Consider the following 72089-nt stretch of genomic DNA (forward strand, 5'->3'; position numbering starts at 1 on the left):
CGGGAGGTGGATGAGGTATTTTGATTGGGTGGGGGGGGGGGGGGGGGGCACAAAGCGTATAACTGTCACAACAGAGAACCTGAAGCTTATATCAAGTAAGATGTTCAACAGACCCAAGATATCTTTTCCTTATCTGGCTTCACTGAGCCTAACATTAACTTTCATAATCACAAAGCTGGTAATCAGTTGTTAATTACAAGCAACATCGTCCGACCCATGAATAAAGTATTTAATATGATGAGAGAATAAATGCTGATACCTGCAGGTAAATTCGGTTATCACAACATCCAGAAGTCATATTCAACAAGGTGAAATGAAGCTTAGTGAAAGTTCAGTCAGGAAGACTATCTCCTCCCGCATGCCTTTCGAAGTCACAATCACCGTTTCCTGCTCTCTCTAAGCTCCACCTGCTCATTCTCGCCTTCAACCAATCACAACCTGACACGCTGGCCTTTAGCCAATCACTCATAAACTGTCAAACTTGAAAAGTGTTCTCTGTCTGTCTCTCTCTCTCTCTCTCTCTCTGCTGTCATTTCAGCACCGTGAACATTTTGTAACCCTCCTCCAACCCCCTTCCCCTCCTCACCTGCGGGTGCCTGACCATCACCAATCAAACCCTCCGATCACAAGTTTCCCTCTCATGAAGATCCTCACATCCTCGTGCTCCACTCCTTATCACCAACACCAGAGTCCAGGCTCCAGGGAAAGTTTCCTCTAATTGGAAAGACCTCAAACCTATGGGCTGCCTTCCATGGTGATCCACTTCCTGCTGGGGTCTGTGCACCAAAGTCCGTTCCTTCTATGTACAATAATTCCATTTCACTTCATATTTCTCACTCTTCTGCCTCTTATTAGTCTCTCCTAATTGAAATGAAAAGAATATGATCACATGACAAGAAACAGTAGGAATAATTTCCAATGAGTAAAGTGAGGCTAAGGACTTACTGTAAATAAGTTCATGAATTATTATGATGTTTCTTACTGAGTGAGTATTTCTGCTCTTTTGCCTGATGATGAACAAACAAAGAAAAAGAAAAATGAATGTCAGCTTGTTTCTATGTTCATTTATAATCAAGGGAAATATTGTGGGTGGAAAGATTTTCTAAAAAAATGAATCAGAGGGTTTAGTTTTAATTTCCAGTTATCGTCACAGTCTCCTCATGTTATTCTGAGCTGCAGTGATGGAAGAAGACTAAAAGCATCAACACTGTCAGGAATCCTGTCGGGATTAAATAATCTTTCTTTAGTTTAAATGAAGCTATAATAGCTATTTTGTAGTTATTCAGTGTGATAAACTCTTCCTCCATTTGTTAGAAGCTCTGTTTGGACCCATGGAAAGACAAACAGAAAAATGATTTGACTGATTTATCGAAATGTTTCCTGCTCATTATTATGTATCACTTTATTGTAAACTAATGTGTCCCTGTCAGGAGCCTGTACACTGTAAAAAACAAATCGTAAAAAATGGTCAAATGACAGTAAAATTAAAGTAAAATATCCTAATTCAAATCAAGTGTAAAAACAATACATTTACAGAAAGTTCCATTAATATTTCTACAGCAAAAAACTGTTATTTTACAGATTTTTCCTAATAATAACAATAAAATTAAGTGCCACTCAATTAAATATTAACACATGCTTAATATTGTAAAGTAATCTTTTTGTTTTGGAATAATACTGTGTAAAACAGATTAAAATGATCTCAAACTTCAATTTGCAGTATTTGTGTTAACATTTAATCTTTAAGTGTAAAGTAATGTTAAAAACCTGTAGAAGCACAATCTAAATACAATGATTCAGATTCAGATCAATTTTCTTACATTTCTCATAAAATATACTGAAGAAATGCAAATTAAATTGTTATGTCTTTCTATGTAATCTTTCAACTAAAGTGGGGTTGGAAACTTAATTGCAAATAACATACACACCACTATTGACTTTTTAACACTTATTTAATATATTCAGATGTAAATTTACAATATTAACCAATTATTCACAAATCGTTCTTCAGAGCCCCGGGATGATCTGAAGAACTAAAACTGGCATTTCTCCATTGGTCTATCTTGCCTGTTAAGGTTCCTATAATGAGGAGGTGATGATGTCACCTCTGAAAGAGGGGAGGGGGGCTGTGGCGCTGAGGGGGTTGTGGTCTGTTGCTTTTTAGCTTGTATCTTCCAATTCAGTTTTATCTTGTTTTCCACAGTATTCTCAATATATATATATATATATATATATATGTGGACAAACATTATACTATCTTTTATGTCAGAATCCCAACTATGCAGCGTATTAATAAGTAAAATCAAAACATACCACAAAGGTCAGTGAATCTTTACCAGAAGTGACGATGCAACGTAGCAGATGAAGAAAAATCCACCTTCAAATTGCCAGTAATCAGCTGGATCCTTGGTGCATCTGGGGGGAAAAAAATAAATAACAGGAGACACTAAGATTCACTGTAAAGTCCTTAAAAAGAATGATTTGATTATTTTTTTTGTTTACCATTACTTTAATAAAGCTTAAACAAATGTTATTTAAATTATCTGTAATGACACAGAATGCTCTGACCTTCTGTGGCTGCATCCTAATGTTCCACCGGACTAAACATTAAACATCTGAAGATCATCTTCAGAACTCTGCTTGTGCTAAACAGACATGCTGTGCACCCACCTATGTAGGCGCATATTGACAATGTGCCCTTAAAATAATGGCGAAATATTGTGCCATTTACTGAAGACCTGGTTTTTGTTGTTAAACAATGTGTGCACTGGATGGAAAAATGACAACTGCATCAGTCTGAAACTAGCAAACTGTGCTTTACCCCAGGTGAAAGATAGAGCTCATACACTCCCTAGTCAGCTGCTTGTAAAAAATTAACCACTAGATGACATGAAACTTCATTCAGCTGAACAGGGAGACCACATAACTCTTCTCTGAAACTTTCCCTGGCTACTTGTTGTTTTCGAAAAATCCTCCTCTTGGTCTACAAAGCACCTGCTAGTCTGGCTTCACAGTACATCTCAGACATGCTGTTAGTTTACAATCCCAGCAGATCACACGTTGGAAATCTCCATGTGCCTAGAGCATTTTCAGAGTGTATTTAGATGGCTTTTAGCATCTATGCACCTAAAAAATTTTCCCTTCTGATCTTAGACTTGCCCCGTCAATGTGTTCTTTTAAAAGCAAACTAAAGACCTTCCATTTCTTAAAAGCTGGAGGACGGTGCTTTTAAACCAGAAACACTTCATTCTGTACCTCACCATCTGGTGATATATTGTCACTTCTGGTTCTTCAGCATTATCATAATCTTACTGCTGTGGGTCCTTGGCTGTGTTAAATGCAGTTGGACACACCAAAAAATATTCAGTTATATCTCAGAGCTGTTAACTTTGAATATTTGACATGCTTCTTACTAATAACTTCCATGCTGTTGAGATCAGTAACTGCACACCATACTTCTTGGGGAGGGTTCTCGTACAGTGACTGCCATCTACCCTGCACACATCAATGTTTACATTAACTTCAGCTCAAACCAAAGATATTTAACACCAGTGAGTAAATCAATCTGTTTATATCAGGTGTAAATGTGTGTGTTTGGAAGAGTGCTACCTGCAAGACTGAAGGAAAGCCTGAAGCAGACTGGAAAGAGACAGAGTAGGTCATGTTTATCAAATTACTTTATTGTACTTATTTCATAACTAGTTAAGGAACACCACATTAGAGATGAATATGTAGCGCAGTAAAACGTTTACATTACCTTTCATTAACAGCAGTGAGTGACCGTTTACATGCTGACTTAGTAGTGTCTCATCGCCAGTCTGTGGAGTTTCTGTTACCGGTAGAGTTTATTGCTGCTCTATCTGAACACAGTTAATGTTGTTGTTTTCTTCATTACAGTGACTAACTACCTGCTGTACATTTAAACTTACCAGTTCTGCTTTAGCACCCACAACTCTCTGCTGTCATGCGGTGGACACTGCTCCTCAATGTGTTTCCTGGTCCTCTGTGTCTAAGTGTACAAGTGTGTACAAGACAGTTTTCTCAGTCACTTTAGTCATTCACCTCTCATCAGTTCGTTTAAGCTTTAAACCAGCTGACAACATTAACACATCCTAGCAACACACAGTAAAATTAGCTACTTCTACATTGAAAAAAATGCTATTATATCTAACGCGCTAATCACGGTTAGCTTTTCACTTTAACACACGTTAATGACGCAGAATAAACATACATACTTAATGACATTTGTTTATCCGCCTATACCATTATTTAATCCGAAATAAACGACATCAACACAAACAACGTCACAAAGATAATGGAGTAAATGTTTTCTTACAACAACAATGTTGTTCGCCTGTAAATGTCTTTTTCGGCATTAAGTTGTTCTAAAAGACACTCGGAGGAGTCAGCGGTTCAATTTCTTCTGGTAAGTACATTTTTTTAAGCCTATTTCTGTGTTAGCCAAAATTAGCATCCCTGTTAATATCACAGTTCAGGTGAAGATGCACCTTGCTAACCAAGGTAGCCAGCTAGTGCTAGCGTTAGCTGATAACGTAGCGATTGTTATGCTAACGGTACCTAGCCCCTCCAGACTGATAACCTGTGTCAACTTGGGTTAGCCCGTGGAGGTTTTTCATTCAAAGCCCAATAAAAAGGTACATTTAATCGATGTTAGTCTAACGACGTTTGGTTTGTGTTTCTCGCAAGTGACCCAGTTTAAGTGATCTGCACTAGTGTAATGCGCAGTGTTAATGTTAGTTAATACATTGTCCATCAAGGCGTCGTGATAATTCAAGTTAAGATAACGTGACGTATATAAAATGTGCAGACACATATTTGTCATTTAGAAGATTGTTCATTTAATTCTCAAACCAGTCCTCAACTGAAGCAGACATTCATGCACCTATCCTGACAGCTGATAGATATTTGTGATTAACTGTGATCCACCGCATCTTAACTCAAGTGTTTGTCTTTTATTGTCATTTGAAAGGTTTCCACACTGTGAAAACTGAGTGATCTGTGCCAACAGAAGGAGGACCTCATGTACAGAGCAGCACATTTGTTTCCATTCATCTGGTTGTGCTGAAGGGAGACTGCATGGACATCCTTAGTTCTCTAATGTGCTGTGATGATGATGATGCCAGAAAACAGAAGAACAGAGAACAGAATTTATAAAAATTAAACTGTGATTAAGTGGCACTGCCACCATCTCCAAAGGTGAAAGTATTTACCAACTGACATCAGCATGTTTTTTGATCCTTCATTGTCAGTGTTGTCGGACAGCATTTAAATATTTCTAGTATTTATGTTGATGATTAAAGCTAACATAGAAATAGTCACACAATGCTGTACGTGTTACTATTGTGAAAATTCATACCAGATGTGTTCTATAAAAACCATCAACAAAATTAAAGCAAGAGCTTCATAAATAACTTTAGTGGACATTATAAACTACATTAATTTGATCAGATCAGATTTTCTTGTTATTACAGCCTGTTGCTGCACAAAGCTCAGGCATTTTTAACACTAATTGATGGATTACTTGTCCCTGTGGGAGCAGAGAGGAGGAGCTTCTGACTCCACGGCCAGCTTCTCCTATTGGTGCGGCAATGATCTAGCCAGTCCTCACCACAGCTGCTGCCGTTTAAGCATCAGAAGAAGAGCGTTTAAGAGCCCAGTCCTCACATCATTAGTGGCAGCTGACCTGATAGGCAGCTCGCCTCTGTACCTCCTTTGTGAACATTTGTGTGTAATTTGTGATTTGGTTTGGGCTGCTGGTAGCGATTGTTGGGGACTGGGCTAGGTTTAAAATTCTGATTGTGCATGACACCCTTAGAAAAAGACTGTTGGACACATTAGGAACAGGGGTGCTGCTTCTTGTGTTTTTTGGGTTTGTTAGAATCACTCTTTTGGCTGATTTTTCTTTTTAGGTCAAAAATTGAGTTTTGCAACAATTCGAAGGTAGAGTCCTCTTATACATTATATTTTGATTTAAGAGGCACCCATTTTTGCACTGTTCCCCTACCTTACTTGTCCTCTTGCCTCGTTTCTGTTTTTATTTACTTATTTACCCTCCTGGTTAAAATTTGATTTACCAATAACACCTGGTTTTATGTTGCTTCCCTTTTTCCCTAGCTCGTAACCTTAAGACTACCCGCATACGGTGACTGGGAAGGCAACACCATGATATCTTCATATACAGATGCCAGAAACCTACATGGCCACAGTGAACTGAACCTTGACTCTGAACAGTCCACAGTCAGTAAGTGAAATACTTGGTGAGTAAAATTTCCCAGGCTGTTGTATCTTCTTTGCTTGCAGAAATCAACTGCCTGGTGCTGGATCTAAGTCCCACAGCGTCTGAGGTTTTACTTTCTCAGCAAAGTGGTTCCCAAAAAGGGTTTATATCTTGATGCTTCATGTGAGCAGTGCAACATATACTGGCCTGAATGCAAAATGGGCACGCATACAAACGTTTGTATATCGAAAAATTTTATGTATAAGAGAAAGCATGATTATATTTTATTTTCCAAGCATAGATTTATATACTGTCAAAGCAAATAAAAATGTTTTGTATGCATCAAATGTGTCAGTATCAGTCAAATTAAGCTCAATGTCTTTGTTTTGTCAAGTGTCAAACCTGTAAGTTGGTTTGCAATGTGGGCAAAGAACATGTAGCTTTTACTGATGTCATGATCAAGACCTCCATCTGTTGTATTTCAGAGTTATCTACTGACATGCGCATGCTCACCAGCCAGCCCCGACCTGTCCTGTCCTTTTTTTCTCCTTTATTGGTGAAAAAACAGGGACAGAAGGTGACACAGAAGGGGGGCTAGCTTGCTAGCATTATTTTTATCAGCTACCAATAGACTTAAAATTTAATATGGTGGGCTAGCATTTGCATTAGCACTGATCAAGAGGAATAGCTTCTTTTCTACAACAATGACATTGATAACGGCGACAATGTACGTGTGTGCGTACAGTATATAGAGCTGCGCCCCCCCTCACCCCCGTCCCCCATTTTCATTTGCTCTAGCAAAATGACAAGTGGGGGGGCTAGTTTGCTATCATTAGCATTACCTTTATTCTTTTTTTTTCATTGGTAAAAAAACAGGGACAAACAGAAGGTAACACGGGGGGGGGGGGGGGGGGGCTAGCTTACTAGCATTAACAGTTAGATTGCTGGCATTGTTTATTGGTGAATGAATTTAACAATTTCATAAGAATGCAAAATAACAAGTGGGCGGGCGGCTAGCATTCAATCTCAAGGATTATGTGGCCATCAGAGAGGCAGTGCTGGCCAGCTGAAGGTTGATGGCTCAGACCATCATCCAGTTCTTTGAATTAAATTGAGGACTCAGTGGTAAGAGTTTGTCATAAAGCTGTGTTGGTGTGTTATAATCTGTACTGTGATTTATCTTTTAATGAAAGCTGAAAATCCTAAAACAGTCTGTGTTTGTCTGTGTGTTCAGGTGCTGGCCAGACTATCCCTTCAGCAAAGGGTCTGTCCTTGGTACAGGTGGGACAAGGACTTCAGTGTCCCGGAGGAGTAGCCTGTGCCCTCCAGCAGGGGTCTACCTCCTCCTCTTCCTTCAAACGATGAACAGCATGGCCCCTCATCCAGTGCTGTTGGTCCTCCCCTCGCTCCAGCGCCTCTCCCCTCTTCTGTTCATCCACCTCCTCTGCCTGGACTACCTGTACCCAGGACCAGAGCCTACAGGAAGAGGAAGGCGGCCCGCTATGTGTTTGGTCTCCACCAGCTCCTGAGTGAAATCTGTCTCTTTAGCTTCTTAATGCTCCACAATGTTCAGCAGCTGCTCTCGGACTGTCTCTGTCTGTTTGCTGCTGCGGAGGTCGTGGACAGTGGCTGCGGCCGAAAAAGTATATATATTCAAAGATGACAAAGACTTTTACTGCACTGTTATTTTTCTTTTCTTTTTTTATTATATTCTTAAATTGTATTCACAAGGGGCCTTAAAAAGGTCTTAAAAACTCTTCAACACCAAGATACTGATATATTGGCTCTGTTGTACAAAACCTTATGCAATTTAAACTGCCAAACACAGAAGCACAGACGCTTTCAAAAAACAAAAATAAGAGTCTCAAAAAGTTAAGAGGTAAGGTAGGTAATAAAAGCTTGATGTTGGAAGCAATTGTCTATATGGGGATATAGTGGTATAGCTTTATTGCAGATCAACTTCTGTTAGGGCATGAACATGTGCGTATACATGTCTTGCTATGGTTGAGTATTTTCCGTAAAATTCCGATTTTTTTTTTTTTTTTTTTTTTTTTACAGTGTAGGAACAATGACTCAGTTTTCCAGGTATCTGATTGGTCAGTAGTTGGGCTGTTTACAAGTTTTGATCTGATCCTGTAAAGTTAACCTGCTATGGAGCACTTAAGGAGTTCAGCATGACTTACCATGGTGAAACACGTTGTCTGGGAATATTTTACTGATACATTCACTATTGGTGTATTAGTAAAATATGTTAATTAACAACATTTCCTCATTAGGTTAATAGAAACATAGTCCAGTTGCAAATTTGCTGTTGCAGTTTAGTTGTATAGAAATTACATTTTTAGTAAACGAGGCTTCACCTTTTTATACACAAATACGCAGATATTGTTTGGACTGACTTCTTAATATTCACTCTTTCATTAATGTATCCACAAAGAAGCAAGTGCACGCTCAGATTGTTGTTTAAGTTAATAATCAAAAGTGAGAAAATCCCACTAAAACAGAGACAAGCATCGTCTGCTCCCGCTCTGGTTCCTGTGAGACCTCTGTTTGTCAGTTGCCACCTTATTACACCCTTTATGTAACATCTCCCCTGTTCCTCCTCTCATTCTGTTGACTTTTATTTTCCCAGGACTTTTTCCCCCCTTTTTTCCTGAGCCTCCCTTAATCCATCTCCTCCACAGCAGCTCAGATCAGATATTTATTATCTGCGGACCCAAAAGGATCTGCCTACAAGGTCTGACAAGGAAGAGAGGAGGGTTATAGGGTGGTGGGGTGGAGGAGGAGGAGGGGCTAAATTAGATTTTGGCAGGTATTATCCGTTTCTAAGACGTATGGATGTCCAAGGACATCGCCGGCAGGGTAAACAACGGTGCACAAGGCAGCTGGATAAATAAAACAAACACAACAAATAAAGCATGGTGATGATTGTGGACACAGTGAGAAATGAGATCTGAGATGGGGCGGATGGTTGGGGGAGGTGTGGTGGTGGTTGGGTACACTTGTTGGGTTTGTTAATGATAGAGGTGCATTAGGCGACATTACATTTGTTAGTGTGTGTGTGTGTGTTTGTGTTTTTTGCAACTTTGTGCATCAACTCGTTTTTTCAACTTTGGCTTCACTTGTCATTGCTGTGTGTAAATATAGTTTTAGCAAATAATGTTCCATGCTTTTTCAGTCAACCTCATTTGTTCTCATCTAATTAATAAAACTTTGTAAGTAGAAAAATACACTGGACAAACTGGACATTTTTATTACACCAAACAAGAAAACACTTCATGTTTTTTGTTATAAGAGCTATGTATGTATGCTTTTTTTGCCAAAAAAATAATGTACAGTATTAGACAACAGAGAAATTTAAAGGTCTTATATTGTATAAAGGTAGATTTCCATGTCTTTTTGGATTATAAAGCAGGTCTAGGTTCTACATTAATACTGTGAAAGTATCAAAGCGTTCGGTCCACAGAGAAACACACACAGTCTGTATTCAGAAACTGAGCCTTAAATGCCTTCTGTAACTTTGTGATGTCACAACAAAGCAGTCGCCACCCTCGGCCACGCCCCAAGCCCCACCCACCTGGATCCACCATCCAACCTTGCAGGATTTGGTTTCTGTCAGTGTTTACTTGAAATCTGCTATATATTTTTTTTGATCACTCAGGCAACAGTCAACCCATCAGAAGAGAGGTTGAGAGCCACTCTTCTGATTGGCTCATTGATTTGAGAGATGTAGTGCTGCGAAAAAGTCTTGTCAAAACCAATAGTAAATATACAGTCGAATGTGGATGAAATCCATTGTATTGAACCAGGTTTAAGAGCTGGAATCTGAGAACTCAAACAGAGGTGATGAGTTGTTTTCTGCAGTGGACTTCAGAAACATGTCGTCAGTTCAAAATCAGGTTTGCGAGGACCCCAAACACAACATCAGGTTTGATGGAGAAGAATGAATTTTATAATTTGAAATGTTCATGCAAGACGCCGGTGTATTAATATGTCTGACAGATCCAGCAAGAGTTTGGAGAACTGCATGTAAATCACATTAGTAATGGAAGTGATTGCTCTGAATCCCATTGCATCGTTATTATTCCTGCACCATCATCATTTTTCCCGCTCCAATCAGCAGAGCATTAACACATATGGCATCCATAACGGTGGATGGGCTGAACAACGACTGAACAAAACAAACTGGGATTTATTTAATAATCATGTAAATAAGTGAGGTGTAGCTTTGAGACTGATATGGTCATTTAATTGTTGTGACACATTTCCTAAATTATAGTGCGCTCATCTCCAAGTCAAAGCTCATCTGTTAATTGTCTGTTTGTAAGCCCCCTGCTAAGCATGAAATGATGTCTATTTACCCCTAACCAAGCATCACAACAAACACCATCCAGTTGGTTTTTTTATTCTTTGTTTTCTTGCTGAGCTATAAGAATAAACGCAAAATAATTTCCATTTATCTTTTTACCACAATTTTCCACTGAAATAAAGGTTAACAAGCTAAAAAAAAAGAAAAAGGTGTCAGCAAATCCTCCAGACTCTTGAATTTGCCATGTTTGTATATTGCAACAAAAACCAAAACAGCCTGTAGACAAAGATAATTTGATTGTTTATTGGGTTCTGGTTCAACAAAAAGAAAAAAAAAGAAAAAAGCTTTTTCAAACTGATGAAAAAGCAACAAAAGTCTTTGTCAGTGTTTGAGCTGCTCTCAGCACAAGCACTGTGTCAGTGTCTGTTTGTAATGATCACTTTGCACCCAGGACACACATGTTAAGGAAAGCTAACTTGCTGTTTGCTCATGTCATGAATGTGTTCGCCAAATGTTGCTCAGGCCTCGTCAGCCTGTTGCAACACAAACCCAGATCTCAAAAACGTGTTTCCCAAGAAAACATTTACCCCCGTCAAAATAAAAATATAAAAAAAAGACTGAGCCATACAAAGAAAGATTCACATTTCAGAGCTCAAGTCAAATTTACGTTAGTTTATTTCATTGTGTATAAGATAATTATAATATATAATTTTATACCTAAATGCAAAGGTTAATCACAACACAAAGGGTTGACATTCATTCATGTCTGTGACTGAGAAAATAAAACTTCTACAGGATGTTAATTAAGGATTATAAATAATGATTTGGCCAAATATAAAGTAATAGAATGGAAAGAAAAGAAAGTAGAGAAACGTGAAACACAGCCGACGACCGGCAAATGAAAGAGTTGAATATGTGTCAGAAATAGGAGGAACAACGATGTTTGACAAAGACAGCTGATGACACAGTGACAGAGTTGGACACGGAATATGTTTGGAGGCAGAAAGAGAGACGCGTGAAAGAGAAGAGCAGATGAAAGCTGAATGAAGCTGAAAGACGTTTCAGAGAGAGGGAGAACGAAACCACGCGAGCAGCCAGTTGGCCTCCTCGGTGTGGACGTGAGCGCTGTGTGAATGAGCTGCGCTTGAATTGACTGCGCACTTCACCAAACCGCTCTCCTTCGCTTCATATGGTGGCAGCTGTCTCATCTGTCAGTCTCCCTCATGTACACACACACACACACACACACACACACACACACACACACACACACACTTGACTGCCTCTGATGGTCCACCCATCCCTGTTGTCTGGATCTGTGAGGGACACATTGAACCTTAGCATTGATTTCCACCACATGTCTGAGTTCAGCCCTTGTGACATACTCACTGCTAAGCAGCTGCTGATGTTTATGAACTGTATATGCTGTGTGAGATTTAATCCCTCAGGTCTGTTATGTAGCATTACTGTTCTGCTGGGTTTAACATGTTTCCTTTCATTTTTCGTTTACTGAGCTAACAAACAATCCGCCTTTTTTTTCTTGATAGTGACGATGTTTAATAATAACAAAATTTAGCATTTACATAATTTCAGTATTTACTGAGACAAGAGTTGTAAATAAACTGAGCTGCAGTTCATCCGATTTGCATGAGGTGCTGCTAAATAAATGAGTAATGAAAAATCAGGAGTTTTGGTAAAACTCTTGACGAGATTATTTCTGTAAAAATGCAATTAATGTAATAACTTCATTACTAAAACAAGGACTATTAAATAAACTATTACTGGCTGCTTTGATAATGTCACACTGGACTGTCATGAGTCATGCAAAGAGTCACAAATCTGGTGCACCAGATTGTCTGTTTGTATTTTTACACCCTCATACTAGATTTTTTCATTTCGACTTGGGTGCGGTCCTTTAGCAGCGTGACCATCAAGCACCAACAAAAGGTGCCGCAAATCCTCGGTTCCACCATTCAATCCAACTCACCATCCGGCCAACCACTGCGTTTGCTTTGGCTGTAGGTGGTAATGGTTGGCTTTTTACCCTCATCGATTAAGGGAAGCTGATCCCCATTTATTGCAACAGAGAAGGATGAACACCCTGGGAGAAGAGTTATTAATTTACTTTTACATTGTCACAGTCACAGTATTTGTCACAATCCCGCTGTGTCTCCCAGTGTTTTTCCTTTCCTATTTGTCACCCCTCCCCTGTGTATGTGTGTGTGTGTGTGTGTGTGTGTATGTGTATGTGTGTGTGTGTGTGTGTCTGTGTGCTTCCCCTGACATCAGGTGACTCAGCGGAGGCGTGGTCTGGACAGCAGCTCACCACCACACCTGCGACCTATCACTCATCACCTGCAGTACATCTTCCCCAGTCACCCATCCATTCGTCGCCAGATTGTTCCGCTCTTCGCGGGGTAGTTCCTCTCTCAGCCGCTCTGATTAGTTTGTTTGACTGCAGGGTTTTCTTCTGATTCAGTGATCTTCCTGGTGTTTTGCCTGTATTAACTCTTTGGTCTCCTGTGTTCCAGAAGACTTCCTGATTTGTGGGCTGCTGGTCCTGCCACACTCCGCTGTTGCCGTGCCACACTACACCACACCACCTACCGGCTTTTGGTCTCCAACCGTCCCTTGTGTTTCCTGCCTCTGGCCTCCTGTGTCCTCCATACTCCTGTCTCATGTTCATTCCAGCCACCTGGATTCCCCCGGACGCACTCCCCCTTCACATTCACCATCACCATTGCCTTCTCCACAATAAACTCCCTTGGACTGTTATTGCTGGTGTGTTTTGTGTTCTGTCTCTGCTATGGAGGTCCAACATCAGGTCTGACAAATACGTAACAGCGATATCGTCACATAGGTAGATGGATAGAAACTGTATTCACGATTTCTGAGGTACCAAAGAAAAAATATCAAAGAGGAAAGAACTTGCATCCCTACAGACAGACAGACATGGACATTCATTCATATCCAAACACTAACAACCCCTGTGCAAATAGACACAGATCAGCACAGACAGCCAGACACACACACACACACACACACACACACACACACACTTTCCATCCAAGCCGATGCTGAACCACCTAATGCTTTCACAGTTCATGGAATCTGGCCATCGAGTGAGGCGAGATCGAGTGTCTGGCTTTCAGAAGTCACTGGCAGTCGACTGCCTGAGGGAGGGAGCAGGGGACGCCACGCTGCAAGAAAAGAGGAGAAAAACAGTGGGAGGAAAAAAGAGAGAAAAAAAAAATGGAGGGATTCCTGGGGGCCAAGTCACACATCACAGAGCCTGGCTGAGACGGAAGTTAGAAATTCCACTTTACTGAGACATCTACTTTCATTTGGACCCCATCAATGTCTTTTTCAATACCCATTACCACCAAAGACACAAGGGAAAAGAGAGGAGAGGTTAGGGATCAATGGTCTTATTAAAGAAAGGGAAAGAGTCTTTAAAATGTGTCCTCAAGTGCGACGGCCTTTGAAAGGTGAATTCTTTTAAGTCATCGATGAAAGGGACTCTAAATATGCTAAATAATAGACAGAGCAGGTTACACGAGTGGACGCTTTAGGTGACTGATTTTTTTTCTTCTTGTTTTACTTTTGCATTTGAGATCATGAAGTAGGAGGATCCTTACTGAGGGTTTGCGGCTCTTATTTAGGCGCTAAACAGTCAAATTGTCAACAGTTTGTCCATCAGTGAAAACAGCACTGACATATCATCTTTTAAATTGACACATTAAACTTGTTAGTGAACAGTTAGCTTGTTTCCACACTCAGCAACATGATGATTCGTCTGGAGTGGTGTTTGTGTTCACCTGATGAATCTCAGTCCAGTGGTCCTTCTCTTTTAGCTCTGTTTTTGGTCTCCACCGGCTCCTGAGGGAGATTAAACACACAGCTAGCAAGTTGGTTCAGAATTATTTCAATAGCAAAGCAATCAGACGTGTCAGCTGGTCACAAGCAGGGTAAAAGTTAACTGCATGACCGACAAACACAGATGACTTCAAGTTGTCAAATAACACTGTTTTGCATGCTATGGCGCTAGTTAGCTTAGCAGTTACCTCCTATTTTAACAAAATAGATTGTAGGGTACTCTTCACCAACTCACCTGGAACAACTACTATTTCAGACACCTTTTGTCCAGGCATTATTCATTTATTTATTTATTTTATTTAAGTTATGTTGTAAAGGATGAGGAAACACGCCACGCAGTTTAACTTGAACATTGTCACTGCTTTCGATGTGAAGTAAAAGATGTGCTGTAATGTGACTCATTACATGTGTGAGGTTTCAGTTCAGCACAACACAAATCAAAAGAGCAGCAGTGCAACAGATGTTCATTTTCACAATTTTACTTTTTCTTTTTCCAGCTGCCACCTGCTTATTTTCCCCTAACATTTAAAAAACGTTAAATGGTTAGTAATACTTATTATGCAAATATTTTATCATCATTCTTATTATCGGCATTTCACCTTTGTTGGACAGTGGACAGTGCAGAAGCAAATACCAGTTACCAAGGCACTCATGACTCATTCAGTCACTGACCTTTCTGTTGAGCTGACAACTTCAGGATTCTTCACACCTAGAGCTGCTGTCTTGCAGGTCAAATATGCAATTGCTGCTCTTAAAGTGTCTCTTCATCTGATAATTACAGTTCACCTTACAGTTCCCCGTTTCTCTGCAGACGTGCACAACAACCCGGCATCGCCTCTTATTTAGCTGCATTTTATGCAAATCAGATGAACTGCAGCTCACCGAGGTGTAGCTTTAGTAAATATCCAGCTACTCTGTGTTTTCCCCAGTGGTAATGTGCAACAGGGTTAGTGAATATCGCCCAAATAGTTGTTGTAGATTTAAGAAAAATAGAGAAATCATGCATGTAACTTTCTCATTTCAAGACATAAAATGTGTCTTAGGCAAAGCTGAAACTCGTCGCTCTGAGAAGGAAAAAAAGGCATAAAATGATTGAGAAAATCTGGAGCTCAACACTGCAATGTTAATCTTTCTCCTATCACACACCCATTCAGCCTTTAGAAATACAAATGCATCTGTTTGGAAAAAAAACAAGCATCAAGAAGAACGTTGTTCCACCTGCCAGCTTCAGTGGGAGGATACACTCACTCTGCTGAGCGCCATCGATTGTCTTGCTATATATTTAAGGCATGTCGGATCAATAAAGGAGATTTAAGGGGGCTTGTATTTTACGGTGCAAACATGTGGTTGGTGTGTAGTGAGGCATGTCTCAAGAACACAAACACACACATGCATGCACATACACACACACACACACACACAAAAACACACGTGAAGCAATATATCAGGCTTGCATTCATTGGGTAATGTGTGTAAATTTCATGTAACACACGCACGTATGAAACGTAGCACAAAGCATTTGTTCGTTCTGTGGTGAAATGAGCAGACGTGAAGCTTTAACATGGTTTAGTGTGTTCTTTTCTTTAGCTTCCCACACATTCTTCCAGTCACATTCACTCTTTCCCCTCCCATTCCCCCCCCTCATTACTTTGCTTTATCCTTTTTTAAATCTCATGTCAAATACACTCGGGGATACAGTATAGCGCACATGCCGGCGCTAATTGTCAAAGGCCACGTGCGCCGCCTCTCTCTCTTCTCTCTTCTCCTCTCCCCATTACAGGCACATACATGCACTGGATGAGCCTTAATTGTTTGCTTATGACCCTGACAGAAAAAGAGTGCCGCTGCATGTTGATTTGTGCCCCCTGGGACAACATCAGTGATGGTGATGGAAGAGCACAATGCAATCAAAGAGGCAATATAGAAGCCCCAACACATGGAGAATCCAATTCTTATTCCACTGTTGTAATAACATGGGAGGAGAGGCCGCTCATCAGCCGATCATTTTGTCAGCGCTGTCTCCAGAGCCACTCTACACCCTCAGTGTGAAATTACACACACATATGCACACATGCCTCACATAGACGCAAATGAATCCTCATACCGCTGAGTAACCACATAAATGCACATTTCATCGGCAGCTGTTTTAGATTGCTCATTAGCCAGGTTTATTTCATTTATTTATGGTTTCTAATTGAATGAAGCTAAATATTAATTTAGGTATGTTCACGCCTAGTCCCCGGAGTCCGTTTTCTGTGTTGCTGTGATAAATTAAAATTCAGACAGTCAGGTCGCTTACATCCAGCGCAGTGGCACTTTAGCTTCATTGACTTACTTGCTGTTCTGTATGACAACAGTAGAAACTGCTCAGAGCGTCCTGCACTTTTCTTTCTTGAGGATGTGGTCACGCTCTACAGATGTTTACACCTGGCTGAGCTCTGATCACAATGCGAGCCAAACCAACCCCATATGTTTTATGATCACATTTAGATCACAGTGCATCCTGCATGCGTTTACACCTGCATAACATTTTCAATATCCAGATTGTAGATATGATTTTTTTGAAAAAGGTGAAGAAATGACAGGTCTGCAATTTGAATAATCCGGATGAAATACATATGTGTATATATATACATATTTAGGCACTTGAAGATTTGTCATATTGAAATTTAAAGTGTATCATTTGATTTCCAAACCTCTATCATGCATTGAGTGAGATACAAAAAAACATTTCCACCTTAAAAGTTGCCGGTAGCTGTCGGTAGCCCCTGAGCTGCACAGTGAATTAAATCGTTAAGTAGTAAAGATGAAAAGGCAGAAATCATGCTTTCAAAGCTAGCTTAGCTGCGTTTTCATAGCATAGCTTATTAGCTTAGCTTGACCTCTGCCTGCAATGTAACTTTTCCTCAGAACAGATGTTGCCAATGTGGCCTCATTTGCTCGGCACAAGTAAATTGAATCGTTCAAAACACAAACTACTTGTGTTCATTCACCTGCTGCTTAAAGCCGTTACATAACCTTTGAAATGAGCCGCAACTTAACTGTGTGCATCATACTGCAGGTGCGCTCCGCTACTCAAAGCAGTAGCACCACATCTCTGTTCTAGATAGAATATGCCGATGAAGATACTAATACAGTGGTCAAAGTGATGGGTTGGTTAGTGACTCGTGACTTGTTGACAGCCTGGGGAACTTGGAGCAAACCTGCCCCAGAGGGAAAGTAGTCGTCTTGATGGGTGTTTTATATGAAGCCATGAATTTCTGCAACTTCTTTTCACTGAAAACAGCAGATCAGGGAGATGGTGATTGTCACCATGCATCTCTTTTCCCTCCCTTCAGCACATTCCTGTGGGGGATTGCTGCTTGTGAGTACTGGGCCGTGGACTCTGAGAGCCACTGACAACTTGACAGCAGGCACATCATGCATGAGCATGAAGCGCAGAGAGAGCGGGCAGTGGCAAATGTAGCAACGACCCGAACAGAGGTGCCATTATCACGCCACTGTAGATGTTCAGATGGACATGAATATTCTAACTTGCTGCTAATTTGTCCCATGTCCCTTGCCTGGTACCGGATGGTTGGCTTTGCATGGCTTGGGTACATATAGACAAATGTACTACTGATTTATTAACAATGTGGCAATTATATTTTTACAATTTGTGTCTTCTGAATTTGAGTAGCATGAGTTACTGACCTTGTAAATAAGTTCCACCATCTCCAGCATTAAAAAATTCACATTAATGGACTCTGTCACTGATTTTAGCTTTAAAAAGAAGCATGTTGAAGTCACTTCCTGTTTGCAGGCACCTTCCGCAGTTAGAGTGAATTTTCAGCAATGATATTCCAGTGATTCTACAAATATGTTTCATGTTTGTGTATGTGTGTGTGTGTGTGTTCAGATTTGACTGAATTATGACTCAGCAAGTTTTGATTCAAATTGCAGCCACCGGGCTCTAAGGGTTTTGAAGTAAATTGTATTTCCTCCATGAGCTGCGTGTTACAGCCTCTGCCTCAGCTTAACTAACTTCCTGCATGCACATGTCCTTTTCACCTCGCACAGTAATTTTGCCTCGCTGTTGCTTCCTTTTGCTCTGCATGATTTGCGAACTGCCTTGCACATGCTGATGTTGCTGCTTTAGTGTTTTCGGTGCCTTATTGTCTTCTGTTTAGATTTCTTAAACCTGTCATTTAATCCGTTTAAGAACACGAAGGACTGCAGCTGACTTAAAAAGTGAGGCACGACGCTAAAGCCTTAGTGCAGTAAGAGACCTTGGTACAAAGTACTAAATCTGTTCTATAAGTGTAAGGAGATCGGGTAAAGAAGTGCACTGAAAGTTTATAGTAAGAAATAGTTTGGCATGTAGAGCGTTAGAGGTGTTAGGAGTTTTCAAGTGATTCCTGAAGATAGAGAGGGAGGGCCTTGATCTGATAGCATCCAGCAGCTTGCTCCACCATCGAGACGAGAACAGTCTGGACTGAGATTGCCTTGTGTGCAGGGATGGCAAAGTCAGATGACATTTCTTGGAGGAAAGCATTGACCAGTGCGTGTGCGTGAAATGAGACCCGCCTGAAGGGCACTGAAGTGGTCGAGGGGAGAGATAGCCATGGCCTGGACCGAGAGATGGGTGGTCGTCAAACATGCCACTTCATTGAATTACAACTGAAATGTTGATTAATGTGTTGTTTAAAAAAAGAAATGAAAGAATTCTCTTTTCCACTGTTTTAAACATAGATGGTCGTTAACAGTTTATCAAAGGTTAAAGTCAGTGATTTAATTTGAACTAAACACCCAGTTTGTATTTGTACGGTTACAATGTGCCTGAATGTGACATTTGGCTCAATGCCATGTTCAATGTAAAGAATAGACACACAAACAAACATCCAAACCGCACCTCAAGGCAGAGACTCTCCCACCGTCTGTGCATGTATTATCAGTTAATTAAATATGCATTATCTTGCGCAATATTTACATAGGAACACTCACACACACACACACACACACACACACACACACACACATAGACCGACAGGCATACTTACAAAGAAGGGTTAAACAGCTTTGGGGAAAGGTCAGATTTAATTACATCCAATACTTATCCCTCTGCTAGCCCTGCAACAATTACAGGTTAATGGAGGAAGTCACAGAGAGCAGCTTTCTGAACGACTGTTGAATAATAACCTGATAAAGGAGTATACAGCTTTTGTGTCTGTGTGTGTGTGTGTGTGTGTGTGTGTGTGTGTGTGTGTGTGTGTGTGTGTGTGTGTGTGTGTGTGTGTTTTCAGGACGCATGCCAGCTATTTGGTCTGCGCCTCCTAATGTGTGAGTCCACGTGAGTCTCTTCATAATTGTATTTTGTCTGTGAATATGATTCTGTTTGTGTGTGGAGGGAGCTGTATGCATAGACGTGTGTGTGTGTGTGTGTGTGTGTGTGTGTGTGTGTGTGTGTGTGTTACATACATACAGCCTCCTTTTATGGCTTGTCTCTAATAGTCAAGTCATTTTCACCAGAGCCGAGCTTCTCTCTTTATTCTTCCTACTAATCACTTGCAATTGCCCAATTATTCCCAATCACTTTCACAGACGAACATTCTCAACGTAATGAGCCCATCACAAGAATCCACTCACTCTCACTCAGGACCCCACGCTGGGACATTTCTATGTGGGGAAATTATAGCCACCTTCCAAGCATGACAACTCAACATATGAGTTTTTCTCTGCAAGAGAATAACAAGAACTTTTGGAAATCAAGTCTCGTTCCTGAATCAAATGCCTGAGGGAAGGTCAGGTTAAATGTGAAGGTTTAAAACTATAAGGTTCCACAGTTTGGTGTAGTTTCAGTGGTCTGCATCAGAATGAATATGATACTGAGAAATTAGAAAGATGTACATTATGTAACCCCAAACTGATATTTAGGCCTAATCCTCCATCTATCCTTCCCCCTCCTCATATTATAACCCTTGTCAAAGTCCCTTGTACTTAGACTTGATTTTTACATTTCTGCTTGCACCGTTAGAGGAAAGTGTCGGTGCATTTGGACTTTTAAGAAGGGCAAGTATTTGCATCCGAACAGGTTTAGTCTTTTTCAGATTGGGCAGGGTCTGGAGGGAGCGTGAAACCTTTGTTCTTGCTCCAATGGGGTTGCACGATTAAATGACAGGGCTGGCGATGTTCAGTATTGTCTCCGAACCCCTAGATACTTTCTGAAATCCCTTATTTGGTTCTCTCATCTCCAAGACCGGTAGTTCCTCCTGAAGACGAAAAATCTATAAAAATAGGTCACAAATATATATTATGTAAATAATGCTCAGTAATTTCCTGAAAAAGTCGGTCACTGTAGTACTTATCCAACTGCAGGGGACTATTTTCAGTGGCGGATTAAGTCACATTTGGCACTCTAGTGAGCATTTCTAGCAGCAGGACGCTCTGTGTGGGACTGAGTCAAAATAAACTACAATGTGTGTGTTCATGGTAATGAAGGAACATGTCACCCAGTGCAACAGCGTGGCTCACTGACAACAATGGAGCTCTATGGCACAGAGGATAAAATTATATCAGGCTTTGGGTACACACACAATTCTTCTTTTTTTGTTCTGTCTTTATTTGACAGATGATAGCAGAGGGGCAGACAGGAAACATGGGGTGCTTCACACAGACAGTATTTGCTTTTAGGGTAATTTCAATGCACAGGGTTTGAGCTTTTCAAAGGATTTGTTGACAAGAAGAGTAATATCCCCAGACTTGTCCTTTAAACCATCAAGGTGCCCCGCTCATGCTTCTTTAATAATTGGCTACAAAAAAGGGCAGAAAGACCAAAACCTCGGCCTGGATAACAGTGGTACTTAAAGTACCACTTCTATCTTCACAAGTGCACAAAAGGGTAATTGCTTTTTTACAACAAATACAACCCATGGGGGATTCTCTGTGCGAGTCATATAGTCCATATGAGTCTGTTCATACATGCGGTTGTTCAGGTCGGAGGAACCCTGACTGAAGGATGGTTCTCCAGAGACAGACCTGGTTTATCCTACAGATGTGTTTTCACACGGTTTTCGTAAACCCACATCCAGTATGGGAACCTCAATGAGTAACGTATAGATATAGTGTGATCCAGCACATCAGAGTGCATCTCACGTACATCTCCCTTTGCATCTCTATATGTGTGTTTTCTAAATGTCAGTGCAGTTTTTTCCCCCACTTGCTGAAAGTGATTCCACAGTTAAACTGAATGTGGTTTTCGAGTTGTGTAGTTAAATAATTTAATTTGTATCATGCTTCAGCAATTCTCAAAGGGAAATATGGGATTTTAATCATGGTAATGGTATATATGTGGCGTTGTGGTTGCCTCCAGTTGTAAGCCACATTTTTAAGATATATATTTTACATCTTGGTTGTTTTCAACTATGTATTTTAAGCGGCTGAAGGAGTTTAGGCATCAGATGTAAATGTTAGACAGCTCAGCTCCCCGTCGGTCCGAGACATCCTGCCTCTAATAGCCAATAACTGTTGGTGAATCACTGCTTTTTAAAGTGAAACTGCTTTATTTGTTGTCTCTGCTGGTTTTAATCCCCTGGTCTGTTGGTTATAGAGGAGGAGGAGACCTCTGTTGATAATTGGGCTGCTGGTAAAAAAAACTTCCTAAAGGACTGACACTGAAGAAAATCCAAAGCAACAGAAGCCTCCAGCAATGGTGGCGAGGACAACATCTCATATGATCCCACGCTGTTTCACGATGTCACCCAACACCATCGTTTGTTTTGATTGAGAGAGACCTAGTGGCAGAAGTTATATCAGTCATAGTGAGTGAGTTTAAGTACCACTGCTGAGCAGAGGGACATTTTGTTAAAAGGTGAGGGTTGTGTTTCTTGTATTATGAATTCTGACTTTTGCCATAATTCATTGGTTGTTTATACACCCCCCCCCCACACACACACACACACACACTTTCTGTTGCTAGCATCAAACCTGTGACCTTTACCGCGATAGAAGGCCTGTCTTATTATCACTTCATGCTGTTTGCAATTATGTGGTTATTTTTCCTCAAAATCCCCTTACCATCATTTTTTTTTCCCCTCAGAGAATACACAAACTATTCAGTATTCAGCAGCCTCACTGACAGAGCCCTCAAGATACACAGAGAGTATACAGACCCACTCTGGCATAAATGGTTGCGCGCACAGATAAATAGACACACAAAGCCATTCACCTGTGAATGTGTAAATGTGCGCTGACACTGGAAGGCAAATCTATGATGCCGTCAGATACAGGTGCTCTGCTCACCTACGATGACCCCGCTTTGTTTCTCTGCAGGAGGAGGATTTCTGGAGAGCAGGCTGGAGAGAGAGAGAGCGAGAGAGAGAGAGAGAGAGAGAGCGAGACGGAGAGAAAAAGGATTACCTTTTCTCCTCTCGCCCTCACACTGTGGAGCTGAAGCTAAAGCTGTGGTCGTGTTATGCCCAGGGCTGTTCTCACCATCCTCTGAGCACTTCCTCTTCACCTCAGTCACTCAAGCGAACAGGAGCAGAGCCGCGATATGTGAGGAAGGATGATTAACATCACCATGACCTCCTCCATCCTCGAGAAGCAGCGTGAATTCTCCTGTTTTGTTCGACTCCATCCCCCAACAAAGGTCAGACTTCAAATAGAAGTCAGAAGAAATGGTGAAACTTGCTCGGAGACAATAAGCGGGGCAGATGTTTTTGTTTTATTTTTTTCAAAGCTTTACACTTGAGCAGCGCCCAAAACTCTACACAGGCCTCAACACTTTCACTGAATTATTTACGGCAAACTATTTACAAATTGGCAGAATCAGAGCTATCACATATTTGCTTGTAAAACTCTACAGAAGACTTCCCAGCCAAAGCCTCGAGCTGCCACAGAATCCCTCTCACAAAAACCCAGAAATGAAGGAAAGAAAAAATACTAGCATCTATTGTTGAGCATTAAAAGAAGAGGAGATTCACTTTAATTTAATTCTTTTTTTCTTTTTTTTTACTTTAGAATAACAAGAAAACCTTCAACCCTAATGTACAATCACTGTGTGTGTTTTCATGCCTCTGTGCCGCCAGCAGCCGTGGCCAGGGGCATTATGTTCTCCCTTTGGTTGTGATCGTGATATTTCAGAAAGGCCTTGAGGGAATTTCTTCAAATTTGGCAAAAAACATCCACTTGGACTTCACAAAAGGTCAGAGTTCAAGGGTCATTGTGACCTCACTAAACGCAACCAACCACAAGCATAACTCAAGAATTCATTCATTAATCGTGATAAAGTTGAACACAAATGTCTAATAGGATAAAATTATGAATTCTATCATCTAAAAGGTCAAAGGTCAACTTCACTGTGAACTCACAACGTTCTGCAAAAACTGTATTTTTCTGGCCATTATTTAACACCGTAACTCAAGAACAGAAAAGGGTCATTGTGACCGTACTTCCTGCTATTTGACTGGTCGGTGGAGGCATACAACTGTGAGAAGCTAATTCTAGTTGTATATATGATTGTGGGTCTGTTCATGTGCATCCCAGCACAGGAACTGGAAGTGTTTTTTATTTTTTTATTTCCAGGAGGCAATGAGGATAAGGGGAGGAAGGGTCTTCATGTCTTGTCTTCCTCCAGTCTGCTCTCTTTCTCTCTCTCTCTCTCTCTCTCTCTCCGTCTTTCCTTGCTCCATCTTCTCATCCTTAAGGGGCCCAGACTTCAGAGAAAGAGATCGATAAGGGGCACTTCAAAGTGGCCTTGGATCCGAGCGCTTCTTTGAAAGATGCAGGAGGCAACAGTGTGTAACGCACGCGGGATCCTCTTGCATCAGCAGAGCTGTCACGGCCAGTCGCAACCTTTAAAAGACGCAAGTCGCAAATAGGATGGGAAACGATATGGGCAGGAGAGGAGGGAGAAGCAGGGAGAAAGGGAGGGGGGGGGCACATAGTTAAAGAAGAAATCAGGGTGAGAGATGGGTGGAGACGGGATGAAGCAATACAAATGTACAAGGGGAAAAGTGAGTCTGGGAGGGGTTGAGTGATGTGAAAGACACTGAACTACAAATGGATAACCTGGGTTTAAGATTAAAAGGGGAAAATTAATTTTTCATAGTCCTATTAATGTAATTTTGAAGTAAACTCAACAAGTATATATTGAGTAAACATAACTTCAGATTAATAGTTCTGTTTACTTACCCTTTGCAAGGCAATCAGTTTCCTAAGTTTTTATGAGTCAGATTAAATTTGTCAAATTTTACTGTGCAGGCCACGGACCATGAGCGGTCAAACAACAGAGGGGTAACCACGTTATAATAAAATCAATCTTTCTGCATCTCAAACACAAAATCCTCACCATCCTCAGGAGTGCTGTGATAGCTGCGGTGTGGGTGGGGTTAACTGTGTACATTAAAATTAAAAAATGATTGGATCGAGTTAAAAAAAGAATGAATAAAACAATAAAAACCAAATTGATTGCCATAGTAGGAGGCAGAGGGAGTCCAAGAACAATAGGGGTAAGAGGGGTCATACTGTATCCCGTGTGTTTCTGTTAGCTACCTCATCATCGGCATAAATGATTCCTGAATTTGTGTCGCTCACTTCCACACTTTCTCCCTCTGCCTACATTACAAGCCCAGGTAACCTCTGCCTCCTGCCCCTCGGCTCTGCTCTTGTCCGTCCCGAGACATCAGAGCGGAGGCTCCTCACCCCCCGTGAATACAGCACAGCGTGTGACCACGGGAATATTGAGAGAGAGAGAGAGAGAGAGAGAGAGAGTAATGTAATGAGACACCTGGACCTCACCTGAACTGCAGACCAGAGCTCCTGTTCACCTGTTGCCTCCTGGGCTGAACAGGGATTCGTGCTCAAGATTGGTGGTTGAGATTTAAGTCAAAATACATCCAAACAACACAATAAAGAAAGAAATCATCATAAACATCTTCAACTTGATAAATGACTGCCATCTGACAGTTAGTCGAACATTTTTCACAAGATTCAGGTGAGAGAAATTTTACTTCTGGGATCAAAGAGATGACATTATGTTGGCATGTGAGGTTAAACAGGAAAGCTCAGCCAAGTTTAAAAACACAGAAGAAGAGACAACTCTGCTGAGAAACATACTTGCTGAGAGACGGGCAAAAAGGAACTCATACCCTTGAAACTGTGAAGGGAGATGTGAGTGTAAAAGTGAACAGTAGAAGAAGAGAGGAGGAGGAGAGAGGAGAGGTTGAAGTGTGTTAGAAACCAAATATAATGAAAAAAAAACTCCAAACAAATGTAATGATGCAGCTTTGAAATGAGAAGCAGAAAATAAAATATAATTTGAAAAAAAAAAAAAACTTCTGGCTGCTGAATTATAAAACATCTTCATCTGCGATCGGCTCAACTATATTTTTACACATCAAAGAAAGTTATTGGGTCAACTCAGCCTTGTTCAGGGTAACGCAGCAAAGTGAAGGAGACACAGGGACCGAGGGAGAAACATTTATAAAACATCTCCAAATTTTTCTAACTGCTCTTCGTTGACGTAGACACATAGAACCTTTTTTATATATAATTTTACTCTTTATTCACAGGTTCAGAGGAACTATGTTACTTAGGTATTTCAGTATTTATTGCAGGATAAGTTGGATACTAATCAATGTCATCAAGGCATCAGCATTATCGTCATCATCATTATCCTGGCAGAGGCGTGGTACTGTAACTCAGACGGAGGTTGGACTCTAATGACTCTGACGTCAGCAGGATGTTTGTTCAGAAGGAAAACCGGGTCGAGCGTTGATTAGTTCACATTTGACATTTGTAACACAACATACATTAATGAGATTCATTTCAGGGATTTTACATTATATATTTGTGCACATACGACATCTGTATGTTCTGGTTTAATGGAATTATAACACCTGTGTTTGTTATTTATTTCATTTTTATTTCAATGAGTGCTTTAAATTATTGATGGATGACAGGCCTCCTGGCAGAAAACTCGCACTGGGACACAAAACAAAGATAGAAACAGAGACGGGAAAGATTCATATGCACAAACGCGAGAGGTAAAAGAACCACGGATAAGTGACAGAGAGAGAGAGAGTCTGAGAAAACGTCAGACAGGGTGACAGGGATGGCGAGGTGGAGAGAGAGGGTGAGTAACACAGTGCTGTCAGTTGGCAGCTCTGACAAGTTGTCCTGGTTGCCTGCTGAGAGAAGAAAGCGGTGTCAGACAGCAGCAGCAGAGAGAGGGAACCCCGAAACACACGCCACCCCCCCACCCCCCCCCCCCCCTCCCCCCTCTACCCTGACTTTCAGAGAACAGATGACATTTTAAACGTCCACTTCAGTGGCCGCATCACCCGAGTCAAATTTATAAGCCCCCTTCTTAAAGCAGCCCACCTCAAAACATAATACACGATTACCTCCATTAACCTCGGCTGCAGACGGAAAAAGACGTGTGATGCGGGAAATCGGAGTCCATCAGCGTCTTTCACACCTCAGGCAGAGCTGATGCTCTTAGCCAGAGCCACTTCCACAAAGCAGCATGTAGGGATTCAGCATCTCTCACAAGGACACTTCACCGAGTCAAGCCTCAAAACTGTCACTGTTTGGCATTCATTGAGTCGGTTAAAAACATCACGGTGACTAGACAACGAGTCTCGGGTTCGTTTGACAGTCTGTCAATCAAATGCTCAACCTCAGGACGCACTGACCTGCTGGGGTCTTTGGGTAAAAGTACCAATGACTAATGACCAAAAGGCTGGAAACACGTTTATGTCTGCTGCATTTTAACATGTGGAAACTGTGAAGATTGACTCACTTTTGGAGCTCGACTCGTGGCCATTCATTTTCACCCAACCCCCTGGAGGTTACTGGAGGTTACTGCTCAGTTTCAAACGTGTGTGCTCTTTCACACCTGTAAAAACACCCAGCAATGATGTCATGTGATGTTGGACTTCACCCGCACACCACTGCAGCACAGCGAAAAACTTAAGCAGTGGATGTGAGCAAAAACAAGATTTTCAGGGGGTGTTAAGTTGTTACTCTTTCAGAATAAAAGCATTTGGGATAAGAGCAGGAAAAAAACGGGACATACTCCTGTCCATGATCATTGGGTTTTGCTGTTGCTGACTGTAGATCCATAAACGTTGTCTTCTTTAACTACAGCACATCCGTGGAGCAGTATTATCTCTATTTTTTTGGTTTGATCTCAGATTATTTTGTCTGCTGAAATGGAATCAGTGACAAGTCAAGGATTAGACGCGCACGCAACAACCAGAGCTGTGACACTGGGTCACAGGAACAGATAAACAAGAGTAGAAACGCTTATGATGTGATGCAGCCTTCCTAACAAATACCATTTCACACAAGTTTCACCCACGTAAACGCTCACTCTCCGTCTCTGTCTCCTTCTGTTACTTTATGTATCCCTCTCTCGCCCTCCCTTCCTATAAGTGAAGCGCAGAAAAATCACTGTCAGAATCACTGTAACCTACAGCAGGACGTTTCGACGTTCTGCACCTCAGCTCGCTTCAATGAGGGGGATTTAACATTCAGGGCAGAGATGCTCTCTCATTAAGATCGTCGTGACCTGACAGCAGGCTGTTGATAGCAGAGAAGTGATCGTGCTGTATTTTAGACACACACACATACACACACAGATCAGCACATATATGCAAGAATGGATCTCCATAGACTATACACACACCATGCGTCTCACACACACACACACACTGCAGGGGTGTCTGATTAGATCTCGTCTGTAGATGGTTTCGATCAGCTCACAGTTTCTTCACGCCAGCGGATGCAGCGCCCCGTGCTGCGCTGGCTCACATATACAGCCTCTCATGTTGCTGCATGTTAATATGGTGGAGATATGAGGTGCTCCGCTCGTGCTTCAGAATTACAAAGCAGGATGGTGATTGATTATGCATCGCCCCTCGACTGCTTCCACAGAAACACAGAAGGAAACTGCTTAACCAGTTTTGCCACATGCTGAACCGCACCACATCACTCCTGACCGTCTAACCCACATTGATATGCATTTAAATTGGCTGCCATCTTCACAAGTGGCTTATCGTGAGGGAGAGAGCAAAGGAGGAGTTTTTTTTTTCTTCTGAACAAGGATGCCAGAGTCCATTTTGGAACCTCAAATTAAATCTTTCATTCCTTGTTTGTCATTTTTGAGACAGAATAATTCTGCCTGAAACTGTGAAGAAGCAAGGAACGGTCTTGTAAAAGGTTTTTTAATATAGTTCCAGAAATCAGAGGTGAAAATGATGAATCACTTAGCTTCTTTTCTTTCATTTCTTCAATTCATTTCAAATTCAGCACATCCACAACAAAAGGTTCTTCAAATTAAAACACAAGACCATGAAGCTTATCCATTCCCTACAGAGGGACACAAAGAAGCCATCTCTGATCTGACGCCATGAACAGGACGGTATTGTTTGTCCTATGATGTGACTCCTTTGTTGTGATGTCATAACAAAGGAGTCAGCACTCTCAGCCGTGCCCCAAGCCCCAAGAGAGCCTCTTTTTCTGACGACTTGTTCATATTTCTTCTTCACAACCTTTATTGCCTGTCGCATCTCTTGAGGTTTTCAAGATCATAATCATATATGAGGACTGAGATAAAAACAGTAAAAACATTTTACTGAGAAAGTCTGGCACTTGTTCCGTATATCTTCATGAATGTGATCTTAAATTGTTGTAAAATAATCTTCTCCTGAACCCGTTGTCCCCTTCTTTTAATCTACAGCATGCTGTCCAGTGCTCAGCTCTATAACTTACTCTCTCAGTGTGGAGCTGCCTCTGTAGCCTTCTCTGAATAATCTTTACTGCAGCATTGCACTATTGCTGTGTCCACAGTCTTGCCACAGCTCATCAAAAGATGAATCGCCTCTGTGTTCCTCGAGTATGTCCTGCAGTGCCTCAATAAGGTCTGCAGCCTTAAATCAATGTGCGCTCCGAGCATGTCAGAGATCAGTTTTGATTCTCCCAGACTTTTATCTGATATCGCCTTAGAACTCCAATAAAGGTGAGGTCTAAATGTGTAAGTAAGCCCCGTGGATCCACACATCTTTCCCTGCTGTTGTCCATGTCATGGCTGTTTCTCTGCAGCTCTCCAGGTGAACCTTGATACATGACTTTTTGAAATGAGAGCCCATTCTGATGACTGCTTTCATTGTAGTAATGGTAACTGAGCTGAGAGTTTGTTTAGCCCGTGCTTTAGTCCTGCAACTCCACTGTGTTTTCCAGACATTTAAGATGCGGGATCATAGGTCTGCACCTGCCAGGCCCGTGCCTTTCCAGGTACGGATATCTAAACGACAGGCTTGCTAGAAATCTGTCGATTTTGCTGATCCACTCATCCACCCAACAGGTGGACAGGTGTTTCTATTATTTTGCACACCCTATTCATTAATAATGAGGGTAGGCTAAATAACAGACACTACAGCCGCTGACAAATCTCGCATAGTGTAGCTTTAAAGAGCTCCTAGACTTTGAACACCGATGACATGAATCAACTCGGCATGACACCGAGAGTCCAGGTTTTTCTGGCTGGAGCGCTTCCTCGTTAGGATACAGTATGTATTTGAATAACGATTTAATTCACCTTTGTTCAAAGTCTCTGCTAAGATCCACCTGGACGTGCAACAAGTCTTGCTTTCTGCTTGCCAAGCCGTTGCAGCCGACTGCAACTCTGTTAACACTTTTGGGACTCACAAATCACATTGGTGCTCAATTTTTAGAGTGCCACGCTAACTGCCGCCATCTAGCATCCAACTAGCATCCATCCACCAGCACTCAGACTCTACAGCCACTTAAACAGTAACTGAGCTCATTTTCCAAGATCGAGCTAGTCAATTATGAGCTCTATTTGCTGCAAATCCCAGCGGAGGGAAAAAGAAAACACAAAGTCAATCAACTGAGTGATCCCCTCCCTAAAGCTTTGTGGAGGCACACAACATTTATGTGGGGGGACACACTTATCTCACTAATGTATCCCAGTCATCAAACCAGAAGCCCTGTTGGCCGCGACACTGAGCAGGGAGTGAGACGAAGATAGTGGAGAGAATACAAGCTTTTGGATTTAGGGTAAAGCAAATCAATCAACCATACGATATCAGCTGTCTTGACAACAACACTGTTTTTTTGTAAGGATGGTAACGTGATAGTGGCGTGGTCTGTTCTTCAGGATGCAGACATATAAACCACAGCTCACTGTCTCTGAGCTCAACTGAAGGATTCCTCCGGGGTTGGGGTGAGGTCAGGATCAGGTGTTGTGAATCCCCGTCGGCTGAGGCACATCTGCTCTCCTTTGTCCTTTTCTTCCTAAGGTTGGCAGGGCAGCCGTTAGTAATTATGTAGAAGGGGACAAAACCTTCCAACTTGGGCCCCTCCACCACCACCATCCACCCACCCTTCACTGTAAGGGCAACACAACTGCCCATATTTGAATTGCCAAATACTTTGTGAGAAATAAATAATATATACTAACTCTGTCTCTGTGTTTGCTGTCAGTGTCATCTGTTGCTTCTGCCCTGTCTGGCTCTCCCACATGCTCTCTCCTCCTCCTCCTCCTCCTCCTCCTTCCCTCCCACATCTCTCTCTTCATTAGCTGCTATCCCTTCCTGACCCTCTCTTGCTGCCACTTCAGCTGCCACAGCAGCTCTGGTTGAAGCCCGGAAATATTCGGATCAAATTAATTGGGTGGCTAAATCACACTGGTCGAACTGTTCAACTTTCCTTAAGTTTCTAGGAAGTCCGTTTGGCTGATACCTCTGGTCCAGACGGTCTTTACGCCCCCTCAGGGCGAGTCTCTCTGAGTCTTTTTATTCTTGTTTTTTCAGCCTCATGGCTTCTTTGACTTTCACTGGCACAGCTCTTGTTCTCATATTGAACAATGGTAACAATAGACTCCAAAGGTGTTTGAAAGCTTCGAGGCATCTTATACCTGCACTAACACAGCAGTGGAACACACCAGAGTAATCACAAAAACACATGTGAAGCCAAATGTCCCAAACAATATGGCGCCCTGATAAGGGGCTATAACAGTGACATTAAATTTTTGGCATTGAAAACAAAACCTGAACTGAAAAAAGGAAACATGGCATTTACCTCGGCAATGGCTCACACAAGTTCACCTGGAATTCCCAAACCACAGGGAAGTCTGCTTCTCTCTCTTGTGAATTCAACATGGTGAAACCGAAATGTACGTAAATACCATTAATTTAAAGTCTGGAACGTGCACATTAAGTTTGATTTGAGATTTTAAACAGTGGAGCAGACGGACATATCAAGGAAAAATGTGTATATGTCCCAAACATTATGGAGGGCGCCTTAGGCCCGACACCTGACGTAGGCTGTATAACAGTAGCGGAGGAAGTATTCAGATCTTTTATGCTTCAATAAAAGTAAAAAAATTACAGTGTAAAGAAAATATGGCAAGTAAAAGTCCAACACTCGAAAGCATTATCAGCAAAATGTATCAAAGTACAAGTACTTCTTGTACTTCAAATGTGAGTGTTTGAGTGTTGCATTCTTATACTGTATTGTGTTGAATTATTATATTATTATTAAAGATGCAGTAAGCTTTACTTATAGCCCTACTTATATATAATAATATAACATGAGTGTGTATGTGAATGACACCAGCAGCTTGTATAGCTGATTTCTTTTGCTTTGTAAAGGTCGTTCCAAACAATGATTATGTTTGAGAGTAATACTCGTCCATGTGTTTGGATGGACATGTTATTGCATTATGTTATCAAACTGTGACGACGATACTTGGAGTTGTCATTTGTTACTCGTCGATCGGCCTTGGAGGCAAAGGAAATTCAATTTATTTCTCAATTTTTCTCATGTATGTGTGTATGGTTGTGTGTGTGTGTGGTTGTGTGTAGACTTTATATTATATTGCTGTTGTATGTGGTTCCCTTCAGTATTTCCTGTCACAAATTAAAGATTAATGGATAAGACATGACAAAGGACTTCAGGGTCCAAATGCATTGGTCCCTTAATGCCAAAAGGAATTGTAATTTATATTGCCTTAGATTTTTCTTTTGGATTGCCACATCCTGGAGAACATCTGACACCATCCACCACTTTTCTCACCTCATGTGCAAGTGCGTTCATCCAGGATCCTGCACCTTGCACAATACTGTGGTAATGTGAAAATAATGGCTGCATCTGTGGACCCAGGTGTGCGTTTGACTGCAGAGCGTGCATGCTGCAGAAACTGCTGCCTCATGAAATCCTCCTGATGTGCTTCTCTCCATGTGAGAGGCTTATGGGTAAAACTTCTCTCACCATTCTCCAGGCTTTATTCACCTTCTTGAATTGGTGGATATTGTCAACTGCTCATCTTTTGGATGGCATTACACTTTGTGAACGATCCCATTACTTACTCTGTTGTGTTTGTTTTTGCTGTGTTCATGCATCACATCATCCTCCCAACTCAACGGCTTATTCCTGATCCCAAACGTACCTGCAGTCTGAGCAAGTCTGAGCGAATTCAGGCGAGTGTGGCTAAACAAAGTGAAGCAGCAGCAGTTTTCATCGAGTCAAAAACCTTCATATTATGTCGAATTTCATCCTGGACTCTGGGAGTATTTATAGCAGCCCAATATAATGTTGTTAATGCTCAGCTGTGACGCTTTGAGGAGTGAAAACCCATCTGAAATAAATGGGCAGTAACTGGGCTAATGAGTGTGACAAAAGAAGACTTTGATTGTCAGGCTTTGTTCTGTCTATTGGTGGAAGAGAGAGCAATTAGCATCGCTCTGACAGCCCATCAGAGCTTCTGAAATTGGATTTTGGTCCAGAGTGGCTTTCATAAGACCCTCGTCGTCATTCTGACACAGCAATATTGCTTATTTAGTTAAAGCAGTACAACCTCTTTTGGTTTGTGTCATAGTCTAGCATTACTTCATAAAGGTGAACAAGAAAATAAAAAAAAAAAGCTTATCCCTGGAAAATTTCATTGTAGCCACTCAGACAAAAAAAAAAAAAAAACACCTCAGTGTTAAAGGACGTGAAGGAATCTGAGAGATGAAGAAGAACGGCAGCTCCATCTAGTGGTAAACAGAGTCACTGTCTGAATACACAACTTCTTTAACCCCTGAAACTCAGAGGTTTCACTTACATTGTCTCTGTGTGGGACATTAAAGTCACATTATTCATCCTGGTGCTTCACTGAAAATATATGATGGTTTGAATAAGTGAGATAAGCAGGTTTTGTACTTCTGCTCAAGACAGAAATAATCTATATGTGATCATTTGATCTGTGCCCATACAGAAGTGTCATATGTGACATATATGACCCTGTATCATGAGTAATGTTGCGATATATGTCACCTATAAGGAGATACATTATCATCACATATATACATCCTCTGGATATATGAAGATATAAGTTTGCAACATATATGAAGTACCCATTGTAAAATTTTACATATGTACATGCTGTACATTGAAAATATCTACCATGAATTTTAATATTGTATAACATGTCGCGACCATCTGTGTTAGTGACATGTATTTAATTTATATATGACAGTTTATTAAAGCGACATACATATACAAATTGTACTGTATATGTTTATCAATGTTTTCTCGTATTAATTTTAAACATGTCTGTCTCTTCATTCTTGGAAAGTGGTCTCAGACCTTTTGATCCTACTGTATACGATATCAACATATATTGACAAGCTTTGGGATTGATATATATTAACAGAACACATGTCTACAATATAATAATACATAGGCCTACATAAACATACAGTACATATGTGTATAAGCTAGACGTATATTGACATATATAAAACTGTCCCAATTTCTAATAATTTTCATTCATTCATTCATTCATTTTCTACCGCTTATCCTGTAGTAGGGTCGCGGGGGGGCTGGAGCCTATCCCAGCATCTTTTCGGGCGAGAGGCGGGGTACACCCTGGACAGGTCGCCAGTCCATCGCAGGGCAAACACATAGAGACAGACAACCATTCACACTCACAGCCACACCTATGGTCAATTTAGAGTATCCCATCAGCCTAGTCCCCATTTTGCATGTCTTTGGACTGTGGGAGGAAGCCGGAGTACCCGGAGAGAACCCACACTGGCACGGGGAGAACATGCAAACTCCACACAGAAAGATCCCACGGCTGAGCCGGGACTCAAACCCGGAACCTTCTTGCTGTGAGGCGACAGCGCTAACCACTGCACCACCGTGCAGCCTCTAATAATTTTATATATCATTTTTACATATGTTTTCATTTTACATGTGCATGTATTTCATATATAGAAATTCAATATGTATCTATATATACTACATTTTCTACAATAAATATTTGGTATATGTCACTTAAGGATGCAGAAGTGAATCAGAATAACAATGAAGGACAGTGGAGTTGATAAAAGTATTTGTATTTTACCTCAGTATTCCAGTATTTATATTTTATGCTACTTTTGCTTCACTATATTTCAGAGAGAAATATTGTACTTTTTACTCCACCATTATCTGACAGCTTAGTTATTTGTAGATGAATGTTTTGAAATCCCACATATAATATAAAACCCATATATCCTGCCTGCAGTTGGTCCAGAATGCAGCTGCAAAGCGGTTGAGCCCATCAGGCCAGTCTTAGCCTCTCTTCACTGGCTGCCTATTCACTTTAGAATTCAATTTAAGATCCTGCTGATTACTTTAAAGGCTCTTAATGGTCAGGCCCCACCCCCACACCCTAGACCTTACTCACTGGCACTCAGATCCTCGGTCTCTCAGATCTGAAAGCTCGTCCCTCTTGTATGTCCCACGGTCACGGCTAAAACTAAAAGGTGACAGCCTTTTTAGTTGCTCCTCCGTAATGATCGAAAGTGTTGCCTGCAGATATTAGATGTGCTCCCTCCAACTCTATTCCTGAAATTTCCAGGATGCATCTTAATGTTTTCATCTGCTTCATCGTCTGTATGAAAAAAAAAAATCAAAAGACAGACTGCAGCTGTAGCTTGCTGTCCTGATCTTACATAATCCTCAGAGCAAAGAAAGCTTGGGGGATTTTTTTTTGCCTGCAGCTTGCGTACTTATTATCAGGAACCCCGGGATGTTGAGATCAAGCCACACTTGGAGGTGGCTGAACTCTGAGCTGCATGGGGAGACAAAAGGGTAAAAGGTGTTAATGCACGTTGTTTATTGGAGACTGAAAAATGAGCCCATACATCAACTGTGCAGCAGATTACTATGACCCATAGCTACGCCTCACTGTTAGTTCCCCTCTAGTAGCTGTAGTAATTCTAAGTGAGGTGACAAAGAGCAACAAACACAGAGTTAGGTGGTGGTTGAGGTGGATGAAAAGAAAAGAAAAAAAGCAGCACCGTCTCTGAAGAATCATTGATTACGGAGCGAGATCACAGTGAGGAGGAGTCATCTGATAGGGGTTCGTTTTTGCAAGGTTCTGCATGTCGCTGGACTGTTTGCTGCAATAGTGAAGAAGAAGTTATCCCGCGATCACAGCAGGGACAAATACAGACGACCTGACAAGGACTGAGGGAAAGACACAGACTTAAATACACAAGCGAGGCAGGGATGATTGGACACAGGTGACAATCACTATGTAAGGAAACTGGTCAAAGACAGGAAGTAAAATTAACATGTAGTTATAAAGTAAAACAGGAATCCAATAAAAATCTATTAAAATGTTCACAATTACTCACTAATTTCTGTTTCTTTCAGATTTAGTGGCATATTCTTGTGTTATCTGCCTCACATAATTTGTAACTTATTGCAATGGCTACCTGTCATCTCTCTAATTTGTAATATTTCTTATTTTCTTTGAATTAATTACTTCAAATAGATCTTTATCTGTTTCTTTTTTGTCTTGTCTCCGCAGCTTTTACATTCCCTCGGATGATCAATAAAAAAGTCTTATTTTATTTTTTCCCCTCTTATGTGAGAGAGAGTCTTTTCTTGTTTCAAACCTTCCTCTGGCGCGTGTGTGAAGTGTTTTAGTTTTGACTTTCTAATGTTTCACTCAGGTATTTATCTTGTTTGTCCAAATTAGCTGTTTCTACTTGCTGGAATGAACACACAAGGTGGTCTCTCTCTCTCTCTCTCTCTCTCTATCTCCTTCTCTCCACATCTCTTTGTTTTTCAAACACTGACTTTCACCACTTCTTTGCCTAAACCGTGCTGTTAAGATCCTGCAGCTTGGAATGAATGAGTGAAAATCTCCTCCAACCGCACAGGCAATTTCCCTTCTCCCTTATTGCATTTCAGCACATTGTTCACATCTTGTGTTTATACAAATAACATTAACTTAAACTTAAATTAAATTAGTGTCAGAATCATTTGCAACCATTTGCAGCAACAGTTTGATCGTTACTGCAAATAAATAGAGAAGATGCAAACAGCTTCCTGAACGTCAAGACAACCATATTAATACAACACCTGCTTTTCTTTTTATTTGTGGTTAATAATCCGAATCATTTCATATTCAGTGTCCGACACCTGCATGCTGTGCATATATGACTGGTAATGTGCATCATCCCATCCCGCAGGCCCGATGGGATTCCTGCAGGAACAGTGGCGCGACGAGCGACACACAGACATTATCCTGAGTCACTGAGGTGGATACAGCTGAGCTAAGAAGTTGGGAGGAAATGTGATGCTCATACTTGGGCGACTTTGGCTGAATTTGAACTTTCTCGGGACACGAGCACGAGCTTCCTCTTTTGGAGCGTATAACCCAAATGTAGCTTGTGTTATTTGTGGGTACTTTGAAGTACTTAAATCAGCTGCTGCAGGAGTGGGGCTACTAATCATGACAAGATGGGTTTTTTTTTTCTGAATCTCACACTGGAAAAGTTTTGTGATTAATAAACATTCTCCTGAATTGATTTTTTATTTTACTTTTTCACACCTTCATCTTCACTTTCGGTGTCAGTTCCTCTGGTGAAGTCCGACCTTCTTTTTCACTGAAATACCTCCAGTGTTATTTCTTAGAAAGTTTAACATTTGTTTTTTTTTTTTTTGCTCCGTGAAGACTTCATTATTCCTTCAGATTGGCTTGCATATTAATCTGGAAGCCATTTGCATTCATCCCTGCTAAAACATAAACAAATAAAGAAACAGCAGCAGCGGGCGAAATATATGAAAATCAAACACCCTCCAAACAAAAACAATTGTTTCTGTTCCAATTATGAGCAGAAACAATTTGCTGCATGTGAATGGCCCTGGAGGAAGACAACATTATTACCTTCATCATTTTAATTGTGTATTACTTTGCCACGGCAGCATGCTGTTCTACACTAAGTGATTGCAAACAAATGTTTCAAAGTTATTGTATTATACATCTCACACAGAGAAACCTCTGTCCATTAAAACATTACACTCATTATTCTTAGAAAATGTCAAACTCGGATACAAATGAATTCTGTCAGTCAAACAATGCCTATCTTTTATACTTTGTAATTTGTAAGCTGACCAGAGTGAGTACATGCATGCAAGTAACTCAACTAATGTTTAAAGGAATAGTTTCATATTTTTCCCTATGAGTTAAAAGATTGAGAACATTTTTATTTCTGTCTGGAAATAAAAGTTCAGTCAGGAGGACTATCTTCACGCCGCTTTCATTCACACTTCTCTCTCACTCTCACGTCTTGTAATCAGCTGACTTCAGGTGTTTTGGTAACCAATCAGATTTCATCACAATCTCAACCAGCCAATCATGTTGTCACAGTCAAACTTTAAAATCTTTTCTCATCTCTTCAAAAAAAAAGAAGAAAAATTTAACTAAATTTCAAGCCAAACAATCTCTCCTAAGTTAAGAGTCACCTGTTTAGCACTTTTCTAAGAGATCAGTCTCCCTGTGAGCTCATCTTGTCTGGAGGTGGATGGAACACCATAAAGTATTCTATTCACAGCGTGAGGTATCTTTTTTTCTTGCTGTCAGGTATTAGAGAAAGGCTGTGACACAGCTGTCACAGGCTCATCTGAATAAATGATTCATGGCGTTGGGGTGAAGGGCGGCGGCGGCACCACTCATCACACGGAAAGTGATGCAATGTTGCAAGGATCAAATCAAGTGTTGAACATGGAGGGCATGGGGAGGAGGAGCGAGTGATGGGTGGAGGCTGAAAGCTTGTGAACGCGTTCAGTCAAAATGATGGGCGGAGGTGAAAGAGGAGTGGGAGTGGGAGTTAATGAGAGAGAAACAAAGTTGTATAACCCAACCAAACACATTTAATATCAGTCTAGTAACATGCATTTGGAGATGTGTTGTCTCCCCCTCGTCTAAATGTCTTTTATATTATTAAAGATTTTCTGAAAGTCACCATCAATAACACACGATACACAGTCTGGAGTGATCCAGGCTGAAGACATTTCCTCAAGCAAAACATGAGACCATCAGAAATTCTGGAGGTTTTATCAGGCTAATGCTTCAAACTCTTTCCAGGTTTCTTCAGTCCAAGTTAATTTAAGATTACTGTAATGTCAGGATGTGAAGGTGGAGCTTAACATTTTAGAAAGAAAAAGTCCTCTCCTGCAGTTTCCAGTGTTCCCCTCTCAGCAAACGTATGTGCACTAAAGATCAGGGACTTTGGCCTTTTTAAGAAAAATGCCAGGAAATGGTGAGACTGCTCTCCCAAGTAAAATGACAGCACCTGCTGTTTCTATGGCTATTGTAGGTTTCCAATGAATGAAGCCTCAGCTTGACGCTCGAATGAGTCTCCATGTCTTAATCCACTTCAAAAAATATGAATCCAATCCAAAAAATCCCCAGGAACACCTGGTAAAGTTGAGCTGTTTACTTCGACACACACAAAACAAAAAAATATTAATAATACAGAACAATTTCCAATTCCAAAGTTATTAAACGTATTAACAAAGAACAAGAGACAGACAATCCACTTTCCACTTGCCTGACTGACCTGACCCTTGCAGGAACATCAAAAGCAATTCATATGCGCAGTAACTAAAAAGCAATGATCATAGTCACCTATTCACTTATGTTACAAACGCAATTTAAATTACATTTTATATATTATAAATTATCCACAAACCCTTTTAATGACAAGAAATAAAACGATTAACGCATGGTGTTGCATTACTGTTTGAATTGTGAATACCTCAACCTGTAAATAATCATTCAATTTCTTTTACCAATTGCTGTATATTATTACTATTATTTTACATATGCACTTAAACTAATTAGTCACCGTTAATAAACAACATCTTGGCTCCGTCAACTATTGTCCAGCAGGAGTCGAGGAGGATGTCTGGTGATGTTGATGGGCAGGTTAACACAGTGACCAAGACCATTGTTCACTTCCCTTTTTCTACCAATTCTCCAGTAAACTTTTTACTCAGCTTTGATGCATATGGTGGTGTGTTCTTTATACTGCCAGACTTCCTAAAATTAGATTAAGAAATCACAATATATTGAATCGTAACACCTGTATCACGATTTGTATCATATCTCCAGATATTTGCCAATTCACAGCCCTAGTCTGTTGTGTCCGTCTGTCTCTTTAATTGCCTTTTTTTTTTTTTTTCTTGTACACACATGAACACAGAGCTCCTCCTCCCCTCCTATCTCCTGCATTCACACTGCTCTCGCTCTCTTACAAATGTTTCTCGGCTCCGGAAGGCATCAATATGCAGGGTGCAAGAGGTAGGGCTGGGCATATGAATTTAAATGTCAAGAGCACTTGAGTAGGCAGCTGGCTCGGCAGATTTGTGGTGTACACAGTTTTGTATTTGCTGATTTGTGTTTGTATTTGTGTGTGTGTGTGTGTTGTGGGGAGGTGTGCAGACAATCTCCTGTCCGCTCTCAATTTGTTCCTTCAATTTTGTCTCTATTTCCTTCTCTCTCTGACTTCCTTTCACCTCATTTACTTTTCTCAGCCAGGCCTTCCATTTGTAACTCTGCTGTAAGCTGTGGATTGAAGTAAAAGTCAGGGGATAGTTTATTTGTGTAGCCCAGTATCACATTTAATGTCTCAGTGGGGTTTACAGGCCCACAGCAGCAACAGGAGATCAGGAAAAACTCCGCCCCATAAACTGCAGAAGGAAATGAAAAGGAAGAAACCTGTAAAATATAAAAAGAGATCCTACAGGATGTAAAATATGATGGATGGCAAATTAAAAGACAAACCTTAATAAATCAGTGGAAGAAAATGCAGATGCTTCCACTCTGGGGTTGTACAATGATAGTGCCCAGTAAGAATCCATAAGATTTTCATCATATCAAACACAGTTTTTGAGATTATTCAGCGCTGTATTTTTTTCTGTTCTATATCATGGTGTTTGATAAATGTCCTGAAAAGTCAGCCTGCAGTTTCTGAGCAGCTGCAGCACATTACTATATGTCATGATTGCACAGGAGTGTGTGAAATTATTACATCACACTATGTCTTCCAAACCAAAGCACTCTGGCCAGAAAGTGGGTTTTAAAAATCAGATACCTATCATCATTGTCATCATGAAAAGTCATTTTGTGTTTCTGGTTTTTTCACCCACAGCCCCATCAGCATGTCAGCATTTTGTTATTTACTGCTATGGGTCAGTACATACAGAAAAGATTAGTTTCACTTTGATCTAGTAGGTCGACAAAGTTTAGGAATGATAGAAAACCTTATCAAACCTCCAGATTCACTTTGAAATCTCCAAAGAAAAATTACATAGTTGCAGCCTGAGCTTGAAATGTGCTAGACAGTCATTTTTCTCTGAGATGATCAACAAAAACAGCAACAATCCACGCATCTAATTTGCTATCGCTGACAGGTCAACAAACACTAAGTGTCCAATATCGCCAGAACTTGTTTCTACCAGCAGATGCAGCGATGACTTTGCATCATTCTTTAATGACAAGATTCAAGGCATCAGATACACTTTCAACTCATGCCAAACAAAAAAACATCATCACCTCGATGGGCATGACACAATTTAATCCCGTCAATGACAAAACACTTGAGGAAATCTCAACTCATCCACCTGTTGCTTTAATATTTTATTCACTAGCTTCTTTAAAACGGTTTAAGAGCAGCTTGATGAAAGAGTCATCGCTAACAACTCTCTCCAACCTGGCATTTTTCCAAAGGCTTTTATATCTGCTGTCATTAAGCCTCTCCTGAAGAAGAACAGTCTTGATGCCAATGAACTGAATTACTATCGGTCTGCTTCGATAACTTTCAATCAGGATTTCGGCTCCATTATAGCTCTTAGACTGCACTCATAAAGGTGCTAAATGACATTTGCCTGAATAATGACTCAGGCAGAGTCTCTTTTTTAGTATTCTTGAATCTTATAGTGCCGCTTTTGACACACTGGACTGTTTTATTGCAAAGAGTGGAAAACTTTGTGGGACTCTGTCCTTAAAGTGGTTCATGTCATGTCTCCATGATAGAAAGTATTTTGCCTCCATTGGTCCGAGCAGATGAACATGACCTGGGGGTTCCACAAGGATCCATATTGGGACCCCTGTTGTTTAATCTCTATGTGCTTCCTTTAGGCCTAATTGTACAAAATAATAAAGTAGGTCACCATAACTATGCAGATGACATGCAAACCTACATTTCACTGCACATAGGAGGACTATGGTCCTGTTTGATCTTTGTGTAACAGCATTGAAGAAGTTGATTGATGAAGCCAAATTTTCTCTAACTAGAGATAAGACCAAGACAATTGTCATTGGAGCACTCATATAACTAAGAGTCAAGCCAGAAATCTTGGTTATCTTTAAATTTCAATAGTCACACTTCATCTGCGTACTACCATCTAAATAATATTGCAAAAGTCAGAGGAGTAATGTCCAAGCAAAACCTCGAAAAATTTACCCACGCCTTTATTTCCAGTAGATAGGATTATTGGATTAAGTTTAAATTGCATTAGTTAACTTTCAAGATTTGGATCCCCTGTGTTGCTTGCCTGTACTTTTGTACTTTTTAAATGTTAATTTTTACCTTTGCTGTATTTTATTACCCTACAAAGCACATTGAATTGCCCTGGTGTATGAAATGTGCTATACAAATTAAGTTGCCTCACTTTGCCGATTAAAAGCAGCCTAAAGGAAGCATATAAAGCCTTTCTTACTCTGATTAGCTAGAGAGGACCCACAGCCTTCCCCCTGCAAACACACACAGACACAACACACACACACAGTCCAATTCAGGTTGAACACTCCATTCATCATGGGTCCTTCTGTGAGGAAAATCTGCAGCCATTAACCTCTTTTCCTCATCAGGACCGAATAGGCCTCTGAGGGACAGCAACAGTTCAGTCTCCTCAGAAGGAGAGCAGAAGCTAAAGCCGAAAACCAAACACACTGCTTTATATACAGTCTGAGACCCACTGTGCTTTATGCTCCTTCTGGTTCATATTCAAATCACACACCCTCACATCATCTGACTAAAAGTGTTTTCTTTTAGCTCAATTTGGTTTTATAGCTTCTGTGCAAACCACAGCACACTTAACTTGTGAACAAAGTGGCATACAGAGACAGCCTGTATGTTAGCTGTAGCAAACAAATAAATACATTTGCAGCTTGTGTATATTTCAGATGAGATGTCAAACATATTATCTAAGCATCAGAAAGTCACTTAAGTACACTTTTGAGGTACTTGTGTGATTCCATGATGCTTTTCCTTGTATTAGAGGGGGAAACATACGATCAGTATCTAAAACCTGATTCATAATGATAGATTCAACTAACCAGAAAGTATAAATGATAATCACTAATCAATATAATTAATTATCAATATAATAAAAACTATGATTTCATTTTTTTTCTTAATGTGAAGTCCTTTTCTGTTGATGAAAGGTACAAGCTAATAGATCAGTAGTCATGATCCAATGATAGGAAATTAAAACACTGTAACATCACAAGTACTTTTTCTTATTTATATCTAGTTGGTAAAACCTCTTTTTGTTTGAGTATAATTTTGAATGCAGGACTTTTAATAGTTTTACTTCAGTAAATGATCGATTGTTTCACTGCTGCAAATAAGATGCAAATAAGATTCAACAGTTATTGCATGTGAATGAAATGGCTGAATGAATAATAAACAATCCAAGTCCCTCATCAGGTCTAGGAACTGAACCACAGGGAATCACCTCAACTGCTGTTTCCAGTGCAGTCAGACCAAAGAATCCCACACACACTCCACCTGTGACGATATTCATGAACATCCTGGTTGACAGACTTGGTGGTAAGCGATAAGAATCTAGTAATGAAGACAAGCAGAGTGCAAATCAGGGATTATCTGTCTGCTGAGACTGATGCTCTATTCAACCTGAAACCTGGGACAAAATCACTTCTATTGCTTCAAATCGGACCAACTTTAACATTACTGCCAGGCCCATTTATTACCCTGAATCAAGAAAGACACGTTCAGTGTTGCAACTACTAATATTCTGAGTAACATACTGATATAAAGCTACAGTTAGAGTTACAGAGTGGCAGAATCTATAGTACATTTGAGATTGTACAGAATGTTTATCCTTAATATAAATTATAAATAAACTATACAGTATGTGGGGTCCTATCAAAACTGCAAGGTGCTTGTACATATGTACTGTAACTGTCAGTTGTCAGATGTCAGAGTGTTTACAACATGGGCAAAGACAAGGCTGTTCTCTGCAAAGTAAAACAATGGGAAGCAGAAGAAAAACTACTTGTCCTCTTTCCTTCAGTCAGCATTGTGGAGGGAACCTCTTGAGAATCTACAATACTGTTCTGTACTTAAAATAAAATTAGAACACCGGCTGATTTTAGGACACACCATTGGGATTTTCTATTATTTTTTATTTTTCAGCAGCAGCTGCTGAACAGAGTCTGGAACCATATTCCCTGAAGAATCCCAGAAGTTAATATTGTTTGATAACTGCTCAGCAACGACAAGAACATTAGTTGTTTTTTATTGACATGTGGCGACAGGAGCTGCAAATAACACAACATATAGGCTTGTAAAACATTTTCAGAAAGTAGACTTCTGTCAAGTTCCATCAGCTTTCTCACACATACACATACATTTTTACTTCAACACTTGTGAGGACCCTCACTGACATAATTCGCATCTGAGCTTCTAACCTGTGTCTTAACTATCACAGCTATACAGCATAGCCCTGGCTTATCCATACCTCAAAAATCAAACATTTAACAACAAAAGTCCTTCAAAGACCTGAAGACAGACGAGATTCTTCTCATTTTCCTAAAGTGTCCTCTCAAGGTCTTGGTCCTCACAAAGATAGATGTTAACAGTACCTCTTAGATAATCCACTGCTGCCACCAAGTGTTTCATACTGTGCAGCATTACAGAAACTGGTGCAGTACTTTTTCCCTTGTCCCTTATACCATTAAACATTTACAGCCTTGTATGGTGTGGAGTACTGTTTTCACAATGAATGGGACTCATTAAAACCTCCTGCAGCCCGCCATCCCGCACCTCAACACAGGTCAACCAATTACAGGGAAAAGTCATCCAGTAGTTTTATCAGGATACAGTAGAACGCTAAATATTGATATTACACAATTTACAGTGTTACAGTGCCACACTGCAGGATTTGAGCAGTAAGGTTATTACATATCTTAATAAATAATTGCGTCAGTAAAAATGTAATGTACTGTACTTCCTCCTCAAAATGATGGAAAAAGAAAAAAATATATGTATACCGTATGCCCTTAAGTGTATAGCAATGATTGAGTAGTTTTATGACCAGAACATTAAAAAAAAGTATGTCGAAATAAATGAAATCAAAATACCTCTCTCATTCGTCAGTGTTCAAGTAAGAAAAAAAGCAGCAGACGTCTGTTATTCACTGTCACATCATGCCCAGCCATTCCTGCATCATATACCTATATACAACCTTTTCTTTGTTCTTCTCTGAAGCTGTTGTTAATGGTTCAAAAACAGACAGTGTCTTCATTATTGTTCCTCTATAAAGTGGGCTTCATGTGCATGCAAGAGCACAATGGCCATGTTACGTCAGGGAGAGCAAGTTGATATCGTAGCATCCATCCACCTGTGGAGAGAAACGATAAGTAATTCATTTTTTTCACACAAGGATTTTCAGCTATTCTGGCTGATTACACATGGGCATGTAAAGACCATGCTAAATCCATATCTTTCAATTGTGTAAACAAGTCAGGCACCGATAGTGAAAAGCAATGATTACATCCACACAGCTATGAAGGCTGTTGTAAACTGACTGAATAAAATGATGCTTCTTAAGGAGGATGATGTTGGTTTGTTTACATAACTACTTTTGAAAAAAAAGAAAAATAAAGGCACTGATGAAGGATCAAGTATAAGAAGCTGAGAGCACTCAACAACAATGATTGAATTGTAAATTCTAAACAGGTAATGGGCATCGCTCAATACTCAATAAGTAACTTGTTACTTTGATTGACACAATAAAGACCAAGCTAACTGCACATAGCCACCGCTAAGGTAGCTTTCTGTGTTACCTGTGAATAATGCTTAAACACATTGACGATCTGTGTGTTTCAGACTCACATCAAATCGTCCAATGGAGGCTGTAGTCTGGTTGGTCTGCATCACCTCAGTCAGAGCCCACATTTGCTGGATACTGGATGATACAGTCTGGGGGTCTGGGAGGCCCTGGGAGACACACAGGGAAACAGATGTCAGTCAGAAGAAGCCACAGTAATGTAAAGTGTCAAAATTGCTTTGTTTAATTTCATTAAACTGTTTTTTTATTCATTCTGTAATAACCTTCAAAAGGTTTTCATGGGCTAAAAACAACGTTTACACTGTTGAGACTGTTGTTTTTTTTCACCTGAGAAGTAGGGTAATTAAATTCAATAATATCATTGGTAACAATCATCAATAATCATTATTTCATTAGAGAGGTTTATCAAAAAATTTAGATCACCAGATTTCACTGGATATACTGTAGATTCTGCACACACACACACACTTCTGGTGGGGAACTAATCATTCATTTATATTGAGAATAAAAGCTTAAAACAAAGTGTAGGACATGACCTCAGTGTCTTTAATGGTCGCCATGGGCCTGTCTCTCACACACACAAACACACACACACACACAAAATGTGTACCTCCAGGTCAGGGTGTTGGTCAACCAGCGTCAGGTCAGACAGCCAATCAGAAACTTCCTTCTCTGGGTCCTGGAGGGAGGAACAGCAATGTAAACAGTACAGTTGAGTCTAACCTTGCAATCAGTGTAGAATAATTTAATTACCTTGATTTTAAATTCTTGTTTTTTAAACCCAGTGTGTGTGGGATTTAGTCTTTCCTTTGGCCCCATCTGGTGGTGCTGTCAAGAATAGCAATATAGTAGACAGCTACATATGTCACTAGATCCCAGTGATCATCCCTCCCTCAGGTTCAAAACTGAAAGATGCTATAATCACATTGAAAAGTACTAACTTTAAGCTTCACATCGCTCAGTTACAAATGAAACACAAACAGACTTACAAACAACTTGTTCATGTGTCATCCAGCAAAATTAGCAAATAAAAAAAATGTCAGTTCCTGTCGAGAGTCACATGATCACACCAGTAAGCATGGAGGATAACTCAAGCACTCCTGCCTGGAAAGGAACCGCCCTCCTCAGGTGCAACCACTTAAGAGAGAGATTACATATACTTCCTCCTTCCTTTGTTCTGTCTTTATTTGACCTCAGCCATAGTACGTGCAAATGGATCACACACATACAAATGGAAAGAAATTAAAAGAAATTGGAAAGAGCTTGGAATCCTGCCTCATTTATGGGTCTCCCTCAAACACACTCAGGCTGCCCTGTTGCCATCAGATTTGAATCTAACAGAGCTCGTGAGTCACTTTTTCTTCTTTTAATATATTAAGACCACACTTTTAAAGCAGCTATAATCAACATGTTTATATCAACAATAGATCACATGACGATCAGTGTGTGAAAAGTGTCGCTCGTAGTGACAGAGAGAATTACTTCCTGACTCGGCAGTTCCCCTCAGTTCATTTTTGGGTAAGGATCATTTTGTGAAGGCAACACATGGCTACAAACATTCAGAATTATTTGACTGATAATGTCATTAGTGTGCAATGTTTACAAAGGTGACAGGAAAATGTCTCGACTTTACTGGCGTTTTGGGTGTGTGTAACAGCCAACAGACAAACTATAGTCTCCTTAATTGGTGAGAAGGATGCAGACACTAAATTGGCAAAAAATAAAATAAAAGCCAGAAGCATAATTACACTACAAATCAAGCAAGTCTGTGTAATATTATCCGAATGCTCTGTACATAAAAGCTCAGGGAGCAGTTACATCCCTGAATAACTACCTCCCCTCTCAGTGGCATTTAGACCTCATTAAGTACTTTAATTCTATCTTTGCTGTCTCATTGAGTTTGTGAATAATGTTTGTTTTCTTTTATTGTCAAAAGATCTGAACACATTCTTGTCTAAAGGAAACAAAAAAACAAAACTAACCGGCTCCATGTGAGGGTATATTTTGATGTCTTCGAGGCTGAAGGTTAGCCAGGCAGAGGACGGCTGTCTCAGGATCAGTCGTACAGACACCACATGATCTGGCTCCACCTGCATCTACACAAACAACAATAAAGAATAACATTAACGATATTAAACACAACATGGTTTTTCAATATTTGTTGGACAGGGAAATTACAGTATAGAAAAAAACTGAGTACACACAACTAAAACATTAAGCAATTGCAACTTTCTGTCCATTTAACACAGTTTTATTTGTTTTTAGCCAAAGAATAATGAAGCCAGTTAATCTGAAAAACAGAAAGATTTGACAAATTTAATTATAATATTGAAAGGTCCATTTTTAAAAAGTCAGTTCACCCTTCATTAGTGAGATTCTTTTATATTTTTAATATTTAATATGTCCATCCTCCTGGGTAGGGATGATACCTGTCTCGCACAGATCTGTGGAGAGATGTTCTGATTCTTTTCATCTGCTCTTTGCTGGAGGGCTTTTGTTGCTCAACCTTCTGCTTTAAAATACACCAATGGTTTTATACAGGATTCAAGTCAGGAGACATACTTGGCCAAGTCATAGTTTGTTCTTTGGCAAAGCTTAATTTGCAGTTTTGTGAGCAGTGGCTTCTCTTCTTGGACTCTGTCTGAAGAGTGTGTCCTTCATGCTGCCTGATCATTCACTGACACACCAGTTCTCACAGATAATCCTTATCCCAACTCAGAAGCACTTACCTGTCTGTTTTTCATAAATAGCAACTGCTCCTTCTGTTATTGATAGTATGGCTCTTCCTGTTCCTCCTAACCACTGCTGCAGCTGTGTTTCAGCTCATGTTCAGTGTGCTGCTGATGCTGTTGTACCATCTCACAATCTGGTTTCTTGCTCAGGTCAGTTCCTCACCATGTGGAGCCATGTTGCATTGGACACAACCCAGGTCAGAACTGAGGAAACTGTGGGGTTTGTTTATAAACTTGTCAATTTGGAAATCAGACCTGTTCTGATCACTTTTGTTGCACTGATGTTGTACTTTGGGGCTGAAATCCTAAAAAATTCAGAACTGAATGAAACAGACTTTAAAGACTTGAAACAGCAAAGCAGTTGCTGCCTTCTCCTACGCTTCTGTTGTTTCCAATGTAAACATGACGACAGCTGTGCAGCAAAGGTCAATGGCAGCGGCACAGAGAGAGAGGGCAGTTGCAACCTCTGAATGTACACAGCTATTTTTCTACTGCTGCTAACTGTTTTCATTTAGTTTCTGTGACCGTGGCAACTGTAAAAACAACAGAGGAAAACGATACAGGAGCTGATTTACTGGTGTGTAAGTTCCCTGAATTAGTTGGTGGAGATCACACAGGTCAAGAGAAACGGTATTGGACCGGCAGCTTCAAAGTTTGTTTATGATATTAGTTACTGAAATGTGCAATATTAATATTAATGTGTACTGAGATTAGGTGGGTAGCAGCAGCCTGTTGTGTAAGGTGCAGGTCATTGGTGGGAGTCTCTGGCGCCCAATCAAAATATGATGAAATTCAACATTACTGTCCAGCATTCACAGCAGTTACAAAATTTCCAAGCAAAGTTTGTGATTTAACAGCCACTGTGACAAGTGGATAGGTGAGGGGAGACAGTGTCCCAGAGGTACATTCTTCAGAGAGACAACTATTGTGCTTTGTGTGATAATGGTTACTGTGGTAAAAGTATGCATTCAACATCCCTTCAGGCTAAATATGACAAACAATCACCCATAAAAAGTGAATAAACATCATTTACACCACCACAATCACTCTTTAAACTGTGTCAGGCTCGGAGCACCATCTGAGGTAAACAAAATTTGAATCAGCATTCACCATCTGGCTCTATTTGCATAGAGAACAAACAAGAAATAAATATAGGAAATGGAAAATATTTCAGTTTGTATTGTCTCCATATATCAACATTACAATGCTTATTGTGCCTTTCCTGAATAGTTGGCTGGCTCGCCTCCAACACCAGCTGAGAGACAAAATAAACTGCACTTAGAACTGGCAGGCTGTGTTAGCTTTGTGCCCAATGGGATATGCTGTTCAGCTGCAGCCACGTAGAATAGTGGGCTGTCACTTGATGTTCACTAGGATATAAGAAAGATTTATCTAAGTAGCATTATTAAAGGGCCCCCAGCATTGTTTCCGCATCGTAAGGTTTTTGGCTGCGGGGGGGCACCAAAACAACAACAATTTCTCATCATCTTCACATTTTGCTGCTATTAGGATGTTTACAAGTGGCGCTCATAATGTGCATAGGAGTAAACAAGGGTAGTGCCAAGGTATATCAGTTTAGTAGTTAATCGCAGCTTTCTCTACTATTCAAACTATCAATCTCACAGTCAGGAGCCCACTACTGTAACATCACCTGCTTCCCTTGTTAATTGACAACAAGACTCCTCAGCACTGGCAAGCCTACAGTGGTGTCGCCATATGCGGCTCCATGCTAATATTGTATCTATCAGCACAACAAGCACATATATGCTCCAGCCCCACCTGTGCCCTGTGAATGGAGTAGTAGTCTTGGGAGCCCCCCTCAGTGTGGGGGTTGTCCATCAGGGGCAGGTCTCTCAGAGCAGTGCACCACTTAGCAGGGGCCTCCTGCCCGGGGCTCCTCCTCAACAAACGCACAGTCACATAGGCCGTGTAGTAGTTCTTAAAGGTGATTTCCTCAATCTGAAAGACAGACAGTGACAGTGGATTACAAATAATATACAAGCACCATTGTATTATCTGATGAGATGATCTGATCTAGATGAGCAGGCAGGTAAATTGCTTTTTAGCCTTGGACCCAACTTTTAAAAAATAAATAAATAAAAAGAGGTTCCCTGGTGACCTGCTGGATGAAATGGAACTTAAAAATATCATCTTGCACAATAAATCTGGCTCACTAAACCATAGTGGTGCCCAGAGGAAACATGCCTCCAGTCCACACTGCGTCTTAACCTATTGTTTAAGAAACACTGAGTCTGCCAAATCACAGTATTAGCATTAGAAGCTAAAGACAGTACCATCAAAAAGCCTGCTAGAGATAATGCCTTTATGCATAAACTTGCTCCAGGCAGATGCCTTTGAAGATTGAGGCTTTGAGCTAATGAGGAGTCACTCTGCATTAAAAATGATTTTTAATTAGGATTAAATGCTAAAAAGTAGGTCAATGCCTAAAATGTTTGAAGTGTCTCTCGAGACCGGAATAAAGTGTTTTATTTAAAGAAAATGATTTGTATATATGTGTGCATTTTTTTTCTGCTTTATTAGACAATACCAATAGAAGACACCAGAAACACAGATGTAAACAAAGAAAAAGTTCAAGGAAAATGGTACTTTGTGTATTCTCCTACAATGGTATATTTTCTTCTCGTAATACAGTAGTTATAAGTTCTAAGGTCAATGTATGGTCAGCACACAAACCAGAGCTTTAAGAGAATAGGAAACATGTTAGCCTGCAGTTCTATGAGACGTTTGTGATAATACAGATGTTTGTTCAAATTAAAGGTTTTAGAAACTTCAGACAAAGAGGTGAAAACGTAGACGATAATAAAACATGATAGCAATTATTTTCAGTGTGGATACCAGATACTGTGCATTACCAGTAGTCAACAGCTTTCTGTGGTAAGCGGTAACTTACATTGGCAGGCTTTCCGAAGGGGAGGGTGACATCAACAACACAAATACCAGAGTGAGATGTGTCCACTTTGGTGTCTCCAATCTGCAGGTACACTGGAGGTTTGACTGTGCAGGTCACAGCCTTGATGTCATCAGTGCTTTCACTCATCTTCTGGAAACAAATAAAGAATTTCACACTTAATTTAAAGTACACACATTTAGACCATGGTTGGTTCTCACCATGGCTTACTACTTTGTGTATTTTTGGTCAGGGCCTGTTTTTCATGGTCTGGGCAAAGCCCCCTTAGTTTCAGATTAAGTAAATCTTTAAGGTTTTTTTTTTTTCACATTCATCTGTTAAAGGGAAAATTTATCTGAGCTCACCTTAGATCTCAGTTTAACACCTGGATGTACCTACAGGACTTATGACATTGTGGTTCAATATGAAACTCATACAGTGTGATGTGGAAACCTGATTCTTGTATACAGCTGTTCAACTTTTGAATGATTATTTACATGCTCATAAATACTGGACTCTTCACGAAGTAAAAATCATTTTAGTGACAGTAGTTATTGTAATGTTATTGTACTAATTGTGAAAAAACATATCAGAAAAATTATAATTTAAACTGTCATGTAGTATTTTCAACTAATACGTCTCGAAACAAGTCTTTAATTATTAACGGCTTCATTATGTATTCAGTTATGTTCTACAGTTCATATAACAGTAGATAAGAGATGAACTGTGAAATGGAGAATGAAATTATTAAGTAAATGGAAATAAAACGCAATTACGTTCAAAATTTAGACATTTACTAACATTATATGCTCATTGTCGTCTATTATTTCTCTCAGTAGATTAAAAGGACTAAAAAACGGAATAAATCTAACGTTATTCTGAACCAACATCATCATGCTCTCTTTTCTGCTAGCACCATGGACAGCGACATGTCAGGAGTGTAAAACAGCCAGTAGGGCACACCAAGATTCAACAGCGTAGCAGCAACACTGACGATTTTTAATGTTTAATATTCATCTTGTGATGCTGCAAATCAACTGTGCAAGAAGATAGCGAAATTAGCGACGTTAGCATGGAAGCTAACAGTGCAGCTAGCACAACAGCTAACAGACGAGTGAGGCGTTATTGGTGAAATAAGACTCCAATAAATCGATAAAGTGACTTTGTATTGGTTCCATACTTGCCTTTCTTTGTCAGAGAGGAAGCACAGTTAGTGAAAGTCCAGGACAGAGAGCACAGTGAGACTGAAACGCTTGAGGTCGCAGATGTTGACATGCTAAAGATACTCTCTGTGTTCTCTCCTGACTGTAACCACGGCAACAACAAGAGTCTTAAAGGGCCAGCAGCACTCTCAGCTGGCTGCGTTATCGCTTCTTCTTCCACCGCCGCCACCTTCTGCTTCGGGTGTCGAACAGAGATTAAAACCTTCCCATTGACCCTGTTTGTCTCATGAAATATAACAAAACTCTATCGCCTAATCTCCTGGACAGTTAGAATTCTGAATTCTACCCTTCCCGAGATGTTCATAATGTTCATGTTCACACGTTCAATCCATGATTACATTCAAAACAAATTCTTCAACCTAATGCTCACATAAAAAAGTGATGCTTTGTTATTATCTTCAGTGTTTTTTTTTCTTTAATCTGATTGACCAAATTTTAAAACACGAGTTCTTCTATACTTCACCCAGCAACTGTATGTTTCTAAATGTGAAGATTGACTTTGTTATTTAAATTGTACCTTAAAACCTTCCCATCAATACATTGTTCCACTCTTCCAATGCTTTATACTCCAAACTACTCCCTTGGCCTCTGATTTGTTTAATGGGACTTGCAACTGTATAGTGTCTTTCTGTAGAGCTTGTTTTGCTAACCTGTCCGCCTCCTCTGCTGGCCTCAAGAACCCACACATACAGAACTGACATACTTTGTTAAGTAAGTCTCGAATGTACTTGTAAGACTCTGAATAGAATATCCTGATGGCAGCCACTGAAGGATTTCACACTCATGAGAGGTGAAACAGAATCAAAGCTGATAAATGCATTTCCTGGTTTAATCTCCTCCGGCCAATGCTTAGCCAAGAGAACTGGTAGCATCTCCACTGAGTACAGTCCTGCATAATTGAATATACTTTATTCAAAATCCTTTTTTATGGAAATGAAAACAAGCGACTCCAGTTATCTAATGTTGTGGGTCATTAAACGCTGTGTTATCTCCTGACACAGTCCTGATACATTTATATTAATGTGTAACTAGTTAATGAATTAATCATCTGGGCTTCATCTTTCTGACCCTTTAATGGATCTCTCTCCCGTTTATTATAGCACATTTTGTGTAGTAATATCTAGTTGATAATTAGCCTGTATACATGTAGCCTAACCTAGAAAACCTCAGTTTTTTTTGTATAACAAATATGATCATGGAATACAAATATATTCTATCATTTATAAACTGTTGTCAGTGAGACAAATTTCACATTATTCCATTGTATGCATGAATTCTTTTTAATTTTTTAGATGCATTCACTGTATACACAGTCATAATGGGATCATTCCAGATTGATACTGCATATAGAGGTAATAATGAATCAATAAAGTAACATGCTAGCACAATGCTATGGACATTGACCATATATATAATAAGAAATACTATTACTGGTTTTCTTTTGTTTCATACAAGTCAGTAATAGCTTGAAGAAAACCACAGTGACAGCATCAATCACCCAAAAAATCTGTTGTGCCGTCGCACCAAAACACAGATGACAGGTTTGACATAGTTCAACACAGATTGCACTGATATTATATGACTGTCTGCCTTCTGTTTATGTAATAAAAAGTATTTTATTTCTCTGTCATGGAGAAAAATCTATGACTTATAATGGATATCTCAACCATTTTGAAAATCCCATTATTTAGATAATAATAATAAAAAAGTTTCAGTTGAAGAAATAAGTTTTTTTCTTTTCACAAAATAGCTAAAAAATGCAAACAAGTATTAACAAAGGTGAATACTTTCCTGTTATACCTGTGCTGCTGCAGGCCTCTACAGATATTCATGCATTATTACATGACGTAGACAGCAGAGGGCAGGCTTACTCCATGTAATGGACCTCCTCTACAGTCTGTGAGACGCTGATGTGTGTTGAAATTTAAAGGCCTCTCCTCCTCTAATCTCATCATCTCATTCACATCTCTACACCCTTCTGAGTATACGTCTCCAAAAAAAAAATGATAGATCCTCATCCCCGGCAGGCACAATCTCCCATCAGAATGAGATTCAGGTGTGTGCGGCTCCAGTATCAGGGTGAGACGGCAACACCTATGGCTTTATCAGTCTGCTGCAGGAATCAGCTGTTATTTCTCTGCAGCCCTGTGATGACAATCCTGCAAAACTGCAACAAGCTTTCCAGAATGTCTCATATCGATTCTGAACAACGTGCATTTACCTGATGTTCCACATGCACTGCGGTGTTTTGTATGTGAACTGAGTGGGAACTTAAGTATCTCACATCCGTCAAAGCAGTATGGTAAAACTTGCTAGGAGATAAAACAGATAACAGAAAGATACTTTTTTGCAGCAATTCATGCAGAGAATGAAAAGTTGTTGTAGATTTTACATACTGATTTACCTATACACTTTCACATAATAACACTCCCATTCACTTGTCAGATTTTTTTTCTGATTCATGGCCTAATCCTGAGATGTCTTTTATCTTCCTCAAAGTTATGATATGCAACTTTTCCGCAATAAAGTGACAACAACTACACTTATTAGACATATATTTTTTTTTGAGTTGTGTTCTTAAATTATCCGAAATGTTTCCACCAATTCTCAAGCCTAAATAAATATGTGATTTCAATCATGGTAAATTTTTGTACATTGAGGCCGTTCCGGGTCAAATTTGACCCGTATCTCTTGAAACGGATTTTAGGATCCACCAGTGTGGCTCATATCAGGGAAAATGGTGGTTTCAGGGAATCTTGAAACTGTGAAACTGTACATGCCATGTCTGTGTGTATTTTTTATGGAACAGTGGTGACAGAGTTCAGGGGGACCTCGACACTGTCACAAGAACTGTCTGTGTCCCCACCACATTGGCCCAGTTTCCCCCAGAGACAGGCACCTGCTGGTCTTTGAAGGGTCATGGGGGAATCTCGAAACAGTGAAAGAGTAAAACAGCATAGGGGAGATTATATATGGTGCACATAAGGAACAGAAGTCAGAGGCAAGACATACTGTGCAGTAGATGTTTTTCTCCAAGAACGAGAAAAATACACTCTCTCTGCTCTCTGAAACATTGATCAAGGATTAATCATCCATTTATTAATGTAAGATCGGCTATTTATACATTCTAAATAGATCTGTAGTTCAAAATTCAGTATAGAGACTTATTATGAGGGAATTCTTGGCCCGGGTGAAAATTTACTCGGACCATACTGTGAAGGCATGAAATATGAACAGTATGTAAGGCTTAAGCCACATTTTTAAGATACATTTTTTTACACCTTGGCTGCTTTCAACTATGTATTTTAATGAGAGGAGGGATTTTGGTCATTGGACATCTGGATTTTTATTTATCAGAGAAAAAAGCCGAGCGAATGTTAGGCAGTTCAGCTTCCAGGCCCTCCGAGATGTCCTGTGTTCACTGAACAGTGTCAGTGAGTCACTGATTCATAAATTGAAACTGCTTCATTCAGTGTTTTTACCAGTTTTAATCCCCTGGTCGGCTTCTTTTGGAGAGAACACCTCTGCGGATAATTTGGCTGCCGGCAAAAACATTCCTGAAGGACTGACACTGAAGGAATCCAAACCAGGAGAGGCTTACAGCAATGAAGACAACAACTCCCATGATCCCACGCTATTTCAGAACGTCACGTATTGTTTTCATCAAGCGACCGCTAGCAGCAGAACTTAGATACTGTGTGTTTAAAGCACGGTTCATCAAAATAATAGTCTGGTTTTGGTGCAACAATAACTCGTCACCGCCACACTGCACAACGCCCTCTTTCTGTTTGATTTAGATCTCAGTGTAACGGCCTGGCTGGGGTTAGGCGCTACTATCTGGAATCAGCTGGACCTGACTGCAAGGAAACAAATGAGTCTACAGGTTTTCAACTGTAAGCTCTTATTGTTTTATTGTTTGTTTTTAATGTAGCCTACAATGACCATCAGTCCCTGGAAAGCAGGGTTGATACTAAGTAGATCATCCTCACAAATAAATACACACAACTTGGCTTGGCAGAAACACAAAGTACAAGATACATTTTATAAAAAGGAAAATATGAAGTAACCAGTTCAGATCACAACTCTGAAAATGTGACAACAACAACGACATAGTGTGATATTTAGTTCAACATAAAATAAAGGGCATGAAAAGGTGAGCATGTCTTCATTAATTACACTTTCACAGTATGTCTCTGTACAGAGCCGTGAAGTGCAGCTCAGTCTTGTGGCACCTGTCACTCGGCTTTTCCTCCTCATCCTCCTCCTCTGTGTCGCTATGACTCCAGCTCTAAACCCACACTCTCTCTCTCTGTCTCTCTCTCCCCTCCGATCTCTGATTCACCCCCACATCCCCTCCACCCACACCCCCACACCCCCTTCGAGATACAGTACAATGGCATACATTCATCCATTCTGTTTATTGTGTTTGAAGCAGGGGAGTAGGGCTTTCCAAAGCCCCCAGATCAGTCAGTGTAGGAAACTGGCAACGTGGGTCCCGCTGCAAAAACAATCCCCTTTCTCCCAGATGGTCTGCGCAAGCAAGCGTGTAGCTGCAGGGGCTTAAAGGAGGCAGAGGGAGAGAGAGAGAGACAGAGAGAGAGAGAGAGAGAGAGAGAGGGGGAAGAATGGAGGAACGGGGGCAGAGAAAGAGAGAGACAGTGAGAAAAACTCCTACCAATCCAAGTAGCAATGTCCAGTGGGTTTTTATCTCTGAGTCCCATACCCCTGGCATTCACTCTGTCTGCCTGGCTGTCGGTCTAATGCTAATCTTCACTGCCTCCTTCCTTCCTTCCTTCCTTCCTTACGTCCTTCCTTCTTTTCTTCCCTCTTTCTTTCTTTCCTTTCTTCGTTTCTTCTCCGTCAGTCCATGTGTCTGTCTGCCAGTTGTCAGTGCCATCTGTCTGGTTTACCCACGATAAGAACATGTTTGTTTTTTGGGTTTTTTTTTAAGCCAGACAAACCAGGATAGGCAGACGACAATTTCCAATAATCCACTGCTCTGGGATTCTCTCTCTTTCTATCTGTCTCCCTCTCTCTCTCCGTTTTTTGAACCCGTCTCCCCTGCTGAGTAAAGCACCTTTGAGACGGGGGAGGGAGAGAAAATTCATTTGGCTCGGTCGATGATATGTTTCTTACATAAGAGCACCACTGAGGTGTCGCTCTTATGTAAGAAACATGCCATCGACAAAGCTGCTTTACCCTTTAAGTGACAGAAAATAACCTTGAGAGAATGAAAGTGAAAGGAGGAGGGAGGGAGAGAGAGAGAGAGAGAGAGAATTAGAAGAAGACACTTTTTAAGTCATAATATGTGAATTTCAAATAATTTTCAATTAAAGCCAAAAGCCCTCCATGAGTCCAATTAGTACAGAGAAAGCTCAGAGAGCATTGTCACGATGCGTAGACTGATACCTGAAAAAAAAAACAGATATCCTCACTCCCAGCCCGTCACATATGGACACTTGGTGACACATGAAGATGCATTTATTAACCAGCAGCAGAGTGACCAGGAGATGGTTGTGATGTACAAACGACTGTCACACCAGAGACCGCGGTTCACATCCAGAGTCCCGTCTCTGTATGTGACGCCTTGGGAGTGAAACCACCTTGGAAAGAAAAAAAAAAAAACTAAATTCTACAGTGGCTTCTTTAAAAGTTGATCAGGTGATAAAAGATTTCATGTGAAAGCAGATACTCTATCTAAGAAAAAGGACAAAAGCACAGTGATGAAATCCAATGCAAATACACATGTAGAGAAAAAACAACAATCTTCAAATTTTTACGAGTGAGATAAAAATAAATATAACACACAAAGTAAAATAAAAAGACTCACTCATTTTACTTCACAAAACAAAGAAAAGGCAAAAGGGAAAAATAGGAAAAAAGGGGATTCAACAAAAAAGAATAACCAATCCAAACTCTCTCATGTGGCTCTGAGGACACAAGTTGATGAGTTTTAGTAATTACTTTATATTGGCTTTTATTTCAGTAATAACTTTGAGTGCAGTGATAAATGACTAACACACAACATGAGATTTTGAACAATAATATAGCAGCAAACAACTATTTTCTGTGTAAGGATGCAGTAGCATAATGGTGACCTGATCTACTGAAGAAACTGCCTTAGACAAGCAAAGAGACGAGACCAGAGCATAGGTGAACTGGCTCTGAGGACTACCAGCTCAAATCCTGCTCAGCCAGTGGATCATCAAAACGTCCATAAAATCTTGAACGTTCCTTCCAGCTCCATCAGTGTCATTCGTCCAGTCCAAGGCTGAATTTCTATTCCAGACCGATCACTGTCAATTAGTTTTTGTATAACAGAATTTATGTTAAGCTGTATATATCTCACATATACAACATGAAATAGTCCCTTATTTGGTAATAATAACACTTTAGGTTCACGTTATTATGAAAGGGACAAAAGGAGAGAAGAGGATATTTGTCATGATAAAATTATAAATCAATCTCTTTAAGGCGCCACGATGTGGAAACAATTTCAAATTATTTCAGATTGAAGCCTTGAGCCTCCATGGATCTAATTAGTACAGAGAAATCTCAAAATATAAGAAGTCTTGGGATATGTGGGTAATAAAAAGAAAAAATCTATCAAACGAAAACAATATATATTTGTTTATGAGTAGCCCATATAACCTGGAACTTGAAAATGTTTCCTTATTTGGTGTAATAACGGTGCCTTTTTAACACCATTAAATGCACAAGGCCAATTTGTGTCAAACGGTGCACTTTTCTGTATAATGGGTTTTAATATGTTGAGAAGAAGAGAAAAAATGTATTTCAAGGGAAAACCTATCTTTGTAATACAACAATATGCCCACACACCATTCAAGTCTAACCTCACAATAAAATACTCTTGACAAAAATGGCACACTTGTCATTAAACTGAATCGCCTTCCTCATATTTTGTGACACGGGTCAGCTGAATTAAAGGGGACTGGGTTGTTATCGACGTCTCTCACATTTCACAGTTCAACCGTGACCCTTTTAGAACCTCTTATGCCACACTGCACGCACACACATACACACACACACACACACACACCTACACACACACACACACACACACACACACACACACACCGGGAGGATTAGATTAGATAAGGTACATTTTATTGTCCTTCAGTGAAAAATTGTTTGGGACACCAGGTGAAAAAAAAAGTACAAAAACATAAAATTACATTCAATTCGTTTTGTAGCTTAAACTTGTTGTTAATGTAGCTCCATGATCTCTTCACAGAAGCACGGCTAGTATTACATAGTACTTAAAGCTTAATCACTGAGGTTTGTACTATAAACAACATGCTTATGCAAGAGAAGTGGTTCTCAACAGAGGTTTTGGATGTTTTTTTCATGCTCCATGTTCCAGTTGCTCAGTTTCTTTCTGAGACCATCTGAGGGCAGAAAAAAGTAAAACCTGGAGCTAAGATCTGAGGTGGTTGAGCGCTTGTATCAAAGCATCAGGAGAAAGAAACTGTACTTGTGTAAATGAGCTATTAGTAAGTTTTGCCATTGCTACATAGCTAGCGTTAGCATCGACAGCTGTTTCTTATTCTTGTATGTAGAAGAAACGTTGCAAGTTCACCATCATAATACATAAGTTCACTACGAATTAAAAAACAAAATTGTTAATGATTTTCACTAGCAAAAAGAAAGCAAGTAGAGCAAGTTGGGCGGTGGTATTGTGCTAGTTTACAGTCGTGCTAACAGCTCAGCGATGCTTGGAGCTAAATACAACCATCATCATAACACACACACTCAAACACAATGTTACCAAGCTCATTTTTAGCAGGTATGATGATAACAATGTTTGTCATTTAGTTTAGCATTTTAGTCTGCTAATATTTGCTAAATAGCATTTGATGGGGCTGTCATTAGTTTAGCATAAACCTTATTCCTGCGGTTGACAAGATTTCAGTTTTGTTTTGATGGGTTGATTAAAATTGACAAAACAGAGAGAAAACAAACAAAGACTCTGTTGTCATGTTATTTCATGACCACGACAGCCAAAACGATTGCTGCGAGACAATAGTGTCGAGGAAGTACAGCAAGCGAAAACACACAATGTTGATGTTTGTCTGTGACAGAACCAGAGAAAACAGAGAGCACAAGAGAGGGAAAATAAAACAACGATTCCTGTTACAAAGAACTCCGAAGCAGCAGACGAGTCCCTGTTTCATTGGAAAGATCAGTGAGCTCTGGCCTGCAGATTGAAAAATGCTGTGATTGTCTTAACCTTAGTGAGTCAACCTTGTCAGACCCATCTCCTCTGCTATCGATCTGTGGCTTTAGAGCAGTGCCTCTGGATGCAGTGGGCTCATTACAGGGACACATCAAGGTTTTTGTTTTTTTTTGTCTTTAAGTTTTTTTGTCACTTCTACAACAAGACAGATGTTGTGTTTTTTCAAGAGTTTTTGCCTTACCGTTGTGCAATCACTCCTCCATCCCAGTGTTTTTCTTTTCTTTTCTTTTTTTTTGTGAAAAATAAGAAGCAACGTTCACCCAACAAAGCCTTTGTATTTTTTTTTTAAAATCTTTTTTCTGATGAGCCTGGATTACTCACACTTTCTTACTCACAGTATCTCTCTCTCTCTCTCTCTCTCTCTCTCTCTCTCTCTCTCTCTCTCACAAAACCAGAAAATGGATCATTTTTTTCCTGTAAACTCAACACAATGGTGCCATTAAGCTGCTTTTTAATCTTCAACTCAGTCATAAAATCCAACTTATTTTTGTCATAAAATCTGCGGAAGTACACATTTTCTTTCTTTTATATGTAATTTAGCTCATGTCTTTTATATATATATATTTATTTCCATGGCATTCAGTGAAAACAGTGATCCCAAAATTAAACCAACTTGGCATCTCTGCGTAATTTTCTTCTCCATCAAGATTTCCTAAAACATTGATGATTTGCAAGCACCTCTCTGCAGAAATGCACAGCTAAGACTCATATGATTTAAGGCTTTATTGATTGTCATGAAATTAAAAGCATTCTAAGAAAGAATGGAACTTAATGATACCAGAGTGAAGGGCTCATGCCGTACAGTCATTGGCGAGATTGTTATTATTATATAAAAAGTATATTTCTTATTTCATGAACTTGATGGAAAGAAACTAAATAAAATCATATATATTTTTCATTTTTCTTTAAAAGAAACTTGTTAATTTCCCTCTCAGAAGTTCCAAATTTAAATTATGATTTTGGGCTCAGTGCTTGTTAGCCGGTGGGTGGTATTCCTGCTGCCTGTGGAGTCTGGCGAAGCTGTCTGCTGCAGTTTGGTTGATAATTAAACAACTTTTAGTAGCTTGTTAATGCCTTGCATATTCTAAAAGGTCCCATATTTCATTTGTTTTTTCTGAAGTGTTGATCCATAAGAAGATATATTTGTGGTTTTTCAGAAGCAAAAACCATCTCATTGTATTTTTACATCTGTTCCCTCGGGCTTCTCTCTGGAGCTCTAGCAACAACAGGTCGGTGAGCCAATAAGAAGAGAGGAGGCTTTGATAGCAGATTTCAGGTAAACACTCAGACAAACAAAACAAGGGCTGGACAGTTGGTCAAGTTGGGCGGGGCTTGGGGCATGGCTAGGAGCAGTGACTGCTTAGTTGTGACATCACAAAGATACAGAAGTCCTGACGGCTGGTTTTAAGGCTCAGTTTCTGAATACAGGCTGGGCGCATTTCTCTGTGGACTAGGCTTTGATACTTTCACAGTATTAATATAGAACCTAGACCTGCTTTATAATCAAAGAACGCATGAAAATCTACCTTTAGACTATATGGGACTTTTAATACTTTTATTGTCTCCAGGAAAACGATGTATAAAAGCACAATGTGAAAACAATGTGATAGTGTGAAAGGTGTGATGAACCTACAGAGAATTATCAGTTGAATCTGCTTTATAGTGAGCTTCAGCTCATTGTTAAAACCACATCTTCACTGTTCTGGTTCGCTCTCACCGCTCTTATAGTCTCGTTTTTCGGCCGCAGCATGCAGCTGTTTTCAGAGAAACAGCCGTAAAAAGCCACTGTCCACTACCTGCTCAGCAGCGAACAGCAAGACACAGTTAGAGGTTGTGAACATAGAGGAGCATTTAGCAGGGTATTTCCCCCAGGAGCTGGTGGAGAAAAAAAACAGAGCTAAAAGAGAGGGAATAAAATAAAATTAATACAGTTCACCAGGTGGACACAAACAGCACTCCATAGGAATCACTATGTTGCTCTGTAACAGCTAAATAAGCTCCCAAGTGGCCTAAAAACAAAAAAACCAAAACAAAGAAAATCAGTTACTTTGATAAGATAAGATAATGAATCACTGTTTATGAGTTAGTTCACTTCCTCCTTCATGCATTAAAAAGATGAATGTTCTGAGTTCAGGTTGATCCCTCCATTCCCTGACTCATCACTCATCACAATTCATTAGCGAGATCGCATTGATACAATGACACGTCCAGAATAAGATACCACAACAATGCTTTATTCTTTTTTTTTTCCCTCTGGCAAATGTATTATCTATGTGGTTTTTCAGTGATGTCTAGGTCTATTTTTGACTGCTGCTTCCTCTTAATCATATAATGAAGGATGCACATTGCTTTTGGAGAAAAGAACAGAGTGCGAGGAAGAGAGAAACTGTGAAAGATCGAGGTAGAAAAGAGATATGGCATCAAGAGGGATGGAGAGAGAGAAAGAGATTGGTGGCATCGTCAAAGAAGAAGAGAAATGATCTTAGGAACTCTGTCTGATTTTTTGCCTGGTGAAGCACACAAAGCCACCAGTGCAAACACCTGCAGATTTTTATTTTCCATGCATTTGTTATCAGGCCTGTGTTTTATAACCGGGTCCTATAATGGTGCGGTAAATCACAGCTGACAAGTCAGGAACAGTCACAGGCCCACCACTCCTTAAAAGGAAAGACAAACGATGGTGGAAAAAGGAGATGAGTTATTAAAAGCAGTGATGTCAGTGTAGAGTAAGAGATTGAGAAATATTGTTTCTGTAAGTGTCTGAAAAGGACTGTGTGTGATGTAAATGTATTAATACAGTCATGTACTGCATTTTGTTTTAATCTGTGCCATTTTCCTTTCTTGATTAAGTTAAATGCTTGGCAGGAAATCAATGCACAATGGACTGTCTCTTTAAAAGTCTTGGAAATATTTCTACTTTAGAGCCAGTGTGGCTGAAAGTCTGAACTTTTCTTTTTCTTTTCTTTTTTGTATTACAGGCCACAGTACTGACATCACATCCAGATTTGCTGCCGTTTCACTGGCTTCTGTAACTCAGTGCAATCTCTCACTCAGGATGCCTTTCATCTGCCTGTCCAGAAAGGGAAACTTTGTTCTGGGTTGTGCAATCCGTAAGATGAAGTATCAACTACAGTGGCTTCAGAAAGTATTCAGACCCTTTCACCTTTTGCACACTTAAGTATGTCATAGATTTAATTTCAATTGGGTACATTTTTGCCCAACAAACTACACTCAGTGATACAGAGGACTTCTGAAACTCTGATAGGGTGAGCATCGGGTCGTCACTTGTTCACCTCCATGACTGTGATGAAGACCCAGTTCCAGATTACAGACGGCACAATTCCCTTCTGTCATTGTGGTGAGTGTACACCACATTAAAAAGTCAACCAAAACTTTACACACATCCACTGCAGTAATATATATATTTGGGCTTAGGGGTTTGTTGTATAATAATGATGATGATGATGATGATGATGATGATGATGATGATGATAATAATAATTATAATAAACTTTATTTGTATAGCAGTAAGTGCTTTACAACAAAGACATTACATGCACAAGTGAAAAGACATAAAGTGAACATGTTCAAAACATTAAAGACAGAATGGTAATAAAATAATAACAGAAAATATGAAACAAATTAATAATTAAAGTTAAAAAATGGATAACATAGAATGCACAAAATCAGTATCAATACTTATAAAAGCATTTAAAAGAAGTGCTGATCAGTGCGTATGTGCACAGCTTAAAGACTAGGGTGAAAAGATACGTTTTTAGTGTTCCATAGCTTCGGGCTGTAACTGACAAAGACTGAACCCGCCTCATCATTTTCCTACGACTGTCACTGTGATCCCTCCATAAACCAGCAGTAGATCTCAGTGTTCTTGTAGGTATATAGTTAATCAGGGAGTTAACAATGTAGCTAGGTCCACTCCCATTACGGGATTTGTATATCAGGAGGAGGGCCTCATGCTCTCTCCCCACTTGGCTCTGGTTAATGGCCAAGCTGCAGAGTTTTGAATGAGCTGAAGTCTCTCAGTGAAAAGTCCATTACAATAATCAAGTCAGCTTGAAATGAAAGCATGAATCAATCTTTCAGCATCTTTTTAATTTATAAATGGCCGCACTTTAGCTACTCTATATTTCTAAATTGGAAAAGTGATGTTTTCGCAATCTTGATGATGTTGGACTTGAAGCTCAGATCTGAATCTAAGATAACACACATACTTTTCCCCAGGTTATTAACTGCGTTTCTCTTTCTGTTTTGGGTTAGACTTGGATTTCAGTTTTGTCCTCATTTAACTTTAAGAAATTATTGTTCATCCATTTATTTAAGACAGGTAGTAATGGAGTTGATATGGACACATATAAGAAATGTATACTGTTCAACAATTACATGCTTCACAAAACCCTGGAAGTTTGGAAGTTGCAGCATCACTCCAGCTCCACAGGGGTATTTCTCACATAACAACTTATGCGCACACACACACACACATACTGTGCACACACACATACACATAATCTCAACCTGACTTCTATTTTCAACCCCACACAGTAAATGACTCTCTGTACCCTCCCTTCCACTTTATTGATTTGACATTCATTACGAAGTCAGATTTTTTCAACCGTGCCAAGACATTGGTTGGAGGTGAAAAAAGAAAAGAAAAATAAAGAATAACTTGTTTATTGACTGTAACCGCCACGATCAAGGGGAGGTAAAGTAGCAACAGAATAATAATAATAAAAAAAAAGACATTTCCATCCTATATTATTTCATCTGTTGCTCATTTTCTTTCTTAGCTTTTCTCACTTTCTATTTCCTCCATCCTTCCCGTCTCCACCATCACCGCCCTCCCTCGTGCCTCTATCCATCACCTCTGTTGTTGTTCTCCTTCGCTCTCTTCCCTCTGTTTCCCTCTTCCCTCTTGTCTAAAAAGGCAAATGAATTCAACCCTATTTTGTGTGTAATTGTAAATGTGGACACATCCAAAGGTCACTGATTACATCAGTGTCTGGTGGGATCTGGGCCCCTGTCTGTCCTTTATATGTGTGTGTGTGTGTGTGTGTGTGTGTGTGTGTTTGTGTAGATTTGTTCTGTGCAACACTAAATTTCCATCTTTGGCTCATTTGAATGTGTTTTTAATTATCTGCCCTCAACAGGCTATCAAGAGAGAGCAAGAGAGAGAGAGAGAGAGAGAGAGAGAGAGAAAATGAGACTAATTCAGGTTGTATAAGGGACATGCATTAATGACTGACTGAATGGCAAAATTCAAATTAATGCCAGAGAACTCAATTTGCTTCGTTCCTTTCTCTCCGACACCTCGGGCACAAGCGAGCTGCACTGTTAAAAACTTCCAGCACCGAGGAGGACCTCAGTGTTCAATACATCTCAGCAGCCTCTGGTCGCAGCAGCAACAGACGCTGGATGTTCTTCGTAGTTCTGTTTTGTACCTTGACCCAGTACAAAAACCAAATTTCATTTAATACAAATCTTCTTTTTTTTTTTTTTTGATGCAAGACAAAGACAACGAAAGTGACGTAACGAAAGTGATGTAACGAAAGTGACGTAACGTGGAACATGTATGTATATGTGTGTGTGTGAGGAACAAACAGGTTCACTCAGTGAAGTTGGTATTTGATGTTAGACCAGCAGCAATGAAGTAATGAAATAATGCTTAAAAATAAATAATGCATTTTAATTAAACACTCTTCAATCAGCAGGTGTGTTTAAATCAAATATTAATATTTAATGTGATTAAATAGGGAACATTGATGAGAACTCTGCTAAATGAATGTGAGTGGTTCTTACAGTGTTTATTTAATGTGTTTACTTGAATAAGGACGAGCATACATCATAAAGCAAGAACTAGTGCCACACACACACACACACACACACACACACACACACACACACACACATACCTAGAGCTAAACCCTAAAATACAGGAAGAACAAACAATTCATAACAACTCATAACAAATCTGTTGAAGCCTTATACGTCACAAAGGGCGATAAATGTCCAGCATATGTGCCATGACTTTGGGAAGCATTTTACATGCGAGACACAGTCGAATAAAGGCTGAAATAGCATCAGAATAATGTGATCATATAAAAATTATCACCAACTTATTTTCAATTATTTATTTTTATAATCATTTTACTTGTTAAAGGTCCCATATTTGACACTTTTCCTGTGTTTTATCAGAAGAGAGAAGGCCTCTGAGCCTCTCTCCTGATTGGCTCACTGCTTTCTGAGTGATCAAATGAAAATATAGCAGATTTCAGGTAAAACACTCAGAGAAACCAAATCCTGCAAGGCTGGATGGTGAGTCCAGGTGGGCGGGGCTTGTGGCGTGGCTGAGAGCGGTGACTATTTTGTTGTGACATCACAAAGTTACAGAAGTGCTGACGGCTGGTTTTAAGGCTCAGTTTCTGAATACAGGCTGTGTGCATTTCTCTGTGGACTGAGGCTTTGATACTTTCACAGTATTAATATAGAACCTAGACCTGATCTATATTCAAAGAACACATGGAAATCTATCTTTGTAAAATAGGGCACCTTTAACTCTCAAAGAACTAATGCCTTCTGCTAAAGCAAAATAGGGGTTTACGACACCAACAGGACTTTATTTTGAATCTATCTCGTGTCTGTCTATCTGGAAATGAATCACTTTTGAATGGCAACCTTCAGATATGCACACAAGCTCATACTTGACACACTGTCACAGTGTAGCCGTCATGTGATGTCTGTCTGGATGTCGATCTGTCTGTCTGTCTTTTTTGTCTACACTCTTCCCTCCAACTCTCTGTTCTTCTTCTGTGTTTCATTCCCCAGGGTTCATAGTTCCATTTCCAGTCCCTCACACGTACCCCCCCCACCAAAGCCTTTTCTGTCTCCTCACGCCGTCTTTTGGTTCCCTTGTCTCTCTCCTTGTCCCCCTCTCTCTCTCTTTCTGCTCTGCATTTCTTTATGAACCTCCTGTCTGCCTCACCACTCCATATCTCTCTCTCTCTCTCTTTTTGAGTGACATATTGGTGTGAAGAGATGTTCCCAGCTAGCTATGCAGTCAAGCCTGACAATGTGACTGTCCTCTACTGAGAGAGACGTGGAAAAAGAGATGGGAAGAAAAAGTGAAAGGAGAAGGAAGCAAGCAGAAGGAAAAAGAGAACGCACATCCAAATGGAAAGATATATAAAGACAAACAGAAGGAAGAGATAGACAGAGCTCACCACCGAGGCTTTGCTCACTATGATTGCAGTGGTTACGGTCAATAAACAAGCTCTTTCTTTTACCTTCCTGCTTTTACTTGCCATGCTTTAAGTAATGTAACTTTAAACCAAATCAATAAAACAGTATGAGGCAGTTGTAAACAAATCTTAGGGTCTATAAAAGCCAGTGTTTTCTTCTGCGGTGGTGTTCTGTTTGCGTGTGTGTTTGTGTGTGTGTGTGTGTGTGTGTGTGTGTATGTGTGTGTGTGTGCGTGCGTGTGGGTAGTTGGGCACTCAAGCTGGCTTTATTGTATCAGTGCAAAGTGTTGATTTAGAATCCTGTCCAACACTTCGACATCATCGTTATATGATAATTGTAGGTTTACAACTATCTCTCTGAACATCATTAGCTAACGGGCTAAACAGCACTGAATGTGTGTGTATGTACACGTCTTTCTATTGTTGTGAGGACACATGTTTGTCTTGAAACTATCAGGACTTTTTGTTTGTTAAGACTTGGTTTTAAGGCTACGGTTCGTCATTTACTTGTGATAGTTAAGGTTTGGGTAAAGGGTTAGGGGACGCATTATATCAATGAGTGTGAACGTAAGACAAGTGTGTGTGAAACAGATGAGATCAGGAAATACAGTGTAGAAAACTAACAAGAACTCTGGGAGTCACCAACTCTCAACCCAATTTTAAATGTTACAGGTTTAACAGTGAAATGGTTTGGAATGATGCAGCGTATAAGAAAGAGTCCACGCGTTGCTTCCTCTGGAGAGTGGAAATGAAATGTGTTCAGCAGTGGCTTCTGCACATGGAAAACGATCCATCCCGTAAACTGCAAACAAATAAAACAGAAGGTGCGTTTTTCTTTTTTCTTTTTACATCTGAGGCAGACTCATGCATGAGTTCAGTATGGAAAAAACTGTACCTTTCCCACACCCACCACTAGAAATGACGCAACTAATTTGCCAAATATGTCAAATATATCTTCTGATTATCCCACTCATAACGTATTCAGCTGCACTGAGCTTGCGCTGCTGCGGCAAACCTCCAGGGCTGATGAATGAAGCCAACACTGAAGTGCCAAAATCTGCAGTTCCTCTAATGACCACTTGGGGCTGGTTCCAGAAGTGAGTCAATCCCTATAGACTCCCATGTAAAAATGCCCAACTTTACAGCAGGAATAAACATGTTTGATTAAAAAACACGTTTTGTTCTTTTGTGTTTGCACCATACTTTGGTAAAACTCAGCCCTTCGTGTCGTCACTCTAATTTGTTTTCTAATGATAATTAAGCAACTTTGAATCCAGTCAACATACTGTATAACTGACCACTTTCATTTTATCTACTCACCTCGTTAGGGCAGACTTTGGTATATGCTTCCTCACTAATGAGAGGTTTCAGGGGAACACTGTGCAGAAACAAGAGACTGCTCACTACTCACCTCAGTACATTTCTAAAAGTCTCCAACTTTGTCTGTGTATCTGTGTGTTTGCTTCTGCACACACTGAAGTCCAGGGCAGCAATTCAGTCTGGCTGGTTGCATTTTTCACCATGTAGAACACGCACACACACACACACACACACACACACACACACACAGTTTCTGTCCCACATCAGGCTGCTAAAGGTTATAGCATTGGAAGGTGTCACTTACTGTCCTCATTTTCTCTGCAGTGTATAAACTGATTTTTCTGCCGTGGGGCCGTGAACGTTTGGTGTTATTGACTCTTTTGACGGCTTTTAAAACGAAGCATGATGGCAAAGAATGTATACAATTATTTTTCAGTTGTGAAAAACCTAGAGGGGAGACGCTGTTGGGGTGAGGAGGTCTCGGGGCGTGTAGCTGTAGACAAACGGACAAACAGCGGTTGGGATATTTTTAGTCCAGTATCCCTTTGAATTACAAGTCAGCACCTCCTAATCTACATCCAGTGCCAGTGCAGGAAGCAGTGTGCCCTTTAAGCAGAGAGGTGGGAAGTAAAGGTGTTGATGGACGTGTGGCGTGCCTGACTTTTCAACCCGGGAACTAGACTTTTTGTCTTGTCTTTCTATTTCCTAATTAACCATAAGCGTGATCATTGGGTCAGCTTCATTTAACTGTGGGTGAGCACAGATTACCTGAACACTGGACTCCAAGATAAAAGATAAAACTTCACATTGAAATGACCTGAGGTCAAACAAACACTTCTGATGTGGCATACTGGCGCTCTGACTCACCACACCTTATTCAGCTCTCTTCATAAATCCATGGCTTTAACCTTTGCACTTTCCAATGACTTAATCACTTCTGCACATCAGCGGAGAAAGACACGTCCTTCATAGTCATTCATCCTCAGTGGTCCTCAAGCTCTCCCTCCGCTGACTGTGCCTCAGAGAGACATGTGAATAGCTTTGTCAACTGATTCCCTCATTCATCCTCACCTATTCCAGTGGGGCGCATGTGTGTTGCTCTTCACAGCAGGAGACAGTCAGTTCAAGGACCAGCAGAGCTTTGAATTCTGGGTCCCATTTGAAAAACTCTGTCTTAGCACCTTTCATTTATCCCTTCTTTTCCAGGCTGGAAACTGGGGAGCGGTTTCAAACTGCAATTCTGATGTCCACTCCCTCCTTTGTCTTGCACCATCATCTCCAACCCCAAGACGATGGTGTGAGAAGAAGAAATCTCCTCCGCGCTAAAGAAGAAAGGAATCCAGAAAACAAGATCCTGTCTTTCTGTGTTCACCATACTTCCCAAGAAGTGGAGGAGCATGCTGCTAATCGTGGACACAGCCATTTTTTTAATGTTGGTGTTGTGAAAGACTTTGTTTTGTCCTCAGAGGGCAGAGTGTTTTTTTAAGGTTGAGCTGCTCTTGACCTTTTCAAAGTAAAAAGAGATAGTATCTATCAAGCACATCCCAACAAGACAGACAAACAATCATGTGTTTATTTCGAGAGTACTGCATAACCGTGTCTTTCGTGCACAAACAGCAGTTCATCACAGAGGGAGATGATTATTTACAGACAGAGGAGTAGCATGTGTTGAAAAAGGTATTCAATGGAGTGAAAGCTCTGTTTATCTCTGTCTCTCTTCCCTCTGTCACACATCTCAGCAATAATTAGATGGCTAATGAAGGGTCTTCTGTCTTCCTTGAGTGCTTGTATCACCCTCTACACACACACACACACACACACACACACATTCCCAGAAGAGACAAAGATTTATCTGCGCTGGGTGTGAGGGTGTCACATCCAGACTCAAATGAATGGTGGCTTGAGCCACATGGAGTGAGGACGATTCTCGCTGGTGTAGTTTGCCGCTTAACGACACATATTTTCAGTCGACTAACAGGGAAGCTACACAGGAAATGTTGTATGGCGTCGTGCCTGCACAACCTCAGCTGTCTATCATTCTTAGTTTCTCAACCGAAGCCCGAAAATGTAAACTGCAGCGCATTAGTGTCTGTGCAAACATCCTGCAGAACTGGGTGTAAAATGGTTTCCCTCACTGGAATCGATATATTATTCTTTTGCATTTTCCTAGGATAAAATCATGACCTGACCTTGATGATGTTTCTTCATTTAAAACTGCGCTCGGGATTTTAAAGCAAATACTGAGACTCTCATGATTTATATTGCATTTTTACTGACTGTATTAACTCTGAACATATTAAAATGTAGGCTACATAATGTCTCTTTTACACTGTGCATATTTGATAACTGTGCACTGTTACCTTTTACTATAAACAACATCACAGAACCATAAAATTCAACTGTATATTTACTGGTTTATATTCATATTGCAGTGAGGGAGGGAAAGAGGGAAGGGATCAGCATCGCCAGCTGCGTCTGCCCGCACCGTTGTCCAGCGACCTTGTGCTAGGATCTGTTGTTTAGTGTTTGTCCCCAGTTAGTT

At 40.2% G+C, this 72089-nt stretch overlaps 1 protein-coding gene and 1 long non-coding RNA gene across 3 annotated transcripts in view; both read right to left on the reverse strand.

The window, feature by feature from the left end:
- The window catches only part of LOC130186244 (uncharacterized), a 2147-nt gene extending 1139 nt beyond the window's left edge, over window positions 1-1008 (reverse strand). Inside the window, exons 1-2 of the long non-coding RNA XR_008830270.1 lie at window positions 946-1008; window positions 587-861 (exon numbers count right to left, since the gene is read on the reverse strand). This is a non-coding gene — a long non-coding RNA (uncharacterized LOC130186244). The remainder of the gene's footprint in view (window positions 1-586; window positions 862-945) is intronic.
- Window positions 1009-44287: 43279 nt separating this feature from the next.
- nicn1 (nicolin 1) lies at window positions 44288-52830 on the reverse strand. Of its 2 annotated transcripts, none has more exons than XM_056365324.1 (7): window positions 52682-52830; window positions 51501-51647; window positions 50369-50548; window positions 47840-47953; window positions 46468-46536; window positions 45902-46006; window positions 44288-45407 (listed from the first exon to the last, which is right to left on the reverse strand). In XM_056365324.1, exons 2-7 carry the CDS (start codon window positions 51645-51647, stop codon window positions 45366-45368), a joined length of 657 nt encoding a protein of 218 aa, XP_056221299.1. In that variant the 5' UTR covers window positions 52682-52830; the 3' UTR covers window positions 44288-45365. The 2 variants fall into 2 exon arrangements, with proteins under 2 accessions (XP_056221299.1, XP_056221290.1); XM_056365315.1 differs by having other exon boundaries at window positions 51501-51650.
- Between the last annotated feature and the right edge of the window lie 19259 nt (window positions 52831-72089).

This window comes from Seriola aureovittata, chromosome 2 (genome assembly GCF_021018895.1).
Source record: "Seriola aureovittata isolate HTS-2021-v1 ecotype China chromosome 2, ASM2101889v1, whole genome shotgun sequence".
NCBI lineage: Eukaryota > Metazoa > Chordata > Actinopteri > Carangiformes > Carangidae > Seriola > Seriola aureovittata.

Coding starts and splice junctions, on each gene's coding strand:
- nicn1 (XM_056365324.1), bottom strand. CDS start 51,647: ATGAGTGAAAGCACTGATGACATCAAGGCTGTGACCTGCACAGTCAAA. Junction 50,549..51,500: donor CCTTCGGAAAGCCTGCCAAT/GTAAGTTACCGC, acceptor TCTGTCTTTCAG/ATTGAGGAAATCACCTTTAA. Junction 47,954..50,368: donor ACTCCATTCACAGGGCACAG/GTGGGGCTGGAG, acceptor TTGTTTGTGTAG/ATGCAGGTGGAGCCAGATCA.